General features: G+C 39.1%; 1 protein-coding gene across 5 annotated transcripts; it reads right to left on the reverse strand.

The window, feature by feature from the left end:
- Positions 1-11,306: 11,306 nt before the first annotated feature.
- Positions 11,307-26,384, reverse strand: LOC107797629 (uncharacterized). Of its 5 annotated transcripts, none has more exons than XM_075256390.1 (4): positions 25,911-26,384; positions 23,674-24,157; positions 19,831-19,891; positions 11,307-19,333 (listed from the first exon to the last, which is right to left on the reverse strand). In XM_075256390.1, exon 4 carries the CDS (start codon positions 17,251-17,253, stop codon positions 16,321-16,323), a length of 933 nt encoding a protein of 310 aa, XP_075112491.1. In that variant the 5' UTR covers positions 17,254-19,333; positions 19,831-19,891; positions 23,674-24,157; positions 25,911-26,384; the 3' UTR covers positions 11,307-16,320. The 5 variants fall into 5 exon arrangements, with proteins under 5 accessions (XP_075112491.1, XP_075112492.1, XP_016476016.2 ...); XM_075256391.1 differs by having other exon boundaries at positions 19,809-19,891; XM_016620530.2 differs by lacking the exon at positions 23,674-24,157.
- Positions 26,385-72,089: the final 45,705 nt, after the last annotated feature.

Here is a 72,089-nt window from a genome sequence, read left to right on the forward strand (position 1 = left end):
ATCCCCTTACTCGACACCATATGACCCAAAAATACCACCGAATCAAGCCAGAGTTCACCCGGAACCATACCTATAACGAATGAGTCTGAAGCAACTACCTCTATCCTATCCGAAAAAACATAGAATCTAGCTTGGTCTCCCTTTCTAGGGTAACCTCTACCCTCTCGTCCCCACCCCTAATTGGATGTGCGGGTGGAGTGGCAACTGGTGCTGCAATCATGGCCTGAGAAGTCTACGGACTTGACTAAATCCGTAGAGCCTGAGTAGTCTGGAAGCTGCACCCCTTCTGAGTCCGGGGCAGTTCTGACCATGTGGCAGGTATCACCACACTCAAAGCAATCTCTCAGTGGACGTGGCACTGGGACTGGCTCAAGCCTGGTCAGCTGGACTGATCGCTGAAGGCACCCCGTGCTGGTGGTGCCCTAGAAAGTGGCTGAGCAAAGTGTGTAACCTGAAATCTCAGAATACCGAAGCGCCACTAAAAGCTGGAAGTGTTGAATAAGCTGGATGACTCACATAGCCCCTACCATGACGAGCTGTAGCTACAGCATGACCACCACTAAATCCTCCCCTACCACGAGGCCTCTTGGCCCCCTATCATCTCTCTCACGGCCTCACATACCCTCCAACCTCCCTGCAATCTATTATACCTCCTTCTGATACGAAATATCTGAATCTAACTCCCTAGCCATACTGAACCTAATACCATAATTTAGCCCCTCGATAAATCGATAGACTCGTTTTCTGACTGTAGAAATCAAGGCTGGTGCATGTTTAGACAAATCATTGAATCAGACATCATACTCTAACATTGTCATAGCACCCTTGTGCATCTACTCGAACTCCACGCGTAATGCATCCCGAAGGGTCTGAGGAACAAACTCTCTCAAGAAAAACTTTGAAAACTGATCCCATGTAAGTGAAGATGAATCGGCTAGGCTACCCACCTTGTATGCCGACCACCACTAATATGCTACTCCTTTTAGCTGGAATGTAGTAAAAGTATCCCCACTCGTCTCCACAATACCCATAGTGCAGAGAATGTGGTGGCACTCCTCAAGAAAACCATATGCATCCTCTGAAGCAAAACCACTAAAAATAGGGGATGGTACTTCTTGAACCTCTCAAGCCTAAGCTGCTCATCCTCAGATGTTTCTTCCCTAATCATGGGATGAATCGAAACAACAGGTTGTACCGGTATAACCTCTAGGACCTGATCAACCTGGACCCACTGCTCTGGGGTATGGGTGGTAGGAGTATGTGCTCTTCCCCCAGCCTGAGATGTGGCTATTGCAAGTGGGATCAACCCCGCCTAAGCATAGGTACTGAACGTGCTTAGGAATTGTGTGAGGGTCTCCTTAAGTGCTGAGGTGGCAATAGGTGCCTCAGGTGTCTCCCACCCGACCAGGGCTACTGGTGGCTCTTTTATAACAGCTCGGGCAGGTGCTCTGCATGCCCATCCTCAGCCTTTGCCTCAACCCATCCTCTTGCAACTCTAGCAAGGGGCGTAAATGTCTGATCGTCGGATCAAGCGGTGCGTGTCCTCACCATCTGTGAGAGAATAGAAAGTCAAAGATTTAGTTTTCAAAATCAACCAATTCGCACGATGAGGAATCAAAGAAGTGATGTGTTCCTAATAGTTTCGTAGCCTCTCGAGTACAAGTACATACATCTCCGTACCAATCTGTAAGACTTTACCAAACCTGCTTATGACTCATAATACTTATGAACCTAGAGCTCTGATACCAACTTCTCATGACCTCAATTTCCCCTTCGTAGGATGTCGTGATGGCACCTAGTCTCTACAACTAGGTAAGCCTTACAATTAATAATAACTGAACAGATATAATTAACAAGTTAATGAAAACAACTGAATAATTGATAAAAACCTTCCAAAAAGAATCCCACAATACACGCACCAAAATCGGTGGAACTGAATCATAACCTCTATAGAGTAAAAACTAGAATAACTACTACATCATTATCCGAAAAAACTACAACAGTAAACAAAATAAAAGGGAAGGTGACTCTGAGGCTTGCGGATGTGGAGCAGGTATACCTTGAAGTCTCATAAGCAACAACTCTATCAACTCTAGCATCCGGCAGGGATGACGTACCTGGATCTGCACTAAAAATGTGCAGAAGTGTAGTATGAATACACCAAAACGGTACCAGTAATTATTGAGTCTAACCTCAGTAGAGTAATGACGAGGCCAGGTCAAGACACCTACTAGGATATAAAATAGATAGTATGAAAATGTAATACGGATATGTAATGGAAAGTCAAGAATTAATAGATACGAAACAAGATAATAGCATGAAGTAGTACCATAAATCAATAATAGAAATAGCATAAAAGAAGCAACTAAAAGGGCTACAATGATCATGTACGGACAACAATTGATAGAACAATAAATAATGAAACAACAAGATATATTCCCCACCAAAACACTTTGCGACATGAGATAAACAACAAGAATCTCATCGAGGTACCGCCTCGTATAATCAAGAATCACAACCGAGGTACCACCTCGTATTCACATTTCTCAATTTCAATCACAATCTTTTCTTATGCCGCCACGTGAGCCTTACATTTGAAATAAGTTTTGAAAATAGTTTTCCTGAAATAGCTACACGCACTTTAGCCAACCTTATGATGTCGCATGGCTTCACGTAATTTCCCTACAAGAACCACTCACATATGTCCCACATTATACCGCCACATGCACATCAACCCCAGCCTTATACCGCCGCATGCACGTTAATATCATATCACAATAATAATTAGCACCACAGGTGCCCTTATATCACAACTTGCCAACAATAAAAATATCAATATTTCCACAACAATAACCCATGGCTCCACCACAACGTATACAAGAATATCCATAACAATAATGAATGAAAAATGCTCAATAAGATAGATGTTTAAACAACAACCAACATCGCCTCAACGTATCAATGACTTTCACTACTTCAACACCAAATAACTCAACAATGGGAGAAATAATACATAACCACGATATTAGATAAGGACTAACTCAAAATAAAAGAGATAACATTTAACAATGAGTTTCAAATAATGGAAATCTACAACTAAAGCGATAACATGAACAATTAGTTAAAATAACGAAAATCAATAAGGAAAGAGGTAACACGAATAATGACTTCAAATAATGATAATTAACAATGAAAAGATATCATGTAACAATAAAAGAGGCAACAAGTTCAAGCATGTGAGCAATTTAGCAATATTCGAAAATAGCTTTTCCCTTAAACTCCGCCTCCACATGGCTCAAATCTAACCAAAATCGACTCAATTTCATAAAAAAATTCTAAGGAATTCAATTGCAAGAGATAAAGTTAAGATCTTTACACTTTTTCCAAAAAATAACTAAAGTCAACCTAGGGCCCGCCCGGTCAAAATCCGGGTCCAATGGTAGATTCCACCCACTCATGACCCCACGAGTTCATATATGTTATTAGTTTCAAAATTCGAGTCCAAATCGACTCTCAAAATTCAAATTCTTATTTTTTAAAAACTTGACAAAGTTTCACAAATCTTCACTTTGATTCACATGATTTAGATGTTAAAATCCAGGATATGTTGATGGAATATGATTAGAAATAGATTAGAATCATTTACCTAAGGTTTGTAGGTAAAAATCCCCTCTCCAAATTGCCTCTTACTGAGTCTAAGGTTAAAAAATGAGAGAATAAGTTCAAAAATCCCGTATCCAAACCATTTAACTAGTTGCATATGTCACATTTGCGACAGTGGGTTTGCATTTGTGAAACCTTCGCAATTGTGGACCAAGGCTCGCATTTGCGAACCTGACAGCCTTTTACTTCATCGCAAATTGCGAGAAAGGATTCGCAATTGCCAAGCTAGAATTATCGCAAATGCGAACAAAAATTTGCAAATGGGAAATCTGCCTAGATCCAGCTTCCTTCCCAAATGTGAAGGGGAGGTTGCATTTGCAACATTAGCCCCCTAGTTATGCCTTCGCATTTGTGAGCCTGGTGTTTGCAATTGCGACACTAGAGCACCAGAACTAGATTTTCTGTAGTTTTTAGTCCAAAACGTACCGGAACATGTCCGAAACTCATCCGAGCCCTCGAGGCTCTAAACCAAACATTTACACAAGTCTAAAAGCATCATATCAACTTGCTCGCGTGATCAAAACATGAAAATAACTTCAAGAACTACGAATTAAACTCCAAAATGCATGAAATTTCAAGAAATTTTCAAGAACTTCTAGAATTACATCTAGACATCTGAATCCTATCAAATCAACTCCAAGTGATACCAAATTTTGCAAACAAGTTATAATGCCATAACGGCCTATTCCAAGTCCCAAAAATAAAATTTCATACTCGATAGCTAAATGTCAACCTATAGTCAAACTTTCTAACTTCAAATTGGCAAATTTCAGCAAATCAACATAAATCAACCTATAGACTTCCTAAATCGATTCCAGGCATATACCCATGTCTAAAATCATGATACAAAGCTATCAGAGCCATAAAAATACAGTTCCGGGGCCGTCTTCACAAAAGTAAAAGTTTTGATCAACATTTTCTAATTTAACTTCTAAGTCAAGAATCAAGGGTCTAAATCGACCTGGTAACATACCGGAAAAAAATAACCAACTTTGCAAGTCATAAAATCATAAACACACAATTTTTAAGCAATAAAAGTGGTAACTCTATGAAATTACATAAAACAACCAATCGGGTCATTACAATTTTGTATGATCCCGGGAAGGCCAATGTGATGGCCGATGCCTTGAGTAGAAATGTCGTGAGTATGGGTAGTCTTGCATACATTCTAGTTGGTTAGATATTGCTAGCATTAGATGTTCAGGCCTTGGCCAATCAGTTCGTGAGGTTAGATGTTTCGGAGCTTAGTTGGATTCTAGCTTGCACAGTTTCTCGGTCTGCTTTTTATGATTGCATCAGAGAGCATCAGTATAATGACCCCTATTTGCTTGTGGTTAAGGACACAGTACAACATAGTGATTCCCAGAAAGTTTCCATTGGATATGATGGGGTGTTACACATGTAGGGTCAGATTTGTGTGCCCAATGTGGTTGAGCTTCGTGAGTATATTCTTGAGAAGGCCCACAGTTCGAGGTATTCCATTAATCCGAGTACCGCCAAGATGTATCAGGATTTGAGGCAGCATTATTGGTGGTGAAGAATGAATAAAGATAAATTTTCTTATATGGCTCGGTGCCTAAATTATCAGCAAGTGAAGTAGGAGCATCAGAGGCCTGGCGATTTGCTTTCGAGTCTTGATATTCCTGAGTGGAAGTGGGAGTATATTACCATGTATTTCATTATTGGGCTCCCACTCACAGACTCAAAAGAAATTTGATGCAGTATGGGCCATTGTGGATAGGTTGGCCAAGTCGACACATTTTATTCTGGTGGCAATTACCTATTATGCAGAGCGGTTGGTTGAGATCTATATCTACGAGATTGTTCGTCTGCATGGTATGCTAATGTCCATTATTTCTAATCGGGGCACGCAGTTCACATCGCATTTCTAGAGGGCTGTATATTGTGAGTTAGGAATGTGGGTTGAGTTGAGTACAACATTTCACCTCCAAATGGATGGGAAGTCCGAGCACACCATTCAGATATTGGAGGATATGCTTCACGCACGTGTTATGGATTTTGGGGGTTCTTGGGATCAGTTCTTGCTGCTTGCGGAGTTTGCCTACAACAATAGCTACAAATCGAGTATCCAGATGGCTCCTTATGAGGCTTTCTATAGGAGGCGGTGTCATTCTCCAGTTGGTTGGTTTGAGCCGGGAGAAGCTTGGTTGTTGGGTACTGATTTGGTTTGAGATGCCTTGGAAAAGGTCAAGATGTTCAGGATCGGCTTTGTATAACGCAGTCTAGGAAGAAGAGTTATGCCGATCAAAGAGTTCATGATACTTCATTAATGGTTGGAGAGAGAGTATTGCTCTAGGTTTCACCCATGAAGGAGGTGGTGAGGTTCGGGAAGAAGGGCAAGTTTAGCCCTAGGTATATTGATCAATTTGAGATCCTTGAGAGAGTTGGTGATGTGTCCTACAAGCCTGCATTACCACCTAGCTTATCAGCAGTCCACCCAGTGTTACATATTTCCATGCTTCGGAAGTATCACGGTGATATGCCCGATGTATTAAATTTTAGCTCAGTCCAATTGGATAAGGAATTGACTTATGAGGAGGAGCCGGTGGCCATTCTAGCCCGGCAGGTCCTGAAGTTGAGGTCTATGAGTTATCCTTCAGTTAGAGTATAGTGGAGAGGTCAGCCGATTGAGGCAGCTACATAGGAGTCTGGGTCCGATATACAGAGTAAATACCCACACCATTTCACTAGTCCAGGTACATTTCTACGTCCGTTCGAGAACGAATGTTTGTTTTAGAGGTGGAGAATGTGATGAGCTGATAGGTCATTTTGAGTACTACACCTTAATTTCATGTTTCATGACCTCCATTAGATTTGTTTGATGTTTCTTGGTTTCTGTCTGTGGTCTGTGTCGCTTTTTGAAAAGCTTTTATGTGAAAATTTGAATAAAACATCATTTTTTACTTTAAAAATAACTTGAGTTGACCACAGTCAACATTTTGTGAAAACAACCTTGGATCAGTGTCTTGACAATTCCGTTAGATCTGTATCATGATTCTGGACTTGGGCGTATGTCCGGAATTGAAATTGGAGGTCCCTAAATTGACTTGACTTATTTTGTCGAAAACTAGTATTTTAAAAGTTTGGAAATTTGCTAAGTTTGACCTGAGTTGACTCCATAGCTAACGGGTTTGGATTTTGATGTTGAAACTTGGAATAGGTCTGTATCGTTATTTGAAACTTGTCTGCAAAATTTGGTGCAATTCGAAATTTAATTTGACATGATTTGGACGCTTGGATGTGATTCTAGTCATTCTTGAGTTTGCTTTGAAATTTTATTCGTTTTGAGGGTTGATTTGTAGATTTAGATGCTATTTGCTAATTTAATTGCGCGAATAAGTTCATATAATGTTATTACATTTGTGTGAAATTTTGGTTTTGGAGCCCGAGGGGCTCGGTGAGTTTCGAACATTTTTCGGAAGTGTTAGGATTGTCGGTGCAATACCAGTTCTAGTGCTCTGTTGCAGATCTCGCAATTGCAAACATCGTTTGAAGAATTGTTCATATTTGTGAGCTTGGGTGGGGCTGGGCGGGGTGAATCTCGTATTTACGAGAATTTGGTTCGTTTTTCGAACTATGGCCTTCCGCTTTTGTGAAGAAAGTGGTCACATTTGTGATCACTGACCATTGGGGTCTGCTTCAATATTGCGAAGCTTCTGGTCACATTTGCGATAAGGGTATGTTCGCATTTTTGATCTAAATGTCGCATTTGCAACTTCTATTCTTCTGTGATAGGTTTCGCATTTGCGAGCCCTGTCTCGCACTTGCGATGTTTGAAATTGCGAACAAGACATCGCAATTGCAACATCTGCGGCTGGATAAAAGAGAGGGAAATGGGTGTTAGCTCATTTTACACCATTTCTCTACCCTAAACACTCTAGAGGCAATTTTCCAAGATAATTTTCTTCTCAAATTCGTTGGTAAGTAACTCTAATCCATTTCCTTTTAATTACCCATTACTTTTCATGAGATTGCAATATCAAATTTAGGATTTTGTACGGCCAAAATTAGGGATTTGGATAGAATTGAGAATTTTTTTAGAAATTGTTCTTGAGATATCAAATTGAGGTCGAATTACGAAACCAATCACATAACCGGGCTCGAGGGTGAATGAGTAATCGGGTTTTGGTCCAAACCTTAGGTTTTGACCAAGCAGGCCCGTGGCCGACTTTTTTCAAAAAATAATCAAAATTGAACCTCTTTCATCAAAGGGTAGTTCCTAAAACTTAATTTGAATCATTTGGTCGATAATTTTTTGGATTTGGTTGGATTGGAGGCTTGTTCAAAAGGCAAGACTGTCGTTGATTGATTGCTTTTGTTACGCAGTGATGTAAGTATTGAGTCTAACCTTTATTGGAGGTAATTAGGGAACCTTGAACTACGTGTTATGTGAATTTTGTGGGAAACGACGTATATGTGAGGTGACGAGTGTATATACATCGTCATGATACTTGCTTCCATGTCTTTGGTATTTCATGATATATCTTGTTTCATGCCTTAATTGTTATATGAGTGTGACGACCTGGCCAGTCGTCTCATGAGAACCACTCTGTTTCCTCCATTTCAGCTTCTTTATGCTTTGTTATCCGTGTTTTGTGGTATTGGATTGGTCGGATTGAGTCCGAAATGAGTTTGGTGAAGTTTGAGACACTTAGTCTCTTTTAAGAAGGCTTAATTTGAAAAAAGTCAACCGGATGTTAACTTATGTTTTAGAGGGCTCAAATGTGAGTTCTAATGGTTCGGTTAGATTCGGGAGGCGATTTGTGACTTAGGAGCATGATCGGAATGGGTTGTGGAGGTTCGGAGTAGAATTAGGCTTGAATTGGCAAAGTTGATATTTTAGCGATTTCCGATTGATAGGCGAGATTTTGATATAAGGGTCGGAATGGAATTTCGAGAGTTCCAGTAGCTTCGTCGTGTCATTTGGGATGTGTGTGTAAAATTTCAGGTTATTCGGACGTGGTTTGGTCGGGTTTTTTGATCAAAGGCGTATTTCAGAAGATTTTAGAAACTTAGGCTTGAATCCGATATAATTTGGTAGATTTGATGTTGTTTGAGATGTTTTGATGATTGTAACAAGTTTGAATAAGGTATTGGGTTATGTTGGTGCTTTTGGTTGAGGTCACAGGGGCTTCGGGGTGATTTCGGATGGCTAACAGAAGAGTTGAAGTGTAATTGCAGCTGCTGAAGTTGCTGTTTCTGGTGTTTTCGCACCTGCGGTTTGGGGACCGTAGGTGCGGTGCCGCACGTGTGGGAGAATAGCCGCAAAAGCGTTTTTGGGAGGATTCATCGGGAGTCGCAGATGCGGAAGCTTGACCGCAGATGCAGTTTGGGTCTTTTAAGTGACTTCCGCAGGAGCGGACTAATGGCCACAAATGCGGTAGAATTTCATGAATTAAAGCTGTAATTAATGGGATTAAAGGGCTAAAAATGAAGGATTAGGGCTTGAGTTTAAGAGGCCTTTAATGGAGGATTTGAGGGGTCATATGAACTCTGATTTTGGTATTCTTGATATGTATGGACTCGTGGGGAGATGAGGAATCTATCGATGTAAAAATTTCCGACTTTCGAGAAGTGGGCTCGGGGCTCGGGTTTTTACTAATTTCGGGATTTTTGGTATTTTTCAATTGTTTTTGCTTGGGCTTTGTTCCCTTAGCATATTGTGACGTATTCGTTCTGATTTTGGATAGATTCGACGCGAGTGGAGGCCGATTTAAGGGGCAAAGGCATCGCAGAGTAATATTTTCATCGGTTTGAAGTAAGTAACCATTGTAAATCTGGAACTGAGGGTACAAAACCTCGGTATTTGACTTGATTTGATAAGAGTGGTGTCGCACATGCTAGGTGACGAGCATGTGGGCGTGCACCGGTAGGGATTGTGACTTGGTCCGTCCCATAGCGACTATTAAGCTGTGTATTTGATTTGGAAATCTCACATTATTCCGTATTTCAGTTTTTATACTGTATTATGGGTTGTATGCCATGTTTGGGGCCTTTTGCTGACCTGTAGAAACCATTAGGGGCATTTTGACTGTTCTTTCTCACTTTACTTGTTAAAAACCATATCCTCAGTCATGTTTTTACCTGTTTAAATGATTAAAGCTGGTTTTATCACTCTATTCCTAAATGCGAGGATTGTTTGGGCTGAGATCCCTACCTTCTATTATTGTACCCGAGAGGCTGTGAGATTAATGACTAAGAGAGGTTGAGAACCCAATTGTGAGGATATTATATGTATATATTATGGATCGGGTTGCACGCCGCATCGATACTTATATGGATAGGGCTGCACGCCGTAGTGATATAACGCATGGGCTGTAGGAGCCCTCCGGAGTATGCACAACCCCAGTGAGCGTAGTCGACTATAATATATGGATCGGGCTGCCGCCGTAGTGGTTACTATGATTCTAATATTATAAGGTTATAAATGAGTAGAGTGCTGAGAGTGAGTACTGTGTGACGAGAGTTGAGTCACGAGTGACTGAGATGCTGCCCGAGGGGCCACATTCTGAGTGATTCCTTACCCTAGGGGCCTTGTTATGTTGTTTTCACTGTTTCACTCTTCCTTTAAACTAAGCCTCTGTTGGGAAATGCTGCTAAGTATATGATTTCAAGTTTTAAACTGAAAGTGTGGATCTTATGACGAAACTGGTTTTAAATTGTAAGTTGAGCTATAATCCTGTCGCTATTTTTAGTTATATGATTTTAAACTACTCGTCACTACTTTCAGTCTTTATTTACTTTAGTTACTTATTGAGTTGGCGTACTAACATTACTCCCTGCACCTTGTGTGCAGATACAGGTGCCCGAGGAGTAGAGTGAGGGCTTTCTGCTGATTCAGTGTTCGCCCGAGATTACGAGGTAGCTGCATGGCATCTGCAGCCCTGTCTTCTCCTCTCCATCCAGTTTATTTTCACATTTGCTAGACTTGATGTACTAGATGTTCATATATGTATTAGAGGCTCTAGACTCGTGACACCAGATTGTTAGGGTTGTGTAGTATCTGCTATTTTGATTTTCTGCATATTTCTGTCATTATAATACTTATAAAGAATTCTACATTTAAAACTTGTGCTAGAAAATGGCTTTATGTTAATAGCAAATGGGTTGTGGTTATGGATTTGTCGGCTTGCCTAGGAATGTGATAGGCGCCATCACGACAGGTATTTGGGGTCATGACAATGTGTTATTGACTTATATGCCATAATTGTTACTTGTCATTTAGTTATTCTTGTATAATATCGTTTGTCCCTTCCATGACTCCATGCTTATTTGATACTTGTCTCTACTTGCTTTACTCTCATATCTAAATTGTCATGTCTTACTTACCTTATAGATTTGTAATATTTGTTGTCTTCTATAGTATGGTTTTACTTGTATGAGTTTAATTGATAGATACCGATGAGTTGGTAAAGTTGAGACATTCGATGTCACGACCCAAAACCCACTATAGGTCGTGATGGCTCCCAACATCGCCGTTAGGCAAGCCAACGGTGAACTACCAACTTAATTATTCATTTTATTATTTTTGAAATCATAAACCTTATTAGATAGGGAAATCAATGCATTAAAAATCGTAGACACGTACAACCTAAATGAAATATAAAGTAAAAGTGTATCAATGGCAGGCAAAACCATAAACAAATTCTAGAATATCTCAAAACCCGATGTCACAAGTGCATGAGCATCTACTAAAAAGTACAATAACAATACAACATCTGTCTGAAATACAACATAGACAGAATAAAGTAAATAATTATGATGGAGACTCTATGTGTAGCGAATCTTAGCATGGAATGCATCTTACCATAAAGTCGCCTCAGCAGCTACACCTACGCGCCCAAATGACCACCAAATGAACCTGTCAGATCCTGCACATTTAGTGCAGAAGTGCAGTATGAGTACGTAAATCAACACGTACCCAGTATGTATCTAGTCTAACCCTAAAGAGGTAGTGATAAGGAGATGACATTGATACTTACTAGTGGTCCAGTAGATCAAATGTAATAAAGTATAAAAGTATGAAACATGGTAAATAAATAATGAGAATAGATATAGGAAAATAGTACGGTCTACAGTTGAACAATGAACACAAAGTCCTCAACTATCAGATACCTCCTCAAATGGAATACGTAATGGTCAATACTAAACCAACAGTCACATTTCAAGTCAGGAAACTCATGAGTATGCGAAATCCTGATTAAGTATTCCGCACGATTTTACCGAGGCAAGCAGCCCGATCCCATAAAAGTATTTTATAGAACTGCCGACACAAATGACACGATCCCATAAGAGTGTTTCATAGAACTGCCGAGGAAAATGGCCCGATCCCATTAGAGTGGTTCATAAAATTATCGAGGTGAACGACCATATCCCATAAGAATATGTTACTCTGCCAAGGAAAATAGCCCGATCCATAAGAGTGTTTCATATTGTTGAGGAAAACAACCCGATCAACATAAAAATATGTTACTTAGATAAGGCGAACGACACGATCCCATAAGAGTATGTTAAATGATACCGCAAAGGCGAACGACCCGATCCCATAAAAGTGTATCACATTATACCACCGAGGAGAACGACCCCATCCCATAAGAGTGTATTACATGATATCGTCGAGGCAAATGGCCTGATCGCATAAGAATATATTACATGATACCGCCAACGCGAACAGCCCGATCCCATAAGAGTATTGCTGATGCATACAGCTCGATCCTATTAGAATATAAAACTTTTAAAGGTCACTGACCACACTCACGAATATATGTGTGAGTTATAAAATTCAAGAAAAACTATCGGATGAATACACACACGCGGAAGAAATCCGCAAAGGAAAGTACAATTTCCACAGCTAATCAAGTAGCTCCTCAAGTATCTAAAATAGCAAGTCTGATACTCTACGCGAGTATAGTCTCATATGTAGAGAACCATTGGGCCCATCTGAGAATCTGAGGATTGGGAATAATTTTTGCATTTATCTGGATCATCTTTGGGAAGGCCTTCATATCCATCTCTATCAGAAATTTTGTATGAATCAGGAAAAAATTGAATTTCTTGATTCCATTCTTCACTGCAAGAATTTCCTTGAAAGTGGAGTGATAATATTTTTCCGCATCTTTGAACTTTCCGCTTGCAAATCTACATATTTTTCTCTGGCCATCTTTTATTTCAAATAGAACAACATTCTAGTATTCATTGTTGGCATCAGCTTGCAGTATTTTCTTACCTTTTGAAGGGATGTAGAGGGATTTGACATCATTATATATCTACTTTATTTCCCAGACTATTTCATCTTGTTCCTTTCCCCATGGCGGAGCATTTTTCTTGAGCATCTTTGTGAGCAGAGAAATGTATGTAGAGATATTTGGAATAAATCTCTTACATAATTTACTACACCCAAGAATTGTAGGATCTTCTTTGTTGTGAGGCTGGTATCAGGAAATTTGAGTAGCTCCTGACATATATGTGGTCCTGGACTGTATACACCTTGGACAAAATGCATTCCGAGAAAATCAATCTCCTTTTGAGCAAGAACCATCTTTTTTGCTCAAAGAATGATCACGTAATGTGTTACCAATGCCTCAAATTGATGAAGCAAGATGATATGTTCCTCCAATATATTACTAAATAACAGGATGTCATCAATGTAAACTAAAGAGGTATGGAGGATGGGCTGGAAGATTTTTATCATGGCTTTTTTTTGAAAAAGGAGGGGGCAGTTTTTAATCTGAAGGGAATGACTTTCTATTGGAAGTGATGATTGGGGATGCAAAATCCTGTTTTGGCTCATTCTTCGGGATGGATTCCCAATTGCCAAAATGTAGATTTAAAATCAAACTTGGAAAAATATTTGGCCTTTGCTAAGTGAGAGAAAAGAGAGTTTATTTGGGATATGGAATTTATTATCTTGGAGGAAATAGTTAAGTGACTGGTAGTTAATAACTAACCCGAGTTTTCCTCTTGTTTGTCCAGCTCTTTTGTTGACATAAAATGTTATGCTTGCCCATTGTGAATCTGATGGCTCTATTAGATCAAATTCCAAGAGTTTTTCATCTTCTTTCTTTGCAAGCTAAAGATTATATGGATTCATGCATGAATGACTGGCTTTTGTTGGATTGATATTTTTATTCTTCTTGAAATGGAGCTTGATAAAAAACTCTTCATTCTTTCATAATGGGATTTTCCCTTTTTTCATAAAATCCTTGTGGGATTCAACACATGAATGCTCAATAAGATTTTGTTCAATCTCCTTGATTTGTTCGCCATTGGTGATTTGGAATAGCCTTGGAATTTCATAATAAGATTTGAATTGCTTCTTAAAGGTTAACCCGTTAGCCCTTATCTGGAGTTGATCATTTAGTTGTCTGAAAATGTCGAATCCAACAATAAGATATTTTCTTGGTACACTGAATCCTATCAGCTTGGTTCTGTACTTCAATATTGGAAAGAACTCAATTGTGACCGGGTGCTTTGTAATGACGGTGGTAGTCCGGATTCCATTTGAAGCAGTGTTGAAATCCTTAAAGTAAGGAACCCATTGTTCTTCAGGGAGAATAGCAGGATTCATGAGTGAACAAACAACTCAAGTGTCAATGAAAGCAATGACTCGAGTTGGTTTATCCTATTTGGATGGATAAACCTTGAGTTCCACTTGAGGGATTACTATGAGAGCGTTAATCTCTTCCTGGGCTTTAGTTGTTGGTTCTGAATTTTTGTAGTGGTCATCATTATGATCTTCGTATATGTCAATAGAGAATAAGGTTTCTTCAGTGGGTTCATCATCCATAGAGAATATGGACTTGAGTTCCTCTTTTTTCCGAGATGTATGCCAGTGTAATATTCAATCTCTTCGAGGAGTTTGACCAATTTCCTTGATTGGGGACAATTTCTTGCGAAATGTCTGATCTTGTGGCAAATAAAGCATCTGTTCTTTTCTGAAAATTTCCTAGCCTCCTTTGTCTGAAATATTTTGTGCGCCTCTTGGACCATGATTTCCCATCTAGAGTTCTTGGCCATCTGAACCTTCTGAATCCTCTCCGTCACCTAGATGTGTGGCAGGAACATCCTGATTCGGTAATCAGATCAGATTTGCGGCATGCTTTGTCAAGTGTTGGAATGTGTTAGATAATTTGTTTTAGGGCAGATCGCTTCATACAAATGTCATCCAATGTGACGAAAATAGCTTGCCTGATGTAGTCGACTTGTGAGATTGATATTGACTGAAACGTTTCTTCAATGATGGTCATGGTTCGTCTTGCCAACAACTTTGGAAGGGAAGAGACAAAGGCTTGCTTCACGTTGATGTCTCTGTCGATCTCGAAGTATATCTTCACTATTTTTTAAAAATGCTTGTCAATGTCATTTCTGTCGAATGACACACACTTCATCTCGAATTTTTGTCTCCTCATCTTTTCTTATCTTTGGACAGTATCTCCACAAAAAACTTAATGTAGGATTCTAATTTTGAAGGAAAAGTCCTAGGAAGGAAGAAAGGTATTTTTGTTTTGAATCCCATGTAAGTTCCACCAATATCTGAGGATTCTTGAGAACCATGAAGTGAGTTCTGACAGGATGATATACTTTTCTCGTTCCACCAGATTTTTGGTAACCATCCAAGTATAGAAGTCTTGGATCCTTTGAGACCATTTTAAAACCTTGATGTCATCTAAGGTGAAAGTGTAGAAGCCAGTTCCAATTGGTTTTGATGCCATGGGCTCATATCTTCTTTATGGGATTGGTTCATATGTCATGCCTTCTTGATACGCATCTACTTCATAAAAAATTGGGTCTCTTGGCTGTTTAAAATATTGGGGGATTGTCTTCTTCGGAAGAGTTCATTGTGGATTCATTGCCTGATTGAGAGCTATCTTCCATTGTATCCTCGTCTGATGAATTTAGTGATTCCGACCATGTGGTATCTCCTTCTGACATGTTTTTAGGTTGGGTGACATAGAGGTTTGGAACCTTATGATCAGAAATCATCAGGTTTTTGGGGTTGGACCCTTTTGAACTTTCTCCATGATCTCGCCTTTTTTGGTTTGTTTTTGGGCCGCAAGAGCATATTTCCTTTCCTAAACCATTTTTGCAATATCAAAATCATGTTCTTGCTTTAAGGGTTGGGTGAAAGAAATAGGATTTTGTGAGGTAGTAGGAAAAGTAGAAAAGGTGTAGTCCAATTTAAGTAGGGAATATGCTTGTGGCGACATAGGGAAGAAGGTAGGTTTTGAAGGGAAAATTGGGGTCTTTTGTGACACAAAGTGGTCATTTCTCAAAAGTTAAATTTGTTTTCCGATGGAAATCGTCTCATTTTGTTGTTGTTGGAAAATTAGAAAAGTGAAGTTCCTAGCAGACAAATCTCATATTGTAAATTTGCCAACCTTAGTTCCAAGGCTTTGATTAGTCCCGCATGGTGAGGCGATGTCTGCTCCACCTTTTCCTCAATTGTTTCCACTTTGCTCGTCATTTTGTTTTGTGTATGGGCCACGTTCTTTATGTGTTGCCAATGTTTTTCAGCACTTTGTTTTGACAGTTGGAATTTGCTCATTTCCAGCTCATTTTGGCCTCGATATCACTAATTGGGGGGTTTTTCTCCAGTAGCTAGCACTATATTTTTCTTGGGAATTTTTAGAGCATGGCTTATACCCTCTTTTTCAAAAGATTGAAGTGAAGGAAAATCTTGGGTATGACTGAGCTTGAAGGGCTTAACATGAATATTTGTGGTTTTGTGGGCTTTGGGGTTTTTTGAGTTGGTAAAGTTTTAGGTTCAGGTGGATTTTTGGATTCTGAGGTATGAGTTGATGGTAGTTTGGGTTTGGGTGTTATTTCACTATCTTCCCAGCTTTGAGTGAATTTTTCTGGTAATTTAGGCCATTCCTGGGGTTTGTAATTGACAAGAAATTCGTATTTATCCGAACGACTTAGTAAGCCAATTGAAGGATCTTTATTTTCATATTTGGCTTGAAATTGCTTTTCACTAGTTTTCCCTTTTTTCTTGGATTTTGGTTTGGTATTGTTGAGGCCAAATCTTTCCAAAAGATACTGGTGGTATTCATCATATTCTCCAATTGGATCTTCCAAACAGTCTTGGCAGTCGCAACCAATATCCCAAGGGCAGTGTCCGGTAAAGGGGCATTTGAACCACCAAAATCTTCTGCCCTCTTTGTCGAAATGTTGACACCAGTCATGTTCTTCCATGATAGTTTGTATATTCCAGAAGGGTTCACTTTCAGGGTTAGGGTCTGTATCTTTGGATTTGATCACTTGGAAAGAAAAGATGGTTTTATTGGATTTTTTGAGATGGGAATGGTCAAAGCTTATGGAAATGATTTTGTCATTTCTTTTAGTAAAAGTGGGCTCACCAGATTGCAGAGATTCCTCAGGTTCCCTTAGCTTTTCATAATTTGTGATCCAGGAATCAGGAAGAATTTTATTGAGCTCATTTCTGGGAGTTTGTCTGGGTATTTGGGTGCACATGGTATTTCCTTTGGTAGCATCAATATTCAAGAGTAAAGCATTTTCTCCTCCAAGAAGGAAGAGATCCATGGCATGATTTTGGACCCGCCACACCATTTGGTGATGAAGAGTGGCTTGGATAGCATCTTTGGCTTGTGGGGCTCCCTAGATTTGGATTTGGATTTTTAATGCTTTGATTAGGTATGGGTCATGAAGAGACATGTTAAAATTTGGAAAGATAGTTATGAAGACATTCCCATCATTCAAGGTAACTTTTGCAGTACCCAAATTTGCATGTTGGTACTCATAGTATCTTGTATCTATAAGAGAGAGTCGAGCAACAATGGGTTGACCTTTTCTTCCCTGATATGTTAAAGCAATTCGGATAGCACCAAAATGGATATGGGTAAATCCATGATTTCTCCATTATCTATAAAAATCATCTGAGATTTGAAGGGTGATAAATTGTTCTTCTCGAGTGGCAAGACTAGGATGTTGGTCAAGTTTTGAGGCAGCAACATATTCTTTGACTCATTTTGGTCTTTGTTAGACTAGGTAATGAATTTGGGTCTATGGTGCAAATTATGTTTTTGCAAAAGCTGAGCAAGGGTTTATGAGGGGTAGTTCAGTGGAGGTTACTTTCTGTTCGTCAGGTAGGATATCTACTTCATAGATGTAATCATATTTTTTGGAAAAAGTTTTATATAGAGTAGGGGACATATTCAACTTTGCAAAGGAAGAGGATGATGGAAACAACTCAGACATATTTAGTAAATTGTTCCTCTAGCCAAAAGAATGGGCTAGCTCTGATACCACAGTATAAAGAATTGAGCAAGAGACTCCAAGAAAGCAAACTAAATCATAGATACGAAAGTTTCCCTACATCACCACCCGGTATGATATTGAATAGAAATATCATAGTAGGTAGAGGTGCACCCGTTCTGAGTTTCGGGCATTCCCTCACCATATGACGGGTATCACCACACTCAAAGCAGGACGCAGCTGATGAAACTCACTCGGGCTTGGTTGACTAGACTGACCATTGAAAGCACCCTATGCTGAAGGTACACTAGACAGTGGCGGTGCATAATGAGCAACCTGAGGCCTAAGAGTAGCGCGAGTACCACTATAAGTTGGAAGTGTTGAATGAACTGGACGGCTCATATAGCCTCTACCATGAAGGGCTATAACTAGAGAACGAGCACCATTATATCCGCCAGAATCTCGAGGCCTCATGGCCTCCATATCCTCCTCTCCCAGCCTCGCATACCCTCTAATCTCCATGCGATATTACCACCTGCTGGTATGGAGTGTCTATCTCCAACTCTCAAGCTATGCTAAATCTAATACCATAGTTGAGCCCCTCGATAAATCGACAAACTCGCTCTATAATTGTGGAAACAAAGGTAGGTGCATGTCTGGACAACTCACTGAATCTGACAGCATACTCTAGCACAGTCATAGGACCCTGGCATAGCTGTTCAAACTTTGGGCGCCATGCATCTCGAAAACTCTGGGGAACAAACTCTCTCAAGAATATCTCTGAAAACTGAGCCCATGTGATTGAAGCTGCCTCGGCTGGCTTACCCTCCTCATAAGACTACTACCACTAGTATGCCAGTTCCGACAGCTAAAAAGTAGTGAAAGCAACCCTGCTCGTCTCCACTCTACCCATACGGTGGAACTTCTACAAAAAACCCTATGCATCCTCTGTAGCTAGGCCGCTGAAAGTAGGAGGATGTTACTTCTTGTACCTCTCAAGTCGGAGTTGCTCTCCTCAGATATTGCTGCCCTAACCTTAGGCTGAACTGGGACGACCGGATGCACTAGTATAGCCTCTAGGCCCTGATCAATATGGAATCGCTGATCTGGGTATGAGTTGTGGGAGTATGAGCTTCTCCCCCAGCCTGAGATGTGGCGGGTGCAAGTGTAATCAACCCCACCTGAGCTAGAGTACCAAACATGCTCAAGAATTGTATGAGGGTCTCCTGAATTGCAGGGGTGGAAACATACACCTCAAGTTCCTGCCCCACAACTGGAGCAACTGATGGCTCCTCTGTTGCAGCTTGGGCAGGTGCTCTAGCTACTCAACGTTCCCTTCCTCGACCTCTGCTCCGCCCCCTCCCCAGCCTCTTGCAGCTCTAGTAGGGGGCGTGTGTGTCTAATCGTTGAATTTAGCAGTGCATGTCCTCACCATCTGTAAAAGGACAGAAAGACAATGATTCATAATTTCGAAGTCACTAAATTCACACGATAAGGAGTCAAAGAAGTGAAGTTTCCTAACGATTCCGTAGCCTCTCGGAGATAAGTATAGATGTCTCCGTACCGATCCGCAAGACTCTACTAAACCTGCTTATGACTCGTAACACCTATGAACCTAGAGCTCTGATACCAACTTGTCACGACCCCAATCTCCCTCTGTAGGATGTTGTAATGGCACCTAATCTCTAACACTAGGTAAGCCTAACATATATGAAGAATTTAACGGAAACAATAATAAAACTTCCAATTTAAACCAATAGCTATCATAGAAAGGACTCCGCAATCCAACTGAACCTAACTCCCTAAATCTTGTAATACCGAGTCACAAGCTTTACACGAGTATACTTAACATCCCATAATTTATGAAAAGGAGAACGAAATAGAAACTAGATAGAGGGTGACTCCGAGACCTGCAAATGCCGGTAGGTATACCTTGAAGTCTATGATCCAAGCCCGACTCACGGATGCCTAGGCTAGTATGAAGTACTTGGATCTGCACAAAAAGATGTGCAGAAGTGTAGTATGAGTACGCCACAATGGTACCCAGTAAGTATCAAGCCTAACCTCGATAGAGTTATGATGAGGTCAGGTCAAGAAACCTACTGGAATAAATAAACAAAATGAACAAGTATAGTGTAGTATGATAATGAAAACAAGGAAATGATATAAGGAAGAAATATAACAAGAATACCTACACTGAGACTAAGGTAATTAAGACATCATGGAAGAAACACATAATAAGAATGCCAAGGAACTGATGCAAATAAAACACAAGTGATATAACTGAAAGGTATCAACCAGAATCACTACTGAGGTACCGCCTCGTAGTCTCATTTCACAATTCAAATTACAATCTTTCCTTATACACTACGGGAGCCTTGAATTTTCCCGAAATAGCTACCCGCGTCTTAGCCCACCTTATCACACCGCGTGGATTCAAGTAATTCCCCTACTAGCAACACGCATATCAAGCTCACCTTATCTCACTGCATACATTTTAACCCCAATCCATATACCAACGCATGCATATTCATATCACAACACATCACAAATCGCGCCTCAAATGCTCAATACTACAACTTTCTAAAGAAGTCAACAATAATAGTATTTTCACAATAAATAGCCCATGGCTAAACCACAATATGTACAAGAGTCTTAACAATAGCAACCAAAAATGAATAACTCAACAAGAATGGTATTTCAACAAATTTACAATTTTGCCTCAATGTGAATCACGACCTTTATAACTTCAACACCATAATTCAACAATAAGATCTTCCAAGAAATAACAAATTCAAGTAAAGGAACTATGTCAAGTAAATCACGTAAGGATAGGTTAACGATTATGAAGATAACATGTTATGACAATTTAATTAAAGGCATGAAAGAATCTACGTAGCTCAAGCCGGTGAATTACCACATTTAGCCTGTGTACCCACTCGTCACCTTGCGTACACAGTTTTCATATACCACAATTAACACAAAACAACACCAATCCTAAGGGGTAATTCCCCACACAAAGTTAGGCAATGCACTTACTTAAAAACACGCTAACTCAATCCACTACTAAGCCTTTTCCACGATTATCCAACTCCGAACGACTCGAATCTAGCCAAAATAGCATTATGCCATAAACACAAACCATAAAAAATTATTCCGAATAATAAAGGTGCAATCTTTAAAGAATATCAAAAATTCAACTTAAAAAGTCAACCCCGTACTTGCATCTCGGAACCCGGCCAAACGTATGAAATCCCAACACTCATTCGATAATGAGTCCAACCAAACTAGAATTATTCAAATATGAACTCAAATTGCCAAAATTTGGTCTATCAAGTTTCAAAAAAATTTCCCAAATTTTCCAACTCAAAACACTAATTAAATTACAAAAACACGACGGATTCATGTACAATAGCCAAATCCGAGTTAGAATCACTTACCCCGATGAATTCATTGAAAATCCCTCTAAAAATCCCCAAAAACCGAGCTCTCTAGGGAAAAAAGATGAAGAATGAAACAAAACCCTTGTTTTTGAAATTTAACACTGCTACCCAGTTATCCTATCTCACGATCGCAGACAAAAGACTCGCGATAGTGGAGAACAAATCTCCTCAGCTCAAAAAAAGACAATATGCTATCGTATGACTATAGTCATGAACGCGATGGCAGGAGCTGCCAAGGTTACACGATTGCGGACAACACCACGTGAAAGTGAAAGAACAACGCAAGCCTCAGCACCGACTCGCCTTCTTTATATGCGAATACGTTCATATCCATGCAGTCACGATGCACAAGCTCCCAAACCTTCGCGATCAAACCATCCCAGCAGTCCCTAAGGATTCTACGTGATCATAGGAGAACCTTCGCGAACGCATAGAAGGAAACTAGAACAGAAAAACCAGCAGTCCTAGTTCAAGAGCAAATGGTCTGAACTCAATCCGAAACACGTTCGGGCCCTCCGGGACCCCGTCCAAACATACCAACAAGTCCTAAAACATGATACAAACTCGCTCGAAGCCTCAAATCATATTAAGCAATACTAAAACCACAAATTGTACATCGATTCAAGCCTAATGAACTCATGAATCCCTAACTCCTAAATTAATGTTGAAACATAACAAACAAACCCCAATTGACCTCAAATTTCGCACACAAGTCAAAATTGACATAACTGACCTATTCCAACTTTTGAATCCAAAATCTGGACCCGATATCAATAAATTCAACTCCCGGTCAAACTTCTCAACCTTCCAAACCTTCAACTTTTCAACTTTCGCCAATTCAAGCCAAAAAGACCTACGGACCTCCAAATCAATATTCGAACATCCTCCCACGTTCAAAATTACCATACGGAACTATTGAAATCGTCAAAACTCCTTTCTGAAGTTGTCTACACAATATTCAAATTCTGGTCAACTCTTTCAACTTAAACTTTCAACTTTTGGATTAAGTGTCTCATTTTTCACTCTGAAACTCGCCCGAACGAAAACCAAACATCCCGGCAAGTCACATAACCATAATAGAATATAGAGGAGGAAATAAATAGGAGAATGGGACTAAAATACTCCAAATGACCAGCCGAGTCAATACAATGTCTTTACTCTATTTTGACATAACATTAATTCTATTTTATTCTTAATCGCAAGCATTTGTTACAATTTCATTTGGGCTTTACATTGATTTTATCTGCATTTAAATGTTATGTTGGGCCTTGTCACTAATGTTTGCCTTTCTATTTTGCACATGTGATCAAAATGGGCCTGTTGAGTTCTCAAGAACTCAGGTTCAAGTTCTAGCCTCACGTCTGAAGTCATTGAAGTTGTTGCTACTATTCGTTTTCCATTGGGCCTGACATTCTTTAGGCCCAAACCATGAGTCCAATTCCCTTTGTTTTATCGCTTTTATATAAATTTGTTGTTGTTTCTATGTATATATAACACTGATAATATTGAGAGAATGATTTTCTCTTGTATCATTTTTTAATTATTTTAGAAACTTAGGCAAGTTGAAAAATCATAAGTAATATCAAAAGGAATGGCAATCTCTTCAATCAGTTAAATAACTTCAACTTATTTAATTATTTCTATTATACAATTTTCACTTTCATCTCTACTAACCGTTTTTTCATGAATTTTTGAAGTTCAAAACAGATTTGAAAAGTCGACAATCATCTTTCTTTAAAAGCCAGAATTGGGCAGATAATTTCAAAGTCGAGTTATCTACAAAACAAATGAACACAATTGCGATCAAAGAACTTCAAACGATGTTCTTCTAAACTTGGATGCAGAATATGGAAGAGTTTTCAAGGTATATCTAAACCCATTTCTCCAATAACTCTTATTTCACTACAGCTACAGAAATAGCCATTTTGTTTCACAAGTAAAAAGTATTTTTAAACCTAGCCATACTTATAAAGTTTACAAATAAAGCCTTATAGTCCTACTTTCAAAAGTTCTTTCAATCACGTAAATATGAACACTTTTCAAGGCTTTTACAAATGAAAACTACACTCTCCTTTCAAAATTGCATACATCATTTTCAAGTGATAAGTTTTAGTCATGACATAGAGTAAGCTACATATTTTTAAGCACTAACCAGTAGAATATAGACATTTAATTTCCTAAACCTAGTCTAAGTCCTATGGTGCTACCTTAGGTATATTCTAGGAGGTGCGTAACACCTTCCCCTTAGAAGAACAAGAACCCTTACCCAAATTTCACTGGTTAGCAGACCAATAAATAATAATTTAATAATTGAATAGGTATCGTAGTATACCTATAAATATTATATGGCGACTCTTTTTCATCATCAATAGGGACACTACTAGTTCAATCTTACTTTGACTCGTGCAAAATATGGTGCAACAACAATGTCCTACTCTGGAGTGTGATTAGATGAGGTTTGGGCTCCCTCTCCAGCCTGAGAAGTGTCTACGACCGCAAGAATTATCTGTACATGTGTTAAACCTCAAAATAACTCAAAATTTGGACCATGGTTTCCTTAAGCACTAGAATAGCAATAAAACCTTGGGAACTTGTGTTGGACCGATTGGAACAACCTGATCTACCACTGGAGCTAGGTGGCTCCTCAGAAGCATCTATTGTACGTGCACGAGTAATTGCGGGTGCTCCACCTCTTAGGGGTGCTGCCATACATACCTTGGTCTGAGATCCAGCCCTACCTGAGCCCTGCCTCCTCTAGATCCGGCCTAGGGTATTGGCTTCTGCTTAACCGTTACGGATGCATGTGGCCTCACCTTCTATAAGAGAATAGAAGAGTAAGGTTCAAACACTAAGATAAAACAAGGGACGCACAATAAGGAAAGAAAGAAGGAAATTTTCCTAAATCCCTGTCACACCTCCTTTTTACCCGCCCGTGAGGGATATAAGGGAGTTTTTCCAATTAAAGTGACATTAATCGAAATGGGATTAATTAATTTATTTTTTAGAGTCGCCACTTGGAATAGTTTATTATCGTGTCCCAAGTCACCGGTTTATTATAAAATCCCCAGTCGAGGAAATTTTCGACTTTATTTAAAAGTCTGCGAACCAGAAATTCTAAGTAAGGAATTTTGTTAACCTGGGAGAAGGTGTTAGGCATTTCCGAGTTCCGTGGTTCTAGCACGGTCGCTTAAACTATTAATAATTGGCTTATTATCTGATTTACTACACATTTTAAACCTATTGTGCATTTTTAACTTTATAACCGCCTTTTAATTATTTTATGGAATTATTCTGGAACAAGTTACGATTGTTGTACACTTGTTTGTGTGATACACATTGCGAATTATGTCACGGGAACCGTACCCACGATCTACAATATGTCTAATTTATTAAAGTTATTAGAAGGTGTGGCCAGGTCACATAAATGTACCTCCGGATTTGGAAATTAGGTATCACAGCTAAGTCATGGGAACCATACCCGTAGCTATGATGATTTTATTATAAACGCGCCTAAAGCAAACTACGAGTGTTTAAAAAGGTGTCTTTCCATACTAAGTTAATATTAATGTGAGGGCCATAGGTTATGGCTTTTATTTGTGTATGGCACACCGCAATTTATTTTTGAAAGAAAAGATTTGTATTTTTGTAAGGCAAACTAAAGATGCTCCTACTTTAATCTAATTTAAAATTAGGTATCACAACCACGTCACAGGAATTGTGCCCGTAGTTGTATTAATTTAATTGCGTGCATAAAGCAAACTACAGTGTTTCAAATTTGTGATTCATAGCCAATTTGGGATTGTTGTGAATGCTCTGACTTATGGACTTGACTTATTTGGGAAGAAAAACATACTAATACTACGGAGAAAAGACAAATCTAGGATGCATTACTGCATGGAGTATGAATTTTTCAACACATTTTGAAAGGAAGAAAAAAAAGCCATGTTAATTAGTTAGGTTTGTTCGTGTTCCACTTGATTTCCACATCAATTTTATTTTTTATTTTTTTATTTTTACAACAAAAAAGTTCAAAGAACTTTGCCACACATGCCTAAGATAAATATATTTAATTAACAATGCTACAAAATATATATTATAACATGAAGCAACATTTCAAATGGTAATCACCAAATATACAAGTATTTAGACGTCTCTGTGAGTGAAGAAAGCACATGTTCCTTTTAATTCAGATGCCAAAAAAAAAAACGAACATCTCGAGGTATCCTGGGAACAGAAATTGGAATAACTGACATGAACAGATCTTTTCAACATATATACTGGGACAGCCTCAAGCAGCAAAGTTAAAATCAAGTAGGCTCCTTATTCATATGTAAACTCAAAGCAATTAAATACTAATATTCCCACCAATCAAATATCAAATCAGTGATCATAGAGTCATATCGAACTATAATCCGACATGTCCAAACCAAGCAGATTCATAAATTTATATGCTTGTCCAAAGTGAAGCAACAGATTTAACAAAATGACATGGAAAAACTGGAGCCAAATCAAATCAGTATTTTATGCATTCAAAACTAGCAACAATCAGAAAATTAGAAGTGTACCTACCTTGTATTTTAAAAGAAACGAAGGAAAAGCGAAACGAAGCTCAACAGCAATTTCCCGTCCACAACAAACAACAATCGCAGCAAGACAACTCCAATTAGAGCTTCGATAACTTGGATCCTAAATAAGATACGGGCATCGAGAGAAGAGTTCCAATCAAGGGCAGCCACAATAGCTCGAGCTACATCGCTTGCTATACCATTTTCCTCTATCTTTTTTAGCTGTTAATTAATGCTTCAATAGATTCTTGAAGTTGTACATTATTCACCTTTGAAAAGGGTTTTAAAAGGAAGAAAGAAAAAATTGGAAAGAGGGTTTTAAGCAAATATGTCAGTTATTTGCACTCTGCGATGGTGGACAGAGTGGGGATAGAGGAAAGGTGCTTCATCTTTTTTGGGCTATAATTTGTGTGTCGTGTGGAGAAAATGAAGAAGAAGAAAGAGAGGTCTAATCTTTTTTGTGGAAACAACGCTGAGGGGGTGGATCCGATTTATCAGGTCTAGCCTAGGTTTCAATTAAAAGGGGGAGGAGTTGGGTCAGGCGGGTCGGGTTGGGAGATTGGGCTGGCAGAATTTGGGTATTATATTTGGGCTAGTTAGACTTTGGCCCAATATACCAAGACTAAATCAAATTCTTTGCCTATTTTCCTTTCTCTTTGTTTTTCTTTTTTTTTTCTTTTCTTTAATTTAAAATTCTAATTAAATTAATTAAAATTCTAAATCAATCTATTTTTGTAGAAATTAAAATTCATTATTTATTTTTAACATTAAAACGACTAATTAACTTAAAACTAAATAAAAATGCTAATTTTAAAGGCTAAAATCTAAATATGTAAAAAATGACCATTTTTTGTGATTTTTTGCTTAATAAAATTTATTCCTACATGCATTTGAACCTAAGATGGCCTGAAATTAAAATGTAACAATTTTTATGATTTTTCTATGATTTTAAAATATTAAAAAAATACATGAAATGCAACTAAATAAAGAAAAACTCCTAAAAATCAATTAAAATTATTTTTGGTATATTTTAGGAGTTATTTTAATGTAGGGCAAAAATTAGGTGCTCATAGTTGTCCCTCTTTGCTTAGAAACATGAAGAGTTTTTGAGCAAAGATAAAGTGAGCAATTACGAGCAATTTTTGCCCGTTTGAAACTCCATTTGGAAGCATTTTGAAAAAGTTTGAACGAACCTTGCTTCGGAGGTTGCCTACATATCCTTGGCTATAAAGGAATTAGGTCGGTGTAGTTCTAGAAGTTTTGATAGCTGGGACTATCGAATAGCTGTGATTTCACTACTGTTGCTGCTATTTCTGCTTGCTGAGCTCCTTATTACAACGAAATAAAAGATGAAAAGTTAAACTAGCTAATCCTATCAACTATGAGTTATAAGATTCCTATCTATAAAACTTCCAAAGCTTGATTTTGAGCTTTGGCTGGTTCTTCCTGCAGACTCTGACCTGAATCTTGATGCTCGTTAGCTACAACTGCTGGTTCATTCTTCTTCGACTTTTCGGATCAAGGCGGGACATGCAATGCTTGTGACTTCAATCATACCTTGGGCAGTCCGCATCTTTTCTCTGCTTCTATACTTAGAGTTCAACTTCTTTTCTTGTTCTTCCTCTCTTTATTTGAGTTGATACTTCTTCTTTTGATCATCTCAAACCTTGTGCCTCACGGTGGAAACCCGTTCAGGCACCAAGGCAAACAAACAAACAAACATTTCTACCCCAGTTTTCACTAGGAAAATTTCGTGAGTTATTTGTAACAAAAATCTAAACTATTTCTTTATTGAAAGCAATAAAATCAGGACTGTGTATCCTTGGGAAAAAAGATTAGGGAGTGGAGCCCTATATCTATACTAAAATCAACTAGGGAGTAGAGACCCTATGTTGGAAAAGTGACTAGGGAGTGGAGACCTTTTGTCTAAAATAAAATCAACTAGGGAGTGGAGACTCTATGTTGGAAAAACAGATTAGGGAGTGGAGACCCTATACCTAAAATAAAATCAACTAGGGAGTGGAGACCCTATATTGGAAAAGCGACTAGGGAGTGGAGACCCTATGTCTAAAATAAGATCAACTAGGGAGTGGAGACCCTATGTTAGAAAGGCTACTAGAGAGTGGAGACCCTATGTCTAAAATAAAATCAACTAGGGAATGGAGACCCTATGTTGGAAAAACATAACTAGAGATTGGGGACCATAGGCTACCATAATTTTGAATTTTTCTTCTTCTTCTTTTCATTTCATTTTTTTTGTTTTTGTTTTATTTAAGAAAAATGAGTAAAAATGTGAGAAAGAATTTAGAGGAGACTTCCCTTTTGGATTGATTTTTGCCGCAAAGTTGTTTCTAGCCCTTGCGCAGTTTCTGTTTGGTTGCACCTGCTTCTTGTAAGGTTGCTTTGGATTGCACCTGTTTCATGTTTTCAAACAAAGAACAATTGTTAGTTTAAAACGGTGGTTGGTTTTGTGGCCTTGATTGTTTCAATCACTCGATCTCGGCCCGACTTCTTGGATGAAGATCTTAACTACAACTACTTGTTCCCTGAGGACCGATTTTATTTCAGGCCCTGAAGAACCTCTGTTTTTTTTAAGACTTTGCCATGACGGTTGGTCGGTGGAACTCAAACTTTTCGACTTAATTTTACTTCTATAGGCCTTTTCCTTATGACTTGTTGTTTTTTTTTTTAACTTTGGAGCATTGGGAAACTTTTGACTCCTCAAAGTTTGTTGCAACGGCTAGTCGCGTGGGACTTAACCTTTTCCAACTTTATTTTGTCTTCATAGGCCTTTCATTCCTGGCTTCTTTCTTCCAACTTTAAAATCAGATCATTTGGGTACCTTGTCTTTTCAAACTTTTGCCGAGATGGTTGGCCACGTGGGACTCAACCTTTTCAACTTCATTTACCTTTATAGGTACTTCAATTTGATTTTCTCCTTCCAAGAGTTTTGATTTCGAAGCATCGGCCACCATGGCCGGTCGAGGTCGACTTATGACCTTGACTAGGCTGGTGCCTTTTTGCATATTAGCTTGTATCAAATGAGAACCTTGTAGATCAGTCTTACCATCCTTTTTTGTATCACGACCCGGATTTTCCACCCTCGGGAGTCGTGATGGCACCTACTAATGTGATCTAGGCAAGCCAATCCTTTAAACTAATTACTCCATTATTCAATTAATTCTTCTTAACAGATATAAAGCGATAATGTATAAACAGCAGAATATTTATTTAAGCTGAAGTAAAACAATAAAATATCTGATTCTGTAGCTATTACAACTACTTAAACCTTAATCACTCAAAACCTGGTGTCACAGTATCACAGACGGTCTAAGACTGCTAAATACAAGGTCCGAGAATAAAAGACATACTGTTTCTGAAGCAAAAAGATGAAACAGGAAATAAAAGATAGAGGAGACGCCAGGGTCTGCGGACGCCTGTAGGTCTAGCTTGGATCTCCGCGTGGACTCAAGGTAGCCTCCAAACTATGGTCCAATAGCTACTCCGGGATCTGCACATAGTGCAGAGTAGTATCAGCACAACCGACCCCATGTGCTGGTAAGTGCCTAGCCTAACCTCGGCGAAGTAGTGACGAGGCTAAGACCAGACTACCAAATAAACCTGTGCAGTTATATAATATACAGTAGAAAGTAAAGTAGGAATAAACAAGTAAAGATGGGTGGGGGAAACATGCTTCGGGGAATAACAGGTAAAACAAAATATAAAGAGAACTATAAAGGAATCAAAATCTAACCACTAATAAGAATAAGGAAAACAAAGGCAGATTTCACTTTCTGTTCACATCTTGTTGCAGGCGTGCAACCCGATCCCATTTCCTGTATCTCGTGGCAGGCATGCCACCCGCTCCCATTTCATGTATCTCGTGGTAGGCGTACCACCCACTCTATATCTTGTGGTAGGCATACCACCCGCTCTCATTTCATCATATCTTGTGGTAGGCATACCGCCCTCTCCCATTTCATTATATCTTGTGGTAGGCGTACCACCCGCTCCCAGTTACAAGCCAACAATAATTACAAGGAATCTCGGCAAGGGAACAAGAGCAATATAACAACTTCCCAGCAAGGGAACAAGAGCAATATAACAACTTCCCGACAAGGGAATAATGATATTTCAACAACATCCCAACAAGGGAACAATACTATCAAAACAAACATCCCGGCAAGGGATCATTAATAACAAACAAACATCCCGGCAAGGGAACAATGGTGATAATAACATATGAAGCGCAATAAACCACAACGGAGTCATAACAATTATAATACAAGACTCACGGGCATGCTTGACACCAACGTATAGATACTCGTCACCATGCCTATACGTCGTACTCCACAATTAACATGTAGCAAATAAGACACAACTCCTAATCCCTCAAGCTAAGGTTAGACCAAACACTTACCTCAAACCCATGAGCACAATCAAGCTTCAACTACCATTTTACCCCTTGGTTCCACTTCCAATTCGCTTGTATCTAGCCACAATTTACTTAATTACATCAATAAACGCTAAATGAATCAACTCCAATGCATGAAAATGAGTTTTCCAAAGTTTTACTCAAAAGTAAAAAATAGCCCCCGGGCCCACATGGTCAACACCTAAGGTTCAAACCAAAACCCGATTACCCATTCCCCCACGAACCCAAATATATAATTTTTTTAAAATCGGACCTCAAATCGAGGTCCAATCCACTTTTTTTTTTGAAAAACCTAGGTTCTATCCAAAACACCCAATTTCTCCCATGAAAATCATTGATTTTGAGTTGAAATCATGTGAAAAGATGTTAATGATTGAAGAAAATGAGTTAGAAATCACTTACCATTGTTTTGGTGAAGAAAGGTTGTTTGAAATATCGCCTCTTAGATTTTTGGGATTTTTAAAAATGAAAAATAACTAAAAATCCCGTCTAAATATACCCCTCCCAGACCCCCTGTGCGGACCGCACAAAATCGAGTGCGGCCGCACAGCTCCCATGTGGACTGCAATGACATGCTTTAGTATTTTGGTCATAACTTTCTCTAAAGATGTCCACATTGTGATTTCTTTACCTTTCTGGACACTAGACACAAAGTGCTACAACTTTCATTTTTGAATCATCTTAAAATTCCTTGTAGATCAAAAGATATTGGCTTCCGAAGTCGGACCAGTGAAATGTTTCTACAGCGCGGTCCGCACAAAATCTAGTGCGGCCACACAGGCCCCTCCGCGGCAGCATTCCATTTTGTGCGGACCGCACTGGTTTGTTCAATGGCCTTCCACTTCTCTGAATCTACATCAACTATGTTTTAGGCCTAAGACATCCCGGAACCTACCCGAAACTCACCTGATCCCTCGGAACTCCAAACCAAGTGTGCATACTAACTCAAAGACATCATATGGACCTACTCGTGCGATTACATCATCAAAATAACATGTAAAATCATAAATTAAACCTCAAAACTCAACATTTTCATCAAGAACTCTCAAAGTTCATAACTTTTCAACCGGAAGTCCAACTCACATCAAATAAACTCCGTTTTCACTAAATTTCACAGTTATCTTTCAAATACTATAACAAGTTTGTACCGGGCTCCGTAACCAAAATATGAGCCCGATAATAATGGTTTCAAACATTAATTGTTTTTTTCATTTATTAGATAATTCAGTAAAATAATTTCTTTCAAAAATTGATTTCTAAGGCTTGAGACCTCGGAATTCATTTCCGAGCATATGCCCATGGCCCATATTTTATTGCGGACCTCTCGGGATCGTCAGAACATGGATCCGGGTCCGTTTGCTCAAAATCTTGACCAAAATCAACCATAATCAAATTTTAACTCTAGAATTTCTATTTCTCATATTTTCACATAGAAGGCTTTCCGGATATAGGTCCGAACCACGCACGTAAATTGAGGTGAGGTAAAAGGAGGTTTTAGGCCTTGGAACACTAAATTCACTTCCAACACAAGTGATGACCTTTTGGGTCATCACATTCTCCACCTCTAAAACAATCCTTCGTCCTCGAATGGACATAAGAAGGAAGTACCTGAGTCAGGAAAAAGATGGGGATAACGGCTCCATATATCGGACTCGGACTCCCAGGTCGATGCCTCAGCAGGCTGACCTCTCCATCGAACATGAACAGAAGGAAAACTCTTCGATCTCAACTAACCAACCTGCCAGTCTAGAATAGCTACCGGCTTCTCCTCAAAAGACAAGTCCTTGTCCAACTGGACAGTGCGGAAATCTAACACGTGGGATGGATCACCGTGATACTTCCGAAGCATGGACACATGAAACACTGGATGCATGGCCGATAAGCTCGGCAGCAATGCAAGTCTATAAGACACCTCTCCCACTCGATCAAGAATCTCAAACGGGCCAATGAACCTAGGGCTAAGCTTGCCCTTCTTCCCAAATAGGTGACACTTGAAGCAATACCCGCTCACCGATCATGAAAGCCAAATCTCGAACCTTGCGATTGGCATAGCTCATTTGCCTGGACTGAGCTGTACGAAGCCTATCCTGGATAATCCTAACCTTGTCCTATGCATCCTAAACCAGATCTGTACCCAACAACTGAGCCTTTCCCTGCTCAAACCATCCAACCGGAGACCGACACCGCCTACCATATAAAGCCTCATACGGAGCCATCTGAATACTCGACTGGTAGCTGTTGTTGTAGGCGAACTCTGCTAAAGACAAAAACTGATCCCACGAGCCTCCAAAGAAAATGACATAAGTTCGGAGCATATCCTCCAAAATCTGAATGGTCTGCTCGGACTGCCCGTCCGTCTGAAATGATGTGCTCAACTTAACCCGCGCGCCCAACTCTCGTTGAACTGCCCTCTAGAAATGTGAGATAAACTGCGTACCTCTGTTGATGTTGATGGTTGCGAGGATCCTCTTTTCGATCAGGAGTGCCCTTTGCGGGTTTTCACCAGTTGACTTCTCTCATTTCTCTTCTTATCACTGCCTTGCAGTGCTCTTTGTGAGTTTTCACTAACAAGACTCTCTCATTTTCTATTTCTCTGCTTACCATCGCCTTACGGTGCCCGTATAGATTTTCATCAATAAGACTCTCTTATTTTATTTCTTTCATTTTTATTGCATCAGATCCAAGCAGTTGTATTCTCTGATCCTTGAACATTCTCACTGATTGATCGGAAGGACTTGAAAGGATTTGGGTAAAAATGATTTGGACTGAATTACAACTTTGGAACCATTTAGGCGGGATCATCGCCGAACCATTATAACATCTACCCCAATTTTACTTTTTTGAGGGAATTTTGGATTTTTATTTTGGTGTTACTGAACCCTAATGAGAGGCTGCCTACGTATCCTTTTGGAGTCAAGTCGAACGTAGTTCAAGGAACTTTGTTTTTTGTTTTCTTTTGTTTTTCTGTTTTGTTTTGTTTTCTCTTTCTTTTTCCTTTTTCCTCATTTTTTTTTCATTTTTCATTTTAATTTCTTTTTTCCATTTCTTCCTTTTTTGTATCTTTCTTTTCTCCTCTTTTTTCATTTTCATTTTTTTCTCTTCATTTTTCATTTCATTTTTTCAATCAATTTTTTTTCAATAACACTTTCAGGTTCCAAAGAGGGTAATCAAAGAAGAGTAACCGGCTCAAATGGTTTACAAAAGGTTTAATGGTGTTTGGGTAGCGAGAATGAAAGTCTTCGTCATCCCAACCAGAGAATATTAATACTAAATGGAGGATCAATCAGAGTACCTTTTGGCTGCATTTGCATTGACAGTTGTTGACATTTCCTTCGACGTGCCCCCAAGTACAATGCACTCTTTTGGCAGTACTCTTGTTGCAATTTATGGACCTTTCGAATCTGGAACCAATTTTCCTTCAGTTGTTCCAACTCCTTGTTTCATCTCCTTAAACTTACCTTCATTAACATCTAATTCTTGATTCATTATTTCTAGGTCTGGCAGAGCTTCAGGATCTAGGCATGAAGTCTGCAAATATGTCATGTTATTGAAACCTGCATTTAACAGAACTAAAAAGAGAATAATAATAAATGACAAGATTAAGAAAAGAGACATTCCTGGACAATGAAATATTAATTTCATTTGATTTTTGATTTTTTTTGTTTTTTTTTTCAATTTTTTGAAGATAGAAGGGTTTACATCGGAAAGTAAGACAATAAGATAAAACATCCGGATCACACCCTGAGATAATCCGGATGCAGAAAGGATAGCAAGACTGGCTACTAAGACTCTCGTCTCATGGGGAACTTTCATGCTTGGCAACATTTTTTTGGCTTTTCTTCTGTCTCGACAATGGCTGTAATGGCCTTCTGTACCAGATCAAATTTCTCATCTTCACAAGTCATTCTGACTACAGGCTCATTGGTGTGAGTAGGAAGAGGATTATTCATCATATTAGGAGCCTCTTTGTCCCAAAGAACAATTCTTCCATCTTCAATCAAATCTTCAACTGCCCTTTTGAGGGTCCAACAGTTTTCTATATTGTGTCCCACTACTCCAGAGTGGTATTCACATCTAGCATCAGCTTGATGCGAGGGGGACTCGGGGTTCGGCTGGTTCGGGGCCACTGGCTGCAATAGATCTAGCCTGATTAGCTTTTGGAGCAAACTTGAACACGATTCACCAATAGGGGTGAACTGATTCTTTCTGAAAGGCTCAATTGGGCGAGGACTGTACCGGAGAACATTTGGTTGGTGATTATATTGAGCTTGGTAAGGATAGGCATTTCTGGGAGGTGGAGCTCGTTTTTGTGTATAATGTTGTGTGCGTGTAAGATTGCATGCTCATCACCGCATAGGGAAGCGGTGCCACGGCATAAGCATCATCTTAAAGGGGATAATAGTGTGGAGGGACCATAGGAGGTGCATATGATTGGCTGAATGACTTGCGGGTCCCACTCAAGCTCGAAACCATCATGGCTCCTTCTTCTCTCCCGTTTCCATTTATCAAATCCTCTGAACCATTTTGAAAATCTAGTGATGTGGCTTTAAATGCAACATGACTCAAGATTCGACCCGTTTTTAGCCCATTTTCTACCATCTCCCTATTTTGGATAGCCTCAGCAAACGACTTTCCCATAGCGGACATCATGTTCGTGAAATAGTTCGCCTCTTGTCCTGTAAAAAGACCATGACCATTTCAACTTCATCCATTCGAGGCTTTACCCTAGTAGCTTGCTCACGCTATTTGACAGCATATTTGCGGAAGCTTTCCGTGATTTTCTTTTTCAAATTGGACAAAGAGTTTCTGTCGGGAGCGATGTCCACATTATATTGGAACTGGCGAACAAAATCTCGGGCCATATCGTCCCACACGTGCCAATGGGTAATTTCTTGATCCGTATACCACTCAGAAGCAATTCCGGTAAGGCTTTCCCCAAAATAGGCCATTAGCAGCTCCTCTTTTCCACCAGCACCCCTCAACTGGTTACAGTATCGTCTCAGATGAGTGACCGAGTCTCCGTGCCTACTATATTTTTCAAATTTTGGCATCTTGAAACCAGCTGGCAAGTGGACATGGGGAAACATACAGAGGTGAGAGTATGAGACACTCTTTTGGCCACTCAGACCTTGCATATTTTTCAGGTTTTGTTCTAGGATCTTCATCTTCCGAGCCATTTCCTCTTGCTCGGAATTTTTAACAACCTTTTCTTGCTCCCCCGAGAGATCATATTACGGAGGTTGAGTGAAAGAGTACGGGGTCACATATGATATTTCTGATTGAAATTGTGGACCCTGAAAGGTGAACATTGGAGGCTCAGTATACGGCCGTGGTAAAGCTGGTTGTGCTCTGATACAGACTGGTGCTGCAGAGAACAATATTGGAGGTGCCCTGGAAACTGGCGCCTGGGGGCGAACCCCAGAAGGCATGCCAGGAACATTGAACGACATTGGAGGGTGACCGCATGGGATGAGCAGGTTGGGCACATGGGCATTGGTAACCTCTCCTGACTTGGAGATCAACTTAGGGAACCCAGGGATTGCACTTGACGGTTCCCTACCATTAGACCAGGAGTATCACATTTCCAATATGCGGAGACACAACCTCTTATTTTCTTCAGCAACTACTGATTCTAGATGCAGAATAGCCGATGCCGGGCTATTTTCAGGACTGATGATTGGTAGATTTCTTGCGGAAGCCATCTATGCCTTTGGATCTTGTGAAGGAGAGGAGGCTAGACTACCGACAAAACCAACCACCAAAACCTGCCTAGTTTGCACACCCAAAAACCTTGTTAGTTTTGATACATTTAACATATAGGAAATCTCACATTGGGATGCAATGCATCTAGCAGTTAAACGCTTCTACCATGTGTTTGAACAGTTACATGTTTCATCCCGGCCTTAACTGACTCTTTCAGTATGTACCTCTTTTATTTTATTTCTGCCTCTCTTTAATCACTCTTGATTTTTTTATTTCGTTTCTGTCGCTCTTTTATTATTGGCACTCTCTTTTTCTCTTTTGTTTGTCACTTTTTTATTTCTAGTCGCTCCTTTTTTTCTTCTTTCTTTTTTCTTTTTTTCACTCTTTTTCTTTTTCCCTTTTTTTACACTCAATTTTTCTTTTTCTCTTTTTTTTTTCTGTTTACTTTTTCACTCAGTTTATTTTATGGCTATGATCGAATCTGATGGGGATTGCCTACGTATAATGACGCTGCATGAATCCGATCTTGCATAGTTCGGGGAGATCGAGAATGGAGTAAATAAATTAACTCTTTTTTTAGACTTTTGTTTAATACTCAGACCATGAAAGCTTTAAGAAAAAGAAAAACAGTTTTTTTTGAATTTTTGTTTTGAAATTTTTGAAACAAATGTTTTAAAAGAAGAAAGGAAATATTTTTTGGAATTTTTGATTTTGATTTTTTTTTTTTGAAAACAGGACTTCCAAAAATTCATTTGCTCTTGATTTGAACTTTGAGAATCTTAAAAGTAAAAATAAAATATTTTTGTTTGAATTTTCATTTGTTTTCTCTTTTTCTAAAGAAGAAAGAAAATAGTTTTGGATGTTGCCTCTTAATTTTTGAAAGAGATACTTTTAAGAAAATATTTTGGATTTCTGAATTTTTTATTATTATTATTATTATTATTTATATACAAAAATACTTCTAAAGAAAAGCAAAAATATTTTTGGATTTCAATTTTTCAATTTTGTTTTTGACATTTACGAAAGAAAGACTTTTAAACAAAGAAAGGAATTTATTTTATTCTTTTTTTAAAATTTTTGGAAAAATAACTTCAAAATAAAGAAAACACGTATTTTAGATTTTGATTTTTTATTGATTTTGTTTTTTTTCTTTTTATTTCTTTTTTCCGTATGAGACTTTAGAAAGAAGGAAACTACATTTTGTTCAGTTTAAAAACAACTTTTTTTGTGAATTTTCTAAGAAACAATTTCTAAAGAAGGAACTTAAAGGAAAATATTTTTGAATTTTTGAAAATTGGGGTCGGAACCGATGAGGTTTGCCTACGTATCTCACATCCAGTGAGAATCAGATGTGATGACCCAAAAGGTCATCACTTGTTTTCAAATTGAATTTTGCATTCTGAGGCCTTAAAACCTCTTTTAGCATCACCTCGATTTGCGTGCGTAGTCCGGACGGGTAGCCTTAAAGCTAATATGTGAAAATCTATGAAAAATGATAAATTTTGACTATAAAATGAATTAATTTAACTTCGGTCAACATTTTGGGTAAACGGACCCGGATCCTGACCGATGATTTGATGGTCCTGGAGGGTCCGTCGGAAAATATGGGATTTGGGTGTATGCTCGGAATCGAATTCTGAGGTCCCAAGACCGAGAAATAAATTTTTAAAGAAAATTATTTTCTGAAATTGTTTAAAGGATTTGGAAATGAATTTTGATTAGAACATGTTGGTATCAGGCCCATATTTTGGTTTCGACACCCGGTAAAAGTCTTATATGAGATTTAAGATAATTCTGTGATGTTTGGTAAGAAACGGAATCCGGTTGACGTGATTCAGACATTAAATGCAAAATTTGATGTTTTAAGAAGTTTTGAAATATTTCATTGATTTTCAGGTGTAATTCATTGTTTAAGGGGTTAATTTGTCATTTGATCGTACGGATAAGTTCATATGATGTTTTTGAGTTAGTACGCATGTTTGGTTTGGAGCCCCGAGGGCTCGGATGAGTTTTGGATGGGTTTCGGAAGGTTTTGAACTTGGAAAAGATTGCAAGTTTTTAGTTTTCTGGTGTGCTGGTGTGTTCTTCTTCGCATTTGCGGAAGGACTCTCGCTAACGCGAAGGGTTAGTCAGGCTGAAGGAAATCTCCTTCTACGTGAACGCGAGACACAGGACGCGAACGCGAAACCTTGGGGGTGTTTCCCTTCGCGAACGCGGACCTGCTATCGCGAACGCAAAGGCTTTTGGGCCTGGGGAGGGGGAAGGGAATTTTGTGCTACGCGAATGCGGCCACTGGCCCGCAAACGCGAAGGCTCGAGGAGTCAAAGCTCCGCGAACGCGATCCCAATGTCGCGAACGTGAAGGTCACTTAGGCCAAACTCTTCGCAAACGCGATAGGCCTATCGCGAACGCGATGAAAGCCTGTCCAGTGATTTTAAAACAGAAGCCAAATCGGGATTTAATCAAAATTTCATAACTTCTTCTTCTAAGCTCCAAATTGGGCAATTTTTGAAAGAGGATTTCATCACCAATTCATAGGTATGTAATCTTAGACTCATTTTCTTCAATTTCCATTAATACCCAATTGATATCTAGGCTTAAAAATCAAGTTCTTAAGGGTAGAAAATTAGGTAGTTGGGTTGAGTTAGGGCTTTTTTATATAATTGTGATTTAGACCTCATTTGGCATCAAATTTTGGAACTAATTATATATTTGTGCTCGTGGGTGAATGGGTGATCGGGTTTTAGTCCGAACCTCGTGTTTTGACCAAGCTGGCCCGGGGTCAATTTTTGACTTTTTGGAAAGAATGATTGGAAATCTATAATTAAGCATTGGAATTGTATTGTTTAGTGTTTATTGATGTTATTAAGTCGATTATGTCTAGATACAATTGATTTGGAGCCGAATTCAAAAGGAAAAGCAGTGTTTGAGGCTTGAGTTGGCCGTGTAAGTTCGAGGTAAGTGTTCGGTCTAACCTCAGCTTAAGGGATTAGGATTTGTGTCCGATTTGCTATTTGTTTCTTGTTGAGTACGACGTATAGGCATGGTGACGAGTATTTATACGTTGGTGTTGAGCATGACCGTGAGTCTTAAACTGCAATTTATTTTGTGTTCTTAAATAGTACTACGGATGCTTTAATTGATGATTCTCGATATTGAGCAAGGATTAAGTTTGTTTTCATGGAAATTACTTATGATTGAGTATTGGTGTTAGCTGAGATGAGTAGAAGTTGGGTTAATATTGGTTATATATGTTTATCCCTTGCCTGGACATATTTACTTTTACTGTCGAATTCCTTGTCGGGACTCTTGCTATGGTTGTTGCTAAAGGTATATAAATGTTATGTTGGATCGGGTAGCATTCCGCAACAATACTATATATGGAACGGGTTGCACGCCGCAACAAAGTTATGTTGGATCGGGTTGCACGCTGCAACAATACTATATATGGAACGGGTTGCACGCCACAACAATGTTATATTGGATCGGGCTGCACGTCGCAATAGTGATATAAATGGATCAGGTTGCATGCCATAATAGTGTTAAATGATAGGGATCGGGTTGTGTGCCGCAACAGTGTTATTATGATTTTGTTGTAAATCTTGAATTGTTCTCTCATATTTCTCTTACGTTTCTGCTGGATTCGGTATTTCCCTCGTAGCATGTACCCATCCCATGTTAATTGTCTATTCCTATTTATTTTTCGCTCTGTATTATATAACTATACAGGTTTATCTGGAGTATGGTCCTAGCATCGTCACTACCTCATCGGGGTTAGGCCAGGCACTTACCAGCACATGGGGTCGGTTGTGCTGATGCTACACTCTGCACTATGTGTATATTCCGGAGCAGCTTTTGGATAGTAGCACTTAGGGAACCTGCCTTCAGTCCAGCCAGATATCCCGAGGTAGTTCTGTAGGCGTCCGTAGGCCCCGCGTTCTCTTCTACTTTATTATGTACTCTATTTTCATTAGATTTGAGAAAGATGGTTTTTCTTTCAGACATTCCTTGTAGTAATCTTAGTCCGTCCGTGATATTGTGACACCGGATTCCGGGTAGAGATGTGTGTTGTCATTATCGTACTGGCCTTAGTTATTATATTAGATTAATCTTCCGCTTGATTTTATTTATCGTTAATATCTAAATGTTGGATACTTGTTAATTCAGATTGTTAAAAAGGGTTAAAAATGAAAGATTCAGAAATTTTCTATGTTTAGTGGCTTGCCTAGCTTCTATGAGTAGGCGCCATCACGACTCCCGAGGGTGGGAAATACGGGTCGTGACAAGTTGGTATCAGAGCTCTAGGTTACATAGGTCTCACAATTCACGGACAAGCTTAGTAGAGTCTGAGGGATCGGTACAGAGACGTCTGTATTTATTCCCAGAGGCTACAGAGTTAGGAAACGTTCCACAATTATTCTTTCTTGTCGTGCGGATTGGTTTCTCAATGCTAATTGAAATTATACTCTGTTCTTTCGTAGATGGCGAGAACACGCGCTTCATCATCCACTGACTAGTAGCTCGAGCCCCCAGCAACAGCTCCTACGAGGTGTAGAGGGTGAGGCCGAGGCCGTGCTAGAGGTTGAGGTAGGGATAGAGCTTAGCCCAGGGCAGCAACACCCACAACGGAGATCAGGTTGACTTTGATGATGAGGTTTCGGCCCTAGCAGTTCCAGTGGGCCCATCTCAGGTCCTAGAGGGGTTTATTGCTACTCTAGTACTTCAGGATGCTCTGGTCCGTCTAGTGGGCTTTATGGATAGTGTCACTCGGGCATACTTGCTTCCTGTAGCACCAGCCGTCTCTCAGGCTGGAGGAGGAGCCCAGACTCCTGCTACTCGCACCCCGGAACAGGTAGCTCCCCAGTTTCAAACTCCAGCAGTTCAGCCAGTTGGAGCAGTTCAGCCGGGTGTGGTAGCTCAAACCGGTGATGGAGCAGCTATGTCTGCCGAAGCCTTGTGGAGGTTGGATAGGTTCACCGCGCTCTTTACTACTACTTTCAACGGTGCATCTACTGAGGATCCCTAAGATTATCTAGATAGCTGTTATGAGGTTCTCAGGAACACGGGGATAGTTGAGACCAATGGGGTCGATTTTGCCACTTTTCGCTTGTCTGGATCCACCAAGATTTGGTGGAGGGATTTCTTTTTGGCTAGACCAGCCGGATTTCCAGCTTTGACTTGGGAGCAGTTTACTCAGCTATTTCTGTAGAAGTTTCTCCCCATCACTCAGAGAGAGGCCTATTGGAGGCAGTTTGAGCATCTCCAGCAGGGTTCCATGATTGTTACCCAGTATGAGAGGCCTATTGGCTCGTCATACTCTTGTCATACTTCCCACCGAGAGAGAGGGTGAGGAGGTTCATTGATGGACTTATTCAGCCGATTAGTATTCAGATGGCTAGGGAGACTAGGAGTGAGATAACTTTCCAGGAGGCGGCCAATGTGACCAGGAGTGTGGAGATGGTTCTGTCGCAGGGAGGTGGTCATGGGTCGGACTAGAGGCCCCGTCATTCAGGTAGATTCAGTGGTGCCTCATCTAGAGGTAGGGATTCGTATGGTAGAGGCCATCCTCCTAGGCCCTTTCAGTCGGTACTTCAGGTTTCTCACGGTGCTTCAGGTGGCCGTGGTTCTCACACGCAATATTTTGATCAGCAGCCCTACAGTGCACCACCAGCTCCTATCAATGCATCGCCGCTCCAGAATTTTTGGGGTGGTCATTCAGGTTGCCAGGGTCAGTCTCAGTTTCCTCAACCGCAACACTCAGGTGGATGTTTTGAGTGTGGTGAGTATGGTCATATCAGGAGGGCTTGTCCGAGGTTGGTAGGTACTCAGTCGCAGTAGCAGGGTTCCCGTGCTATGATTTAGGCACCAGGTGTTCCATATACCGCCCAGCCAGCTAGAGGTGGGGTTAGAGGTGCTAGAGGTGGAGGTAGAGGTGCTAGAGGTGGAGCTCCGACTGCTAGAGGTGGAGGCCAGCCAGCTGCAGGCCGTCCGAGAGAGGTAGTCCAGGGTGGTGGGGCCCAGCCCCGATGTTATGCACTTCCAGCCAGGCCTGAGGCTGAGGCTTCCGATACAGTTATCACAGGTACTGTTCTGGTTTGTGGCAAAGATGCTTCCGTTTTATTTGATCCATGGTGTACGTACTCCTATGTGTCATCTTATTTTGCACTGTATCTGGTCATGCCTAGTGATTTCTTGAGTGCTCCTATTTATATGTGTCTACACCGGTGGGTGACTCTATTGTGGTAGATAGAGTCTATCATTCTTGTATAGTTGTGATTGGAGGTCTTGAGACTCGTGTAGATTTGCTTCTTTTGGACATGGTCGATTTTGATGTCATATTAAGGATAGACTGGTTATCACCTTACCACGCTATCTTGAACTATCATGCCAAGATTGTGACCTTAGCCTTACCGGGTTTACCTCGTTTAGAGTGGAGAGGGACTCCTGGTCATTCTTATGTGAAGGCTCGGCGTATGGTCGAGAAGGGGTGGTTGTCCTATTTGACATATGTTCGTGATTCTAGTGATGAGGTTCCTTCAACTGATTCTGTGCCCGTTATTCGGGAGTTTCCTAAGGTTTTCCCTTCAGACCTAACGGGTATGCCACCCGACAGGGATATTGACTTTTGCATTGATTTGGCTCCGGGCACTCAGCCCATTTCTATTGCGCCGTATCGTATAGCCCCGCCTGAGTTGAAAGAGTTGAAGGAGCAGTTGCAAGACTTGCTTAAGAAGGGTTTCATTCGGCCGAGTGTTTCACCTTGGGGTGCGCCAGTGTTGTTTGTTAAGAAGAAGGACGGATCGATGAGAATGTGTATTGATTACCGGCAGTTGACCAAGGTTACGATCTAGAATAAGTATCCATTGTCGAGGATTTATGATTTGTTTGATCATCTTCAGGGTGCTAAGGTATTTTCGAAGATTGATTGGAAATCTGGCTATCATCAGTTGAGGATTAAGGCCTCTGATGTCCCTAAGATAGCCTTTCGCACTCAGTACGGGCAATATGAGTTCTTGGTGATGTCATTCGGGTTGACAAATGCCCTAGCAGCTTTTATGGATTTGATGATCCGAGTGTCCAGGCCTTACATCGATTCGTTCGTGATAGTCTTCATTGATGATATTTTGATATATTCTCATAGCTGGGAGGAGCACGAGCAGCATCTCAGAGTGGTTCTTTAGACCTTGAGGGATAGTCATCTATATGCTAAGTTCTCGAAGTGTGAGTTCTGGTTGAGTTCATTTGCATTCCTGGGTCATGTTGTATTAGCACAAGGTATTTAGGTTGATCAGAAGAACATTGAGGCAGTCAAGAACTGACTTAGACCAGCATCAGCTACAGAGATTCGGAGTTTCTTGGATTGACAGGCTACTATCGTCGGCTCATGGAGGGGTTCTCATCTATCGCAACCCCGATGACTAGGTTGACCCAGAAGGGTTCCTAGTTCAGATGGTCGGACGAGTGTGAGGCAAGCTTTCAGAAGCTCAATACAGCTCTGACTACGGCACCGGTGTTGGTTTTGCCTACAGGTTCAGGGCCTTATACAGTTTATTATGATGCATCTCGTATTGGACTTGGTGTAGTGTTGATGCAGGATGGCAAGGTTATTGCCTATGCTATGCAGCAGTTGAAGATTCATGAGAAAAACTACTCAGTTCATGATTTGGAGTTGGCAGCCATTGTTCACGCATTGAAGATTTAGAGGCATTATCTGTATGTCATGGCATGTGAGGCGTTCACGGATCACAAGAGTCTTCAGTATTTGTTCAAGAAAAAGGAGTTGAATTTGAGGCAGAGTAGGTGGTTGGAGTTGTTGAAAGACTATGATATCAACATCTTATATCATTCGAGAAAGGCCAATGTGGTGGTGGATGCTTTGAGTAGGAAGTCAGCCAGTATGGGCAGTCTTGTTTATATTCCAGTCAGTGAGAGACTGGTTGCTTTAGATATTCAGACTTTGGCCAATTAGTTCATGAGGCTGGATGTCTCTGAGCCCAGCCATGTGTTAGCTTGCACAATCGCTCTTTCTTCATTATTGGACTATATCCGTGATCGGCAGTATGATGATCCCCGTTTGAGTGTCCTTAAACACATGGTGCAGTACGAAGGTGCCAAGCAGGTTATTTTAGGTGATGATGGAGTTTGGGGATTGCAGGGTCGAGTTTGTGTGCCTAATGTGGATGGACTCCGAGAGTTGATTTTAGAGGAGGCCCATAGCTCCCGGCACTCTATTCATCTAGGCGCCGCGAAGATGTATCAGTATTTGAGGCAGCATTATTGGTGGCAGGGAATGAAGAAGGATATTGTTGCATGTGTTTGAATTGTCAGCAGGTTAAGTACGAGCATCAGAGTCTCGGTAGTTCATTTCAGAGGATTGAGCTTCCCGAGTGGAAGTGGGAGTGGATCACTATGGATTTCGTTGTTGGACTCCCGCATACTCGAATGAAGTTTGACGCAGTGTGGGTTATTGTTGATAGGGTGGCCAAGTCAGCACATTTCATTCATGTGGCAGTCTCCTATTCTTCTGAGAGGTTAGCTGAGATCTATATCCGGGAGATTGTTCGCCTTCATGGTGTGCCTGTGTCTATCATTTCGGACCGCGGTACGTAGTTTACCTTACGCTTATGGAGAGCAGTTCAGCAAGAGTTAGGCAGCGGGTTGAGTTGAGAAAAAGTTTCATCCTCAGAAGGACGGGCAGTCCGAGCGGACCATTCAGATTTTGGAGGATCTGCTCCGAGCTTGTGTCATTGACTTTAGAGGCTCGTGGGATCAATTTTTGCCTTTAGCAGAGTTTGCCTACAACAACAGCTATCAGTCGAGTATCCAGATGGCTTTTTATGAGGCTTTATATGGTAGGCGATGTCGGTCTCCGGTTGGATAGTTTGAGCTGGGAGAGGCTCGGTTGTTGGGTATGGATCTGGTTCAGGATGCCTTGGACAAGGTTAGGATCATTCAGGATAGGCTTTGTACAGCTCTGTCCAGGCAAAAGAGATGCCGACCGCAAGGTTTGTGATTTAGCATTTATGGTCGGTGAGCGAGTTCTGCTTCGAGTGTCGCCTATGAAGGGCGTGATAAGATTTGGGAAGAAGGGCAAGCTTATCCCTAGGTTCATTGGCCCGTTTGAGATCCTTGATCGAGTAGGAGAGGTGGCTTATAGACTTGCATTGCCGCCGAACTTATCAGCCGTGCATCCAGTGTTTCATGTGTCCATGCTTCGGAAATATCACGGCGATCCATCCTACGTGTTAGATTTCAGCACTTTCCAGTTGGACAAGGACTTGTCTTATGAGGAGGAGTGGGTAGCTATTCTAGATCGACAGGTTCGTCAGTTGAGATCGAAGAGTTTTCCTTCTGTTCGTGTTCAGTGGAGAGGTCAGTCTGCTGAGGCATCGACCTGGGAGTCCGAGTCTAATATGTGGGGCCATTATCCCCATCTTTTCCCTGATTTAGGTACTTCCTTCTTCTATCCGTTCGAGGACGAAAAGTTGTTTTAGAGGTGGAGAATGTGATGACCCAAAAGGTCATCACTTGTTTTTAAATTGAATTCTACGTTCCGAGGCCCTAAAAACCTCTTTTAGCATCACCTCAATTTGCGTGTGTAGTCCAGGCATGTAGCCGGAAATCTTATATGTGAAAATCTATGAAAATGATAAATTTTGACTATAAAATGAATTAATTTGACTTTGGTCAACGTTTTGGATAAACGGACCCGGACCCGGACCCGTGATTTGACGGTCTCGGAGGGTCCATAGGAAAATATGGGACTTGGGCATATGCCCAAAATCGAATTCCGAGGTCCCAAGCCCGAGAAATGAATTTTTAAAGAAATTTATTTTCTGAAATTGTTTAAAGGATTTGAAAATAAATTTTGATTAGAACATATTGGTATAGGGTCCTTATTTTGGTTCCGACGCCCGGTATAGGTCTTATATGTGATTTAAGATAATTCTGTGAAGTTTGGTAAGAAATGGAATCCGTTTGACGTGATTTGGACCTTAAATGCAAAATTTGATATTTTAAGAAGTTTTGAAATATTTCATTGATTTTGAGGTTTAATTCGTTGTTTAAGGGGTTAATTTGGCAATTTGATCGCATGGATATGTTCATATGATATTTTTGAGTTAGTACGCATGTTTGGTTGTGAGTTTTCGATGGGTTTCGGAAGGTTTTGAACTTTGAAAAGATTGCAGGTTTTCAGTTTTCTGGTGTGCTGGTATGTTCTTCTTCGCGTTCACAGAAGGACTCTCGCAAACACGAAGGGTTAGTCAGGCTAAAGGAAATCTCCTTCTACGCGAACACGAGACACAGGAAGCGAACGTGAAGCCTTGGGGGTGTTTACCTTCGCAAACGTGGACCTGCTATCGCGAACGCGAAGGCCTTTGGGCCTGGGGAGGGGGAAGGGAATTTTGTGCTACGCGAATGCGGCCACTGGCCCACGAAGATGAAGGATCGAGGAGTCAAAGCTCCGCGAATGCGAGCCCAATGTCGCTAACGTGAAGGTCACTTAGGCCCAACTCTTCACGAACGCGACAGGCCTATCGCGAACGCAATGAAGGCCTGTCCAGTGATTTTAAAATAGAAGCCAAATCGGGATTTAATCAGAATTTCATAACTTCTTCTTCCAAACTCCAAATTGGGCGATTTTTGATAGAGGATTTCACCACCAATTCATAGGTACGTAATCTTAGACTCATTTTTTTCAATTTCCATTAACACCCATTAGATTTCTAGGCTTAAAAATCATATTCTTAAGGGTAGAAAATTAGGGATTTGGGTAGAGTTAGGGCTTTTTGTATAATTGTGATTTAGAGCTCGTTTTGGGGTCGAATTTTTGAACTAATTATATATTCGGGATCGTGGATGAATGGGTGATCGGGTTTTGGTCCGAACCTCGTGTTTTGACCAAGCGGGTCGGGGGTCAATTTTTGACTTTTTGGAAAGAAGCATTGGAAAGCTATAATTAAGTATTGGAATTGGATTATTTAGCATTTATTGATGTTATTAAGTCAATTATGTCTGGATACAATTGATTTGGAGCCGAATTCAAAAGGAAAAGCGGTGTTTGAGGCTTGAGTTGGCCCTGGAAGTTCAAGGTAAGTGTTCGGTCTAACCTTGGCTTGAGGGATTAGGAGTTGTGTCCTATTTGCTATTTGCTTCTTGTTGAGTACGAGGTATAGGCAAGGTGACGAGTATCTATACGTTGGTGTCGATTATGACTGTGAGTCTTAAATTGCAACTGATTTTGTGTCCTTAAATAGTACTACGGATGCTTTAATTGATGATTCTCAATATTGAGCAAGGATTAAGTTTGTTTTCATGGAAATTACTTATGATTGAGTATTGGTGTTAGCTGAGATGAGTAGAAGTTGGGTTAAGATTGGTTATAGTTGTTTCTCCCTTGCCGGGATGTATTTACTTTTACTGTCGAATCCCTTGCCGGGATAGTGTAGCTTATTGTTGATCCCTTGCCGGGACTCTTGGTATGGTTGTTGATAAAGGTATATAAATGTTATGTTGGATCGGGTTGCACGAATACTATATATGGAACGGGTTGCACACCGCAACAATGTTATGTTTCAGGTTACACGCCGCAACAATACAATATATAGAACGGGTTGCACACCGCAACAATGTTATATTGGATTGGTTGCACACCGCAACAGTGATATAAATGGATCGGGTTGCATGCCGCAACAGTGTTAAATGATAGGGATCGGGTTGTGTGCCGCAACAGTGTTATTATGGTTTTGTTGTAAATCTTGAATTGTTCTCTCATATATCTCTTAACTTTCTGCTGGATTCGGTACTTCCCCTTTAGCATGTACCCCTCCCATGTTAATTGTCTATTTCTATTTATTTTCCGCTGTATATTATATAACTGCACAGGTTTATCTGGAGTCTGGTCCTAGCCTCGTCACTACCTCGCCGGGGTTAGGTCAGGCACTTACCAGCACATGGGGACGGTTGTGCTGGTGCTACACTCTATACTATGTGCAGATTTCGAAGCAGATTTTGGAGAGTAGCACTTGGGGAGCCTAGCTTCAGTCCAGCCAGAGATCCCGAGGTAGTCTTGCAGGCGTCCGCAGGCCCAGCGTTCTCTTCTACTTCATTATGTACTCTAGTTTCATTAGATTTAGAGACAGATTGTATTTTTTTTCAGACATTGATAATCTTAGTCTGTCCTTGATATTGTGACACCGGATTCAGAGATGTGTGTTGTCATTATCGTATTGGCCTTGGTTATTATATTAGATTAAGTCTTCCACTTGATTTCATTTATCATTAATATCTAAATGTTGGATACCTGTTAATTCAGATTGTTAAAAAGGGTTAAAAATGAAAGAGTTAGAAATTTTCTATGTCTAGTGGCTTGCCTAACTTCTACGAGTAGGCGCCATCACGACTCCCGAGGGTGGAAAATCAAGGTCATGACATCAGACTCGCGTAGTTCGTTCAGTTTTAACGGAACAAGAAAAACATGGCACTTGAAAATTTTAGCTCATTTTGAAATTACTTTTCTTTTTTCAGAATTTCGGCAGAGTTTCAGAATTTTCTAAATACCTACCTCTCACTTTTTCTTTTTTTGATTTTTTTCTCTTGTTTCTCTCTTTTTTAATTATTTTCTTTCCTTATTCTAGAACCCGGTCAATATGCAAGCCGAAACAAACAGATGTGCAAGTAGCACAAAAGATGCATCGGGATTAGGGTTGTGCATGGATCGGATCAGATCGGATTTAGCATATTTCGGATAGAAATTTCGGATTTCGGATTCCACAAATTGCAATCTGAATCCGATCCGAATTATATCGAATTGGATCGGATTTTTAAAGTTTGGATCGGTTTGGTGATCGAATTTTCGGATCGGATTGTACGTATTATTATGGACCTTTTCTTTTATTCTTTTTTGCATCCATATACACATTCCAGTTCTTTTATATCGGATGAGGTAAGCAAATGACTATAAATTACAGTACCTCAAGATTTTACTTTTAGATTCATTCCAGTTAATAAATATGTTACTAATAGTATAGCAATGTCGCAAAAGCAATCTGAGAATCCAATCACTGCCAGATCATTCGGGGTGATAACAAAAATTCTCCAACAAGAAAAAGAAAGAAATGGCATGTACATGACTGGATTATAAGATTAGATTAGCTTATAAAATTCAAATCCAAAGAATATAGTGAGAAAGACAAACAAAGCATGCAAATTTTTGAGAAAATTCAGTTGCCTGTGGTAAGCACCAGTTCATCACAGGCGTCTTTCAAAGAAATTCACAGGCGTCCATAAACAAAACACAATCTTCATTCTTCATAATAAAACAAAATTAACTAAAATCCCAAATAGATGTCTAATCACTAATGAACTGAAATCCTCAACCAGAATTCCTTAATAGATTACACAAAAGAACGAGAATGAAATAAGACCTAACCTTAAAAATAAAATTAGTATTTATACTTCCCCTAATAAATTCGGATTTCGGATCAGATCAGGTTCAAATAATACAAATCCGAATCCAATCCAAAAATCCAAAATTTTAATAAATCAAATCTGAATCTGATCTAAATATCTGAAATTCGAAATTCGAAATTGAGGGCAAAAATTAGGTGCTCATAATCCCGTGTAGACTCTCGAAGATAAGTATATACGTCTCCATATCGATCTGCAAGACTCTACTAGACATGCTCATGACTGATAAAACCTATGAACCAAGGACTCTAGTACCAACTTTTCATGACCCAAAATTCCACCAAGGTCATAATGGTACCTAACCTAACCCGTTAGGTAAGCCAACATTCATAATCCACCAAAGGAGGACAAAACAAAGGATAATTAATTGTCCTAATATAAATAAGTATAAATACGTCATAATTTGACATAATAACACAACACTACTACATCAATCCCAAAACCGAATAGTAATGAGTCATGAGATACTAAAATAGAGTACATCTGATTCTTAAATACAACAATATAGAGCCCGTTTGGCTTAGCTGATTTAGAGTAGCTGATAAGCATAAGGTGCTGAAAAGCACTTTTAAGTGCTGAAGTTGATTTAAAAAATAAACAGTTACGTATTTGGATAAAAGTGCTAAAATTAATAATAAGCAGTTGAAGAACTAGGTATACGAAGAGTTTTGTTTTAAAAAGAAGTATTTTAGGGATAGAATAGTAAATATTTGGTCAAACCTAAAGTGCTTATAAGCTGAAATTTGATAAGTTGGGGGAGACCAACTTATGACTTTTGGCTTATTTTTGGCTTATAAGCACTTAACTTATAAGCACTTTTAATTTTACCAAATGCGTAGATAAGCCAAAAAAGTGCTTATAAGCTAGTTTGACCAGCTTATAAGCTAAGCCAAATACCCTCATAGTCTGAAACAAAATAAACAATAGGTTAGATAAGAAGGGTATACCATACGGTTCAAATCCAACATAGCAGCACACCACGAAGTTCCAAAGACAAGCTACTAAGAACCCTCCTAGAAATTGCAAGGACCAACACCAAAATTTGTATAAAATGTGCAAAAGTATGTATAAGTACAAATCAAAATATACTTAATAAGTATCAAGTATAACCCTGATGAATTAGAGGTGAGGTTGAGATGAGAAAAAAAGACACTCACCCCCATAACCTATTCAATCATAACATGTACAAGAATAGAGAAATAACCAAACATTACGGATACATAGTCTAATGCACAGTCAAGAAAGAAGGTAATAAGCATGTTTCAGAGACAGCAATTAAAGCATGACTTAAGGCACCAAAGACACATATAAAGATGATATGCAACAACCAACATTAAGATAAATGCTTCTACATGAGTTTAGAATGTCTATGCAGGATATAGACTCAAAAATTACCTTAACGGACATCTCCTCGGCACCCAATATTACTGCACACACAACAATCAAAGTATAATTAGTAATCACATTATTCTAAAGGGATAGATCCAATTTTATGCACCACACGGACAACTCAATAAGCATAATATAATCTGCATGGATAGCTCATATGCCAAGTCATCAATCTAGATCAAAAACCATAAACAGGGATGTATACATGTGAACAAGAGATAAGTATATATGATGCACATGGATAGAGAAATAGACATGTAGAGAAGTATTCATGTGTAGAAGTATGACTACGACTACAATATGCATCCAACGTACAAAGTAGTCATCATGTCAAAATAAGGCATCAACAGTCTAGATATGATCTCTATCATGGATAAAGTTTTCTCAAGTAGTCATACAACAAATAAGGCATAAAATAAGAAGAAACATATCTCATACAAGGAACAAAAAAAGCCTAAAATCTACCCCCTCCCCCCAAACATTCGTCACTTTGCATATATGCCATCGCCAAATACGTAGCTTGTAGCGCATAAGTCCATTTTATGAAAATTTCCTTCAAATCAAAGTTAGTCAGGATACTTGCCTTATGAGGAACTCAACCTTCCAAAATGACCTTTTTCTCTATCATTGGACTCCAATGCTCCAAATCTAACCAGATAATCGACAACAAAATCAAATAAAGACATAGAAACTAACTCTTAACGAGAAAACTTCAATCTTTAATCAAATCTCTAAAGTCAACAAAATATCCACCCCGGCCCACTTGGCCAAAATCCGAGTACAAGGTTGGATCCCATTGACCCATAACCCCAAAAGTCTAAATATGTGATTAGTTCCCAAATTTGGGTCCAAAATCGGTATCCAAAACCTTAAAATACAGTTTTACAAAATTTGGACAAAATCCCAATCTCTCTAATTCAATCACATATTATGATGTTAAATCTAGTAATAGATTCATGTATAAATCATAGATTTAGGTTAGAATAACTTACCTCAAGCTTTTGGATGATGATATCGGTCAAGACCTCTCAAAATCAAGCTACCTAAGTCTCCAAAATGGTAAAAAATGAGATAAGAAATTACAAAATCCGATCGTTAAATATTGGGCAAAAATCTGCTAACAGAGCCTCAGCCATCGCAGGTCGGTGGGCTAGCACTCAACATATGTATTCCCCAAAACCTATTGGTTTGGGCTCCCCAGCCACTAATCGTGGTGATATAGGTGCTCAGACTAGCTGCGCCTTAGTTCTAAATCTTCTTCAAATAGAAATTCACTTGAGCCCCAACAGACGCTTTCCAATTACTAATTCGTACATCCTATATAAGCTTGTTCAAGGGCTCAAAATACTTTCAAAAACATCACAACTTTAGAGCTCCTTTGGCCATGAAAGTTTTTCAATTTTTTTTTGAAATTGTTTTACTGTTTTTTTGAAATCAGTGTATGGCACTTGAAGATGAATTTTAAAATTTTCGAAAATTTAAAAAGCCCCAAAAAGTTATTTTTCGAAATTTTCACTCAGATTACTCACAAAAATTCAAAAATAACCAAAAATTATATTCATGTCCAAACACATCTCTAATTTTCAAATACCATTTTTACATGGAATTTTGTTTTTTCTTTTTTCGAAATTTTACAATTCTTATGTCTGTTCCCATTAAAAATCGAGATCCAAGTCAAAAATATGAACTTTCTTAATTTCTTCAAGTTCTGATTTCACAAATAGGTCTAAACCACTTTCAAACAATTTGGATCACCTCTAAACCATTCTAACAAGTCCAAATAACCTATATAGAATTCCACCATGAAACTCTAGATTTGGGGAAAAAATTAATTCAAAAGAGACCCGATAATCCTCTCTGTACAGTGCGACAAAATTGAACAGTAGTCCAAAAGCGGCGATATGGCCAGCACGCTGTCTCCATTCCAACCTCGGCAATCCTGAAATAGCTAATTGTCACGACCCAAACCGATGGTCCGTGATGGGTGCCTGAATCCTACATGTCGAATATCCTTAAGCAGGCGTTTAAAATATAAACATGAATAATGTACGTGAGAGGCACCTATCCAAAGACGGGATTGAGCCACATCATACCCATATATATATATATATATATATACAAGCGTATCGTACTAAAACCAAAAGCAGCTCCAGATCAAGTGGAGCATGTCAACTCTCGCTGATCAAGGATCCTAAGAAGGGGGACCATCAGCTTGCCTACCTGTACCTGCGGGCATAAAATGCAAGCACCGTGAAATAGGGCGTCAGTACGAAAAATGTACTGAGTATGTAAGGCATAAAAATTAGTACGTAAAAGACATAGATAAAAGATAAAATAAAGAGATCCAACTGTAAATCTGTATAATTTTGTAATTCTGAAACATTTATAATATCATGCACATGCATATAAATGTCGTGTCATGCATGGGTATAGGTGTACATAACATCATCAAGCCACTGAGGGCATCCCATCATATCATCTCGGCCACTATGGGCAACAATTTCTAGTAGTGCCAGCTGATCAGTTGGTGGTGCGTATATAACGGCGTAACCTTTCCCCATACCTCATATATATATAATATACGTGTATATAATGTCATGTGGTCATGGGTCAATGTACATGTATAAATGAATGAAATGCATGAAAAATATGTAATAATCTCAATATTACTTCCGGATAAACTTTTTCAACTGCGTATTATTCTGAGAACCATGAACAGAAGATATAATAATATGTTATATAGGGAATCAAAAACACAGAGACCCCTAGTATTTTTATGAATAGAGTCGTTTATAAAAAACTGTGCATTTGCTCGTTTCTTCTGTATAACTTGGACCATACGAAAAAGAAAGAAGGGATGACCTTAACATAACTAGAGCAGGGAAAAACCCGTATAATATTCTTGGAAAAGATTGTACCGTACTCCTTTAGAACCGCAAAATTTTACGTTGCTACGATTCTAACAATTCTCGTAATAACTGTTTGCAAGAATTTTGTTGGAGTCTTGAAACTTAGCATCCGTGCTTGAAGATTTTGAATTGGGAAGAATGAATTATAGTTCCACTCGTTATTCTCTGTTAGAAATGATCCAAGCTTTTTAAAAGAGACCAACTTTAATATAGACCAAACATTTTAGATACACTTTGGGTGTCTAAAAGTCTTACATGTTATATTAGATGGACACTAATCTTATGTAACTAATTAGTCATAGGTTTGGTTGCTCCCTTTGCTTCCACGTCTTATCCTCCTGATTTAATAATTAACTAGGTAATATACCATTACCCGATAATTAACCAATTACCCGTATAATTAAGAATTATCTCAACTACTTAAAATACTATTCATTTTTAATATATTCTATACATCATACTACTGTAGTCATATGGTACCATGTATGGTATTAGTCCATAAATATCGGCTATTATCGCTCGGCCCGTATTTTTTCCTAAATCGACAACCTTAAACGAAACTCATATTCTTTAATTCATATACCGTTTATCCTTCATGACACTTATTTATTGCTTGTTATAAATAGTGTAAATATGTTAACCTCAAGATAATCTCATCCCCGAGTCTATGTCAATTAACTGAAAACGAAACTTTTAACGTACGAAAATGCGAGATGTAACATTCCCCCCCCCCCCTAGAAACTTTCGTCCTTGAATGTTCAACTCCTCGGGATCTATATAACTTTGGCAGGGTTGCCTTTGTAACAACACTACTACCAACTCTCCCTGTAGAAGTTTAATAATCCAACGCCACATAGGATCACAATTATCAATAACGACAATGGCCTCACATGACCAACCACAATAACCAACACAAGAATTTATACACGTACCTTATGGTCATGCCGTCTCACTCGGACCCTTCTCTGGAGGAGTAAATAAGCAGGGATATCTAGACTTCATGTCTTCCTCGGCCTCCTAAGTCATTTCTTTCACATTGTTGTTCCTCCAAAGTACTTTCACGGAGGCTACCTCCTTATTCCGTAGCTTGCGGATTTGTCGGTCTAGGATGGCAACCTGAGTTTTCTCATATGACAAGTCCTCTATAATATGTACATCATCCATGGGCACCACTCGGGTAGGATCGCCAATGCACTTTCGTAACATAGATATGTGAAAAACTGGATGGACAGACTCCAATTCTAAGGGCAATTCTAACTCATAAGCTACTTGGTCCACCCTCTGATTGATCCTATAAGGCCCAATATACCGTGGGCTAAGTTTGACTTGCTTGCCAAACCTCATCACACCCTTCATATGTGACATTTTTAAGAATACCCAGTCATCAACCCCGAACTCTAAATCTCGTCGCCGCACGTTAGAATATGATTTCTGACGACTCTGAGCTGTCAATAATCGATCCCGAATCAACTTTACTTTTTTTATGGTGTGTTGAACTAGGTCTGGCCCATGTAATCCAGATTCTACAACTGTTTGCAAGAATTTCGTTGGAGGCTAGAAACTTAGTGTCTGTTCTTGAAAATTTTGAATTGGGAAGAAAAAATTATAGTTCCACTCGTTATTCTCTGTCAGAAATTATCCAAACTTTTTAAAAGAGACCAACTTTAATATAGACCAAACATTTTAGATACACTTTGAGTGTCTAAAGGTCTTACACGTATATTAGATGGCCACTAATCTTATGTGACTAATTAGTCATTGGTTTTGTTGCTTCCTTTGCTGCCACATCTTATCCTCCTGATTTAATAATTAACTAGGTAATATTCCATTACCCGATAATTAACCAATTACCCGTATAATTAAGAATTATCTCAACTACTTAAAATATTATTCATTTTTAATATACTTTATACATCATACTACTGTGGTGATATGATACCATATATGGTACTAGTTCATAAATATCGAGTATTATCACTCGACCCGTATTTTATCCTAAATCGACAACCTTCAACGAAACTCATTTTCTTTAATTCGTGTACCATTTATCCTTCATGATACTTATTTATTGCTTGTTATAATAGCGTAAATATGTTAACCTCAAGATAATCTCATCCCCGAGTCTATATCAATTAACTGAAGATGAAACTTGTAACGTACAAAAATGCAAGATGCAGCACCAGCATTGGGCAAAACCCCCAAATGGTTTCACATCCCAATTCAAATCCAGCTGCCCCAAATCTTCAAAATGCAGCAGGGTTCACTGTGGTAAATCTTAGCCAGGGCACTTCAAAAAACACCCATCCCAATTTGGGGCCAAATTACATGATTCAAAGCAACGGAGATTGTTCTCCAAGTCAAATACCAGTTACTCATCAAATTTCAGCCCCTCTACCGTGCCAATTGTCGTCCCAGATGCGCCGCAACTGTCCGCTGAGCACCAAGTAACCGGAAATGGAGTTCCGGCGGTCCAAAATGATAGAAACCAATGCATATTGATTTATGTTGGTATAAATATTGTCTCTAACATCTCAAACCACAACATCAATAGCCCAATTATTCCAATTCCGCAAAAAATCTATCTCTGCAGAGTCGAGCAAGCCAAGTGCTCGATAAAATGCCACAGCCGTCTCTAAGGTCCACATTGAGAGGCAATCTATTGTTCAGGCTTCCCAAAGTCCTCCAAAAGATAGTCGTCAAGTCAATTTACAAGAACCAATTCAAAATAATGACAATCATTTGTTGTCATGTTCACCAGTTACACATGGGGTCGATAATAGTGTTCCAGCTGTCCAAGCTGAGCAAATCCAAGAGGATAGCCTTCCTGATGCCACAACAAATGTTCCTGCCACTACTTCTGAACACCACAAAGAAGCACAACCTTAAAATCCTCAATTATTGGCTGCAGGTAATAACATTATTCCATCAATTGTTGTTGTAGCAGTGCAATCCAATTTAGGTAATCACGCCCCATCAACTGTTCAAAACCCTAATAAACCAATCCACACTCCTCCCCTCAAGGTGTCTTGTAACTTTGAGAGACCAAACATTCCAAAAAGGAACCAAAAGAATAAAACAAAACGTCAAGAAAAAGTTATGCAACCTTCCCAGCCTAACCCAGCTATAGTCATCACTCCATAGCCCAATACCAGCCAAAACAAAAACAAACAACCAGCTAATATACCCTCTCCATCACTACCAACAGTCACACACTCGTATGTTAATAGGTTGAGAGCTAGGCATGAAGTAGAGATAGCGCCTATTGAATTATCCCCTCCCATTATCACTACCAAGCAAGGCAAACCAGCAGTTATCTTCAGAAGAGAGGATTATATGGTGAAATTTGCTAACATATGCAAATATATAATACTGGGCAAGTTTGCAAACACCATGCCCAAGATGGAAGTGATCGGGAAAAGCTTTATAGCTCAAACTAAACTCAAAGGTGGTGTCAAAATATCTCATTTCAATGAAAAAATAGTGTACATTGACTTGGACAACAAATATGACAAGTCCACAGTATGGACCAAGCAGTACATGTATATCCAAGGCCACATGGTGAAAATTGAAGCATGAAATGCAGTGTTCAATCCTAATGAGGACTCCCCTATTGTTCCAGTATGGATTGTAATCCCTGAACTTCCCTGGCACCTTTACGATATGGAGATACTTACCCCTTTGTTATATCCTATTGGTAAGGCTCTCTTTCTAGACCTGGCAACTTTTCAAAAAATCAGAGGTAGTGTGGTCAGAGTCAAAATGTAAATTGACCTTACTAAAGAAAGACCTAGTCATATTTGGCTAGGTTATGATAAAGACCAAGATGTTAATGGAGATGGTCAGTGGCTTAAAGTTTAATATGACAATGTTCCTGCATATTGCACCTACTGCAGACACTAGGGACACTCTCTATATGCATGCCAAATCAAAAGTAAGGATGAGCAAATGAAAAGAAGAAAGGAAGAAGAAGATGTTGAAGTTAGTGAATCCCAGATCAGCAATCAAAACAAGGGCAAAGATGATGCAGATACAAGCAAAAACCAAAAGAAGACTCGAGGAGAAAAAATAAAGGCAATTGCACAGGACCAAAACAAGCAAAATGCAATAGAGCACCAAAAGCAAACAAGTCAACAAAATGTAGTAACTAAAATATCAAAAGATGAATGGAAAACCCAAAAGAAAAAGAACTTCAAACGCACTAACCAAAGCAAGAAACAGCAGCAGGCATACATACAAAAACAACCATCACAACAGCAGGTCAGCAATGCATTCACCATGCAGAACAAGGAGTCAGATATGGCTTCTAGTTCTCAATTGGTGACTCTGGGTGTCCAGGAACAAGTCACCTCGACGATTGATCAATCCCTTACAACTCATGTTAATATGTTTGAAAAGGATGTTTAAGGAGGAATGGGGTATTGTCAGGAGAAACCAATAGAAAAATAGGAAGGGGTACCATCAGGGGTTGGGATTCCTCATGTTTTGCATGAATGTGCTTCTACACAATTGACTGACCATAGGATTGACCAATCAACCCCTGCCACCACAGTTTCAAATTCAGATAAACAAATAGCACAACAACTAGAAAATGTGGATACTGAGGAGGGTTTTGAGAACCTCAGTTCTGAAGAAGATCATTCTCCTTAAATGAGAGCCTTGCTTAAAGAAAAAGATCATGTTGTAGCTGACTTCCAAATTCAGCCACAAAATCAAGGAACAAACCTAGTTAGAAAAAAAGAAAAGTTATGAGAAAAAAATACAGGAATCAGTATTAATGAACCTAATGAGCCTCATGATGATAATCCTTTTTTGAGTCCTACTGCCCAGAAAAGAGGTAGTCTTGTTTCTAATGAATCAAAGGAAGCCCCTACTTACAAACGTGTTGTAATTGCCAATCCTTCCCTTTCTCAACCTCTCTTGTCCAGGAAAAAAACAACCTCTGGTGGACCAACCAATAATGATAACAACTCATCCAAAACTTATAAAATCACTCTTGCTCCTCTCAATAACCTTAAAGAAAACCAACATTTGCAATCCAGTGGAAAAGGTCCTAGAGGAATGGCCACTCAGCAGATATCCTCCGCAGGAAGATGAATACAGGTTAATACAATCTGATGATGACATAATGGGGGGTCAAGATGATGAAAAAGGGTCTAGTAAGGAAGATCCTGAAGAAGAACATCAATGTGACCTTCTGATTACTGCAGTAAATAGATTTCTAAATGAGGACAATGTTGCATCTACAAGAATTCCTTCCAAAAAGAGACCCTCACCAAGGATCACCAGAAGCAAAGCTACTAGGAATAGAAGTGTCCCACCAACCTACAAAACCTCATCCTTATTCCAATGATTAGTACAATCATTTGGAATGCAAGAGGCGTCAGAACCTCTGGAGCTATTGAAAGGCACAGAATTCTGAAACACATTCATAAATTATCCTTTATTGTTGTCTTAGAACCCTTCCTTCAAACTCTAACTTTCCATATCAACCATTTCAAAATCCAACTCTCCATGCACCAAGCGCCCTCCAATGTTAATAATAAAATCTAGGTTTTTTGGGACAAAGAGTTCACTGTCTCAGTTACTGATCATGATGAAAAACAACTCACCTAAGAGATGAGACATGTTGAAAATAACAACTTCTTTTTCCTCATAGTAATCTTTGCCAAATGTATGTCAATTCTGAGAAGACCTCTCTGGGAGGTGTTGAGGCAAAAATTTGCCACCTATGACTCTCCATGGTGTCATTGGTGTGTAATTGGAGACTTCAATGTAATTGCCTCTATTGAAGTGAAGATAGGGGGCATTTCATGCCAAATGAGCAAGAGTATGGATTTTTTTTGCATGATTGAAGACTGTGGACTAGTCGACCTGTGTTTTTATGGTCCTAAATACACCTAGTCCAATGGTACAGGGCAAGGCTCTATTATTTGGAAAAGATTAGATAGAGGTATTGTGAACGATCAACGGTTAGCTGCATTTCCCACTACTACTGTCTCCCATCTAGCTTCAACAGGGTCATACCACAATCCCCTTCTCATGGAAATCAATGTTAGACAGGACACTGGCAACAAGTACTTTAGATTTCTTAACTTCTGGATTGATAATGTTAACTTCAAACCATTTGTTAAAGACATCTGGGACAAACAAGTGAATAGGAGTGCTATGTGGGTATTTCATCAAAAGCTTAAGGCACTCTGCACTGGTATAAGTAAATGGTCAAGACAAGAATATGGTGACATCTCTATGAACCCCACCAGTTCTGCAGGGCCAGATGGTTTCAGTGGCAAATTTTACCAATCTTACTGGGACATCATTAAGAATGATCTTCTAAATATTGTATTAGATTTCTTTGGCGGCTGCAGTATGCCAAAATACATTACCAGTTCATGCTTGGTTCTTCTCCCTAAAGTGGAATTTCCAAATTCTCTGTCTGAATTCAGACCCATCAGCCTAAGCAATTTCATAAACAAGACCATCTCTAAAGTCATAGGTACTAGACTTGGGCCTATACTTCCTAGAATTATCTCTGCTAACCAATCTGGTTTTGTAAAAGGAATGAACATTTTTTAGAATATCATGCTTGCTCAGGAAATTGTCCATGGTATCAAGTAACCAAATGAGGATCCAATGTAGTCATCGAGTTAGATATGGCTAAAGCATATGATAGGGTCTCCTAGAGCTTCACTTACATAATGTTGAGGAGAATGGGTTTTTGTGAGCTGGTCATTGATATGATATGGAGAACCATGTCCAACAACTGGTACTCAATCATTGTAAATGGAACTAGGTATGATTTCTTTCACTCTACAAGGGGCTTAAAGCAAGGAGACCCCCTTTCCCCTTCTCTGTTCATCATTGGGGCTGAGCTTTTGTCTAGAATGCTTAACACCCTCAATCATAATCAATTTTTCAATGGTTTCTATATGGAAAGAAGGGGCCCTCAAGTCAATCACCTCAGTTTCGCAAATGATATCATCTTATTCTCTTCAGGGAAAAGGTCATCACTTCAGAAAATCATGTGGATATTGAATAAGTATGAGGATACTTTTGGCCAACAGATTAATAGGCACAAAAGTCACTTCATGACCTCTCCCTCTGCATTCCAGTCAATAGTTAGAAGAATCCAAGCAGTTAGAGGTTTCTCCAGGAAGATATCCCCTCTGACTTACCTAGGATGTCCATTATACACTGGCAGGTTGAACATCATCCACTTTAACAACCTGATCTCCAAAATTGAGGGAAGAATCAAGGGCTGGCATGGCAAAATGCTATCACATGGAGGAAGGGATAATCTGATAAATCATATTCTACAATATATGCCAATCCATATGCTATCAGCAGTCTCTCCTCCGAATACAGTCATGAAACAAATTGAGAAGCTAGCAGCAAACTTCTTCTGGGCATGGAAGATAACAAAAGGAAGTACCACTGGGCATCATGGCACAAGTTATATTTCCCTATGAATGAAGGGGGTCTTGGATTCAAAACCATAGAAGGCATTTGCAAATCAATGGAATACAAATAATAGTGTGGCATTTCAGATCTACTCAATCTTTATGGTGTAGATTTCTTAAAGGCAAGTAGTGTCAAATATCTAATCCCATCTCTAAAAAAATAGGATACAGGACAATCACAAGCATGGAAAAGATTGATTGTTAACAAGAAAAAAGCTGAAAAGAACATCCAATGAAGAATTCACTCTGGAAATTATATCTTTTGGTGGGATAACTGGTTGGGATCAGGCCCTCTAGCCTCTCATAGAAATGAAGGAGGCAGACCTGAGAATGTTTCAGTTTCCTATTTTTGGAAAAATGGCCAGTGGAACCTTCAAAGACTCAATGAGATTACACCACCTCACATGATCCATTTGATCACTCAAATCCCTATCTTTTTCAACAACAACTTGCAAGATAAAATTATCTGAACCCCTACTATTGATGGTAGGTTCACTTGTGCTTCTGCATGAGAATTAATTAGAAAAAAGAAGGAACCCAACCTCTCCAATAAGATGACATGGCACAAAACGATTTCATTCAAATGGTCCTTTTGTTTGTGGAGAGCCCTCAGAAATAAACTTCCAACTGATGACAGGGTACTAGTTTTTAGCAATCCTATTATTTCTATGTGTGTTTGCTGCTCTGTTCATTCCAGTTAAACAACCAATCACCTCTTTAGTGTTGGTAACTTTGCTAGAATTGTGTTGAGGAAATTTAGAGGACCAGTTGGAATTCAAACTGAAGATATGCCACTCAGAATACTTCTGATGAAGTAGTGGCTTCTTAGCAGTCACAATGAAGTACAAAGACTCTTCCTAAACACCTTGCCTATCATAATATGTTGGAATTTGTGGAAGAATAGGTGTAGTACCAAATATGGAGCCAAACCATCCTCTTTGACCAGAGTTTTATTCTCTATTAACTCTGACATCAACATGCTGCTTCGAGCCAACTTTTCAGAAATCAAATGGCCCATCAACTGGTAGGAGTTATACACCTTCATTGAGAACCTCCAATATCAAACCATCTCCACCCAGGTAGTTTGGAAGAAGCAAATCCATGGCCTTGTGAAGATCAACAGTGATGGGAGTGCACTCACAAACCCAGAAAAGATTGGTGCAAGGATGATTATTAGGGATTATAATTGTGGTTTCATCCATGCCATTGTTGCACCTTTAAGGGAAGGTACCTATAACCTTGCAGAAATTGAAGCAGCTCTCTTAGGCATCCAATGGTGTTTGAGTAATGGATTCTCTAAGATCCATCTAGAATGGGATTATAATTGTGGTTTCATCCATGCCATTGTTGCACCTTTAAGGGAAGGTACCTATAACCTTGCAGAAATTGAAGCAGCTCTCTTAGGCATCCAATGGTGTTTGAGTAATGGATTCTCTAAGATCCATCTAGAATCAGATTCTACTCTCTTAGTTCAATGGTTAAACAATGGCAAAGGCTTTCCCTGGTCCATGAAGATGAAACTTCAACAACTCTCAAATCTCTATCAACAATGTGGGGAGTTCATATGCTTACACGCCAATAGAGAAGCCAACTGTCTTGCAGATTCTCTATCAAAGCTGAGCCATCAACTACTAACTCTGACCAATTATACCACACTCTCCTCACTGCCTAGTCACATAAAAGGTCAGATCCTGCAAGGCTCACTAGGTAACCCAGCATTCAGGCACAAGAAGACCAAAAAAATCAGACTTTCATCACAACAGGCTACAGCAGCTGAAGCATATTTGGTATTACCACCACAGATGTTTCTTGACAACTCTAATGCTTATGGTCGACCATGATCAACATAGTGGGACAGTCTCAACAGTCCAAATTACCATTGAGTATGGAAGCACCAATAACAATAGTTCCTCCCTCATGTGTAACTGTACAGTGATAAAGTTTTCACTAACTCTGTTAGTTCTTTTGCAGGTTTTGCTCTCCTCTGACCTACCCAACTCTTTGTTGTTGTTTCAGGGTGTGGTATTAGCCGTTGTGCTCATTCTCCTGGAATCACAACAAAGGAATAATATAGGTGATAGAGATAAGGAAGTTCACCCTCTAAGGCATACAATATGACCCCATAGATACACGCTTATTTCACTACCCATGAAAGAACACAACAACACCCTCTTTCTTCCTTCCAAACACAAGAACCCACATAACCAACCATACACCTACATGCACCAGTCAATAATCACCCACCTCATTCATGTTGCATCAGTATACAAAAGAACCTAAATGTAAACAACATTGAACCTCATGACAGCAGCAAATCCAGAAATCTGGGCAGAAATGCTCAAATTCTACCTAACTCAGCTCTCTTTTTTACAGGTTACATCTTCCTTCTATGCTTAACCAATTGATATATCTTCAGAGTGTGGTAATAGAATCCATGATTCTCATTCCTCTAGAAATATATCAACGAGATAAAGCACACCACCACTGCAATAATACCATCAGTCAAATAATAGTATGTCACGACCCAAACCGGTGGGCTGCAACAGGCACCTGGTACCTTACCCAACCGAATACCAATGTAACATATCTTTCTTGTTACATTATCATATACGCATGACATAGGGCCTAATAGGCCAACATGATTATTTATAAACTCAAGTTATCGACCGACAAGGCCGTAAAATCTTTCACGTACATGACATATGTCTACAAGCCTCTAAAAATACATAAATGTCATAAAGGTTGGGACAGAGTCCCGCCATACCAAACAATACATGTCTAAATCATACCAGTTAAACAAGTAACTCCGAAGCAAGTGGAGCGCACCAACATCTTCTGCTAAGCTGATAGCCTACATGGAGGGCTATCGACCTATCTATCGGGACCTGCGGGCATGAAACGCAGCGTTCCCAGGCAAAAGGTACGTTAGTATGAATAATGTACCGAGTATGTAAGGCACATAAATAAATCCATAAGAGACATGGAAGAAATATGGAGTACATGACTCAACCTGTAAGTCTGAATAACTTTATAAATCATAAATTACTTTTAGCATCATGGATATGAGTATGAATGTCATGTTGTGCATAGGTATATGTTTCATAACATCATCAGCCTCTGAGGGCATCCCATCATGTCATATCGGCCACTAAGGGCAAAATCATCATCGAATACCAGCTGATCAGGTGGTGGTGCGTATATAACGTTATAACCTTTCCCATATCCCATATACATATATATACATACATATATACGCGTATATAATGCCGTTTGAACACATGCATATATACGCGTATATAATGTTGTTTGAATCATATTTTAGCCATTGTGGGCAACATCATCATCATATACCAGCTGATCAGGTGGTGGTGCGTATATAACGCCGTAACCTTTTCCCATATTCCATATACATATATTTACATATATGCGCATATATAACGCCATCTGGTCATGGATCAATGCACATGAACGCAATGCATGAAAAGTACGTTAATAAAATCTTTCGAGTTTATAAGACCATTTTTGCCTTTAAGTAATATCATAAAGTAAACTCTTTTCAACTTTCATATTTTTTTCTGAGACCCATGAACAAATGATAAAATATTATGACACGTGAAAATTCCAGAATATAGATGTCTCTAATACTTCTATGAATAGAGACATTCATGGAATTTATGCATTTACACGTTTCGGTCGTATCGTATGGATCATGCCAAAAACAAGAAGGGATAGCCTTAACATACCTGGAGTAGGAAAAATTTTCATACGATATTCTTGAGAAAGATTGTACCATGCTCTCTCTAAATTACGTCTCACACTGTTGTAGCGTTATGAAATTCATATCATATGAATTCTATTTATGAGAATTCCTCCGTTAGAGTAACAACGCTGCTGAGATTGTATGCGTTTTTGAGAATTCCTCCGTTAGAATTAGGAAACATCAAAGTTATTAAATAAGAAAACATACAAGCAAATGAGATTGTATTGTTTCTTTTCAAACCTTTCCTTTCTAAGCCATTTAGTTAATTTCTTGGAAAAAAATCTATCCTTACATGACAATGGTCATTATTTTTCGAGTAGCTTTAACTCTTTTTTTGCCGATCTTAAATTACACTTCAAAATAAGACACAAACCAAGGGTTATCCAAAAATACCCTGTGTGGCAACTTGAGTCTCTTGACTCATCATGCAGCTTTATGCCACTTGCTTGGCTTAATGCCATGTGGCAGCCCCAAAATATTCTTATCCACTTATTAGTTAACCGGGTAATATTTCGTTACCCGGTAATTAATCAACTACCCGTATAATTTAAAAATTATCTCAACTTAATTAAATACTACTCTCTTTTAACATGTCTTGAATACCTTACTATCATGGTCATGTAGTACTTTGTATGGCACTAATCCAGAAATACCGGGTATTTTAACTCGTGCCGTATTTTATCCCAAAATGCCAAACTTTGACCAAATTCGTTTTTCTTAAACTTGCTCCCCCTTTCACCTTCATGAATTTACTAATCACTTGTGAAATAGCATAATACTTATAATCCCCAAATAATTTTTTCTTTGGACTGCTGTCAATTACCTTACGACAAATTCAACGTAAAATATTGCAGGGCGCAACATTGTCGTAACTTAATACTGCAAAGCATAACATCACCGTAATGTAATACTTCAGGACGTAATATTGTCGTAATATACTACTGCATAAGGTAACATCATCGTAATATATTATTGTAGAGCATAACATCGACGTAATACTGCGGGGTGTAACATTATTCCCCCCTTTGGAACATTCATCCTCGAATGTTGACTGATGCACTTATCATTTTTATAACTTATATCTTCTGAATACTTTTAGAACTTCCCTTGCCATCTAGGCGCCTGTTCTGTGAATAAGTCCAAAGTCCAGAGCATTCCTCCCTTAGGCCTCTTTCTCACACCACAACTTGTAGTCGGAATCCTTCCAATCTCGTAACTGTTGCTATCTTTCATCATGCAGCCTCTACGATACTGACCTTGTAAGTGTGCCTATGTGACTCTCCACTCATTTTTCCTCCTTCTTTTAGCCAATCTCTAGGCGTTACTTTGTAAATATATACAAGACTTAATAGGATGTCCCTCTAGGAATCTATAGGTGTACTGAAGTCCTTCGCTCGGTACTTTGTTGAACTTACGAATATTGCTATACCTTTTTTCATAGATCTATTTATCCATTGGTATGACTTTACTGCATCAAGATAGGTCATATTATACCGTAACTCTTACCTCAATTTCTCATTACTGAGGTCTGCTACCAAATTCCAGGTTACTTTCATTACTTATCCAATACGTATAAATTTATGTCCTTTAATGCTTCCACATTACTGTCCATCTTAAGAATGACGGCCTACTATCATCTCATACTTTATAACTTTTATCCATCCATTGTTGATTCATCTCAATATTGATCTATAATCTACCCCTGATAACATAACCTTTTATGTAACACTGTGCTAGGGTTCACGTTTCATCAGGAAACATCTGAAATAATTAGACTGATCCACCTGGGGGATACCATGCTTTCATCACCGTATCTCACAACATCCCAATGTGATTCACCTTGCATAGGTCTTTTAATCCTGTCCAATTCATGAGATCCCTTTCTTTTCTTCGTCGGATCATTACTCAATCGAAGGCCCAAATTATACCCTCATTCTATTACCTGGGCAGCATTCTATCTTTTCTAAATGCCATGAGTCTTAGACTCCTTTGAGCTCATTTAGGCTATATTGAGATTTTTATAACTTAGAGGAACCATCAGATCCATTGTTTTTACGGGCTTAATCCCGAGGGCTTATCCATTTTTGTCACCCTCTCCCTTGCCTTCTTCTTATCCTTACTCTTGTCATTCTAAAATCTTGTCGTTCTATAATACTTTAGCTTGCGATCGATTCCCTTAGGCTTTTCTGGGATATTAAGAGAGACATCACATCATCTCTAACTCTTCTTTTACTCTCTAATTAGACCTTTCGGTACTTAGAAACCATAGGCTGGAAGGTATGCTACTGATGACACTGTTATCATCCCTGGATACTGAATCCCAGTGCTTATAATCTTTTACCTGAAGTATGGACCACTCTCATCCTTCTATACTTGAGTATTTCGTACGTTGTGCACCTTTACCTTACTTTAAAGTACCACCTTACATTCTTCTATCTTTCTTTCATAACCTCCCTCCCACATAGGTATAAATCACATTCACCATTTGAAGCTCTATTATAATACTTGCACCTCTAGTGCCTATACAATCCGGTGGGAGCTCCATACTGACTTCTTATGAGGCTGGTACTTCTTCTAACTGGCTTTATCGTAGAGTCATTATAGAATATAGTTGTTATGCTATCTCTCTTGCACCTCTAATATTAAGAGTGATTATGCTATATTCTTAATCATGATTCCTATCACTTTTTGTTCCAATAATCGAATTCCTAATTTACTTCGTTGATGTAATTCTTTAGTTTTCTCTTCCTTCTGATCAGCCTTTATGTAGGCTTAAGCTATCTTCCGATCTGTGGCTCCTGGTATTAGTTACTACTTTAGCCTTTCATAGACGCTGAGGGATATTCATGATAAAATCCTTTAACAATTCAATCCTTCGTCTATGACCTGGGCTTAATTCTTTCTTTTAACGTATACCAGAATCTTCTACAGCTATATATACTGCAGGTATAAAACTCCAAACTTTTAAGTGTGTTCATAACGTCACCAACTCGGGATCATTGATCGAATAATTCCTTTCGCTCCATCTTAGCATTCTTTAACGTTTGCTATTACTTTTCCTGGTCTTTCTTGTTACAGGTATACTTAGATTATTTTAGTTCCTACGCATGCCGGAGTTTTCATGCAACTTATATGATCTTGAATATTACTTTTAATTCTTACTTCCCATTCATTAGTCACGGTCGGTGCCACTCTCCTTTGGAATTCTTACAATATTGTTGCGAGATTGTTGTTACATGACCATTTTCTCTTTAGGTCGTTGTGCTTAGGTTGAAGCCTTCTTTTTTATCTCCTCAGGTAGTCCTTCGTTGTGAGAACCCTTGACTCTCGTAAAGCTGTGAGCTTATTACGGATCATTTTGATGTCATTACTTGCCTATAATCATCCGTAGTTGCTTACTTCCATGCCAATGTGCTTGTATGATTGCTTCTGAACTGATATTTTGACTGCCTTCCCAGTGACACTTTCTTTTGTCCCCGTAACATTCACACGTATCTTTAACTACCCCGACTCTTGTTTGAATATATATCAAGTATTATAATAATATTCTTCGAGGCTGAACTCTCCATGTTGGGTTCTACTATGTTTGTCTCACACGATCTGATGATTCGTCTGTAACCCCCTATTTAGCCATAACTGAGATCTTCGTGACCAATTACTAACTACTTGTTGACCCATTCTCATATCAATATTCCTCGTAATCGTTCTTGGGTTATTTACTTTGTCTTAACTTACGTCTCGTACTGGCTCCTCATTTATTAATAACAGCATGGGCAGGAACCTTTACTTCCTCTCCTTGACATCGTGCTTACACAATATTCTTGAATTGTAGCGTATCTGTAAGATTTGGATAAGTGCCATCTCATTCCTCTTTCATTTATTGCATTCTTCCTTTACCATTCCATAGCCACTAGAACCACTTAATTCTAACTTAATGTCACATCACTCCATATTCTTCCCTTTAGGGGTGTACTAAGAGCTGAAGCCATGAGGATCTACCTATAGATGTTTTACCTCTTCATCTTTGGCGTCGTTTCTCAACATCAATGATCCTTACTTGCCTTGCGGCGATCCTCCTGTACCAAGGATGACAAATTCCCTTACTCGTGAGGGTGACACTTAATGTAACTAGTACATACAGTCCCTTAAGCTTAACTTTGCTCACATTGTTTGCTCTAAGGAAGCGTCTCCCAGAATGACCATACTCTGAATTCATCATGAATTTTCTTTTGTGGTCCATTTTATTACCGCCGGAAAAAAATCTAAAATTCCCATAATGCCGAGTACTTTACAATTATTCAGTCCCTAATTCATTTTTAGTTTATCTTATTCACCAGCCAAACTGATTTCTATTACTCTGGGGTCTAATTTTTTCTCTTGGTAATCGCGCTAGAGTTGCGAACTTATTTCTTGAAATGAGGACATGGCTGTATGGCATATACTCTTTTGTTGTCCTAAGGCCTGTCACCCCTCGTCTCTTCCTTCACTTGACTATAGATTTTGTAATATTGTCATCTTTTGATCTACCGTTGTCATCCATGTACCACATCTTACTCATAATGCTTCATTAGCTCTTTTCATATTTCCCGCTAACATTTATGCCTATCAATTTATTCTGAAAATTCGAACAAGACAATTTTTTTTTTGCTTTTTGCTTCCCTTTGCTCTATCCAGTGGCTCTTCAAGTTGCTTAACGTTCTCACTTTACTAGGGACACGAGCCACACTAAGGTAATATGTATCTCTTCAAGGTTTATAGTGCATGTCTTTGTAGTACTCATATCTGGCTGCACTATTTTAAAGTGTACCATCTGGGTGTCTCACAAAGAGATCTATTGACATATTTGCAATTTCCTTCGGAAATGTCAACTGACTAAAAACAATTCATTGATCATATCTTCTTATACTACTTCTATTAACCCCCATAGGGCATATCTGGAATGGGTACGACCAATTGTATATAGCTCTGTTACTATTGAATATAACTCAAAAAGCTTATGTTCCTCTGCCTGAATTATAGACACTGTTAACCTTTGTTAACTGGGCGCCTCGTACCCTTCTTTATCTTGCTTCTTTTACTTGTTGAAACTTGTATTTATCTTCTTAATCTCTCATTTTCTTTCATCATAAAGGTGGATAGGCATTCTTGCCTTAAGACTTCTTATCAAGAGGTTTACACCTTTCAGTACGTACATGATCTATCGAAGATCTCACATTTACTTATCATAAGTATGATACAAAGTCGAGTTCCTCTAATTCAACACTTCCACAACTATATCTCTTATCGATAATCTTTCTGAACGTAGGCATTGTCTTATTTAGAATAAAAATAGAAGTTCGGGACTTGAATTCTTATAAGTGAGCTCTACCACACGATCTAGAGTAAGAAGAAAGAGTGACAGTCTTAAATGCCATGTAGCCTCCTGCTTATAAGTGTAGTGCACGACACACCCATAAATAAGACTCTACTAGACACGGCTTGTAGACTTTCTAGGACAGAACTGCTCTGATACCACTTTTGTCACGATCCAAACCGATGGACCGGGACAGGCACCCGGTACCTAACTCAACCGAGTACCAACGTAATGTATCTTTATTGTTACATTATCATATACACATTGCATACGGGCCTAATAGGCCAACATAATTATTTATAAACTCAAAACATCGGCCGACAAGGCCGTACAATCTTTCACGTACATGTCATATGTCTACAAGCCTCTAAGAATACATAAATGTCATAAAGGTCGGGACAGAGTCCCACCATACCAAACAATACACGTCTAAATCATACCAGCCAAACAAGCAACTCCGAAGCAAATGGAGCGCACCAATATCTTCCGCTGAGCTGATAGCCTACATGGATGGCTATCGACCTATCTATCGGGACCTGCGGGCATGAAACGCAGCGTCCCCATGCAAAAGGGACGTCAGTTCGAATAATTTAGCGAGTATGTAAGGGACATAAATAAATCCATAAGAGACATGGAAGAAATATAGAGTACATGACTCAACCTGTAAGTCTGAATAACTTTGTAAATCATAAATTACTTTTAGCATAATGAATATGCGTATGAATGTCATGTCGTGCATAGGTATATGTTTCATAACATCATCAGCCTCTGAGGGCATCCCATCATGTCATATCAGCCACTGTGGGCAAAATCATCATCGTATACCAGTTGATTAGGTGTGGTGGTGCGTATATAACGCCATAACCTTTCCCATATCTCATATACATATATATACATACATATATACGCGTATATAACGCCGTTTGAATACATACATATATACGCGTATATAATGCCGTTTGAATCATATTTTAGTCACTGTGGGCAACATCATCATCATATACCAGCTGATCAGGTGGTGGTGCGTATATAATGTCGTAACCTTTTCCCATATTCCATATACATATATTTACATATATGTGCGTATATAACGCCATCTGGTCATGGGTCAATGCACATGAATGCAATGCATGAAAAGTACGTTAATAAAATCTTTCAGAGCTTTATAAGACCATTTTTCCTTTGAGTAATATCATAAAGTAAACTCTTTTCAACTTTCATATTTTTTTCTGAGACCCATGAACAAATGATAAAATATTATGACACGTAAAAATTCCAGAACATAGATGTCTCTAATACTTCTATGAATAGAGTCATTCATGGAATTTGTGAATTTGCACATTTCGTTCGTATCGTATGGATCATGCCAAAAACAAGAAGGGATAGCCTTAACATACCTGGAATAGAAAAAATTTTGTACGATATTCTTGAAAAAGATTGTACCATGCTCTCCCTAAATTACATCTCACACTGCTGTAGCGTTATGAAATTCATATCATATGAATTATATTTATAAGAATTCCTCCGTTAGAGTAACAACGCTGCTGAGATTGTATGCGTTTTTGAGAATTCCTCCGTTAGCGTTAGGAAACATCAAAGTTATTAAATAAGAAAACATACAAGCAAATGAGATTGTATGCGTTTCTTTTCAAACCTTTTCTTTCTAAGCCATTTAGTTAATTTCTTGGGAAAAAATCTATCCTTACA

Source organism: Nicotiana tabacum, chromosome 6 (assembly GCF_000715075.1).
Source record: "Nicotiana tabacum cultivar K326 chromosome 6, ASM71507v2, whole genome shotgun sequence".
Taxonomy (NCBI): domain Eukaryota; kingdom Viridiplantae; phylum Streptophyta; class Magnoliopsida; order Solanales; family Solanaceae; genus Nicotiana; species Nicotiana tabacum.

What these genes read in the sequence shown, in the direction of transcription:
- LOC107797629 (XM_075256392.1), bottom strand. Translation starts at nt 17,253, where the DNA reads ATGGTGTGGCGGGTCCAAAATCATGCCATGGATCTCTTCCTTCTTGGA.